Below are 72,089 nucleotides of genomic sequence, written 5' to 3' on the forward strand. Positions count from 1 at the left end.
ATTCAGATGCTTATATCTTTCCTTTTCTCCTTTGCTTTTCGCCTCTCTTCTTTTCACAGCTATTTGTAAGGCCTCCTCAGACAGCCATTTCGCTCTTTTGCATTTCTTTTCCATGGGGATGGTCTTGGTCCCTGTCTCCTGTACAATGTCACGAACCTCCGTCCAGAATTCATCAGGCAATCTATCTATCAGATCTAGTCCCTTAAATCTATTTCTCACTTCCACTGTATAATCCTAAGGGATTTGATTGAGGTCATATCTGAATGGTCTAGTGGTTTTCCCTACTTTCTTCAATTTAAGTCTGAATTTCGCAATAAGGAGTTCATGATCTGAGCCACAGTCAGCTCCCGGTCTTGTTTTCGCTAACTGTATACAGCTTCTCCATCTTTGGTTGCAAAGAATATAATCAATCTGATTTCGGTGTTGACCATCTGGTGATGTCCATGTGTAGAGTCTTCTCTTGTTTTGTTGGAAGAGGGTGTTTGCTATGACCAGTGTATTCTCTTGACAAAACTCTATTAGCCTTTGCCCTGCTTCATTCCGTGCTCCAAGGCCAAATTTGCCAGTTACTCCAGGTGTTTCTTGACTTCCTACTTTTGCATTCCAGTCCCCTAGAATGAAAAGGACATCTTTTTTGGGTGTTAGTTCTAAAAGGTCTTGTAGGTCTTCATAGAACCGATTAACTTCGGCTTCTTCAGCTTTACTGGTTGGGGCATAGGCCTGGATTACTGTAATATTGAATGGTTTGCCTTGGAAAACGAACAGAAATCATTCTGTCATTTTTAAGATTGCATCCAAGTACTGCATTTCGGACTCTTTTGTTGACCATGATGGCTACTCCATTTCTTCTAAGGGATTCCTGCCCACAGTAGTAGATATAATGGTCATCCGAGTTAAATTCACCCATTCCAGTCCATTTTAATTCACTGATTCCTAGAATGTCGACGTTCACTCTTGCCATCTCCTGTTTGACCACTTCCAATTTCCCTTGATTCATGGACCTAACATTCCAGGTTCCTATGCAATATTGCTCTTTACAGCACCGGACCTTGCTTCTATCACTGGTCACATCCACAACTGGGTATTGGTTTTGCTTTGGTTCCATCCCTTTATTCCTTCTATAGTTATTTCTCCACTGAACTCCAGTAGCATACTGGGCACCTACCGACCTGGGGAATTCCTCATTCAGTATCCTATCATTTTGCCCTTTGTTACTGTTCATGGGGTTCTCAAGGCAAGTATACTGAAGTGGTTTGCCATTCCCTTCTCCAGTGGAGCACATTCGGCTGTGGTCCATGTGATCAGATCGGCTAGTTTCCTGTGATTATGATTTCAGTTTGTCTGCCCTCTGATGCCTCCTAGAAATGCCTACCGTCTTATTTGGGTTTCTCTTACCTTGGTCATGGAAAATCTCTTCACAGCCGCTTCAGCAAAGTGCAGCCGCTGTACCTTACCTTGGACGAGGGATATCTCCTCAAGGCCGCCCCTCCTGACCTTGAACACGGAATAGCTCCTCTCGGCCCTCCTGCGCCCACGCAGCCACTGCCTGTTGGATGTGGGGTAGCTCCTCTCGGCCACCGGCCCTGGCCTCAGACGTGGGGTAGCTCCTCACAGCCACACCTCTTTGCGTGGTTCGTTGGCATATATCCAGAGAAAACCATAATTTAAAAAGATGCAAGCACCTCAATGTTCCAAATTGGGAAAGAAGTACATCAAGGCTGTGCATTGTCACCCTGCTTATTGAACTTCTATGCAGAGTACATTTTGCAAAATGCCAGACTGGAGGAAGCACATGTTGGGTTCAGGATTGCGGTGAGAAATATCAGTAACCTCAGCTATTCAGATGACACCATCCTTATGGCAGACAGTGAAGAACAAAAGAGCCTCTTGATGAAAATGAAAGAGGAGAGGGGAAAAGTTGATTAAAACTCAACGTTCAAAAAACTAAGATCATGGCGCAGTGACAACCAGTAACAACCAACAAGAAAGGAGAAGCCACATTTTGTTTGTTTTTGCATCTGTAACATCCAGCGCAGAGACAAGACTCTGAAATTGGTTGGCTTTGCTTGTGTGGCTTTTGAAGGACATGATACACACTGAATATCTGAGATGGGGGAATAAGACACACAGATTATTTCAAGAAGAGAGATTTTTTTTTTCAACATTTAAATTATGATTTTTTTTTTTAAGTTTTAAAATGGAACTATAGTTGGTTTAAAATATTGTGTTAGTGTCAGTTCTACAGCATAGTGATTCAGTATTTTTGCAGATTTTACTCCAATACAGTTTATTACAAGATACGGGTATAATTCCCTGTACACAGTGTATCCTCATTGCTTATCTATTTTATACCTAGTAGTTTGAACCTGTTAATCCCATACTCCTAATTTTTGTAGACTTCTCAGCCTAGGTGAGATATGAATGAGAAGCTCCTAACCAGGCACCTTCCCTCCGCCGCTTGAATCTATTAAAAATAAAGGAGGACACACTAAAAAGAAGAACGAATGGGAATGGAGTTGGACCCTGTGGGTTCCTCCCCGTGGCCCCTCCCACTTGTTTGTAGAAAAGCTTTCGCCTCCAAGGTTTTGCCAGAGTCCCAAAGAGCAAACGTAATCAGAGAAGAGAGAAGATGCTGAAACAAATGGAAACAGTGGAGCGAGACAAAATAACAAGCTAAACCTTCAATCAAAGTCAAGGACCTTTGACTCTTCCTCAAGGGCTGCAGAGAACTTCCTGAGCCATATCCGTGAGTTCTTCTGCAGATACTGACACCCGCACCAGGTAGAAGAAGTTAACTGCATGCTGGCTACACCTATGCTGACCCCAGACCAGTTGAAACCTGGTCACGGTTGATGATACTGACTCCTAAAACCACCCAGTTAGCTCACCACCAACCAGTCCAGAAGGAGGTACACCAGCTGTCGGGCACCTCACACCCGTACCCCTAACGTTGCCTTTCAAAACCCTCCCCTGATTTGGGGGAGAAGAGATCCATGTGTGAATATGGCGGAGTCACTCGCTGCGTTATTATCGCTGCTGAAACTATCACCCTTTCGTCCACTGGCTCTACTCCAACAGAAAATAAGTATTTTGAAAAATGGGTCTGTCCTTAGGAAACCTAAATCGCATATTTTTCTTCATTGTACATTATCAAGAACTGCATTTATTTTTTCAAAAATACTCTATCAGGAAAGGTTTAAGATTTTGTTAATTCTCTCATAAACCAGCCTACCCTCCTTGGAAAGAAAACATTAACTGTTTAACATAAAACTTGGGGACATATTTTTCTATACTGCTATCTGTATACCTACTCCTGTGTGTGAGTTTATGTGTGTCTATATCTAGCTGTTTCTCCCTACTGCAAATACGCTGTGCAACATTTTGAAGCTTGCCCTGCTTTAACAATAAGTCACTGACATTAAAAACAACATCAACGGCAACAATAAAACCCTTCCCTGGAAGCCATCAGAGAGTTTGTGTCTTTGGAGAAGGAGCCTTCTGTTCTCCTTGCCTGGCCCCGCATTGGGCACCTTGGAATAAACACCACAATTTCCTTCATCACAACCTGGTGTCAGCAGATTGGTCTGACTGTGCATTGGGCAAATGGACTCGAGTTTGGGTGGGTAACAAACTCTAACCAAGTCCTGCAGGAAGACAGGAGGCAACGTACAGGTTATGTGCTAGGTTCTCCACAAAACCCAGCCAAGCACTGGAGAAACACTAGACGATTTCAATATTCTCCTTAAGATTGAGAGTTAAAATAACTGGCTAGTGTGAGGGTTAATTTATGTGTCGATTTGGTTCTTATGATCCCAGCTGTTTGGTCAAATATCAGTTTTGATGTTTTTCTGAAGATATATTTCAGATATGATTAGTATTTAAATCCGTAACTGAAAGGAAAAAAAAGTGCAATTCAAGAAAGAGATTCAGGTTGAACTTGAAAGTCTTCTGAGAAAGAGAAGCGAGGGCTTACAGAGACAAAAAGCCACAGGTTGTCAAAAACTGCCTGATGAGAAAGAACTGTGACGATCATACGAGTCAGGAAATATTTGGCCTTACAGAATCACAAGGTATACAGGGCAGGGGTGGTCCGAGAAGTAGCTTGAATTTCTGGCAGATGTTCTGGAGGACTTCAAAGAGGAAAATAAATGATCTGAAGCTCAGACTCCCTCCAGGCTGAGACGTGCACGTGTCAGCCTCCTTAATGGCCTCCCGGCTCTGTTTCAGAGAGCTCTTTAGGGAGCACTGCTGTCATCCCGTCACTAAGTCATGTCCACCTCTTTGCAACTGCATGGACTGCAGTGCACCAGGCTATCCTGTCCATCACTGTCTCATGGAGTTTGCTCAAATTAGGGAGGATTACTGACCCCATTCGGAACCAGTCTGTTGTTCCATGTAGAGTTCTGACTGTTGCTTCCTGACCTGCATACAGGTTTCTCAAGAGGCAGGTCAGGTGGTCTCGTATTCCCATCTCTTTCAGAATTTTCCACAGTTTATTGTGATCCACACAGTCAAAGGCTTTGGCATAGTCAAGAAGCAGAAATAGATGTTTTTCTGGAACTCTCTTGCTTTCTCCATGATCCAGTGGATGTCGGCAATTTGATCTCTGGTGCCTCTGCCTTTTCTAAAACCTGCCTGAACATCTGGGAGTTCACGGCTCACATATTGCTGAAGGAAGCCTGGCTTGGAGAATTTTGAGCATGACTTTACTAGCGTGGGAAATGAGTGCAATTGTGCGGTAGTTTGAGCATTCTTTGGCATTGCCTTTCTTTGGGATTGGAATGAAGAATGACCTTTTCCGGTCCTGTGGCAACTGCTGAGTTTTCCAAATTTGTTGGCATATTGAGTGCAGCACTTTCACAGCATCATCTTTCAAGACTTGAAATAGCTCAACTGGAATTCCATCACCTCCACTAGCTTTATTCGTAGTGACGCTTTCTAAGGCGCACTTGACTTCACATTCCAAGATATCGGGCTCTAGGTCAGTGATCACGTTATCGTGACTATCTTGGTCGTGAAGATCTTTTTTGTACAGTTCTTCTGTGTATTCTTGCCACCTCTTCTTAATATCTTCTGCTTCTGTTAGGTCCATACCATTTCTGTCCTTTATCGAGCCCATCTTTGCATGAAATGTTCCCTTGGAATCTCTAATTTTCTTGAAGAGATCTCTTTTTCCTATTCTGTTGTTTTCCTCTATTTCTTTGCATTGATCGCTGAGGAAGGCTTTTTTATCTCTCCTTGCTATTCTTTGGAATTCTGCATTCAGATGCTTATATCTTTCCTTGTCTCCATTGCTTTTCGCTTCTCTTCTTTTCACAGCTATTTGTAAGGCCTTCTCAGACAGCCATTTTGCTCTTTTGCATTTCTTTTCCATGGGGATGGTCTTGGTCCCTGTCTCCTGTACAATGTCACGAAACTCCATCCAGAGTTCATCAGTCACTCTATCAAATCTAGTCCCTTAAATCTATTCCTCACTTCCACTGTGTAATCATAAGGGATTTGATTTAGATCATATCTGAATGGTCTAGCGGTTTTCCATACTCTCTTCAATTTAAGTCTGAATTTGGCAATAGGTTCCAAATAGGAAAAGGAGTACGTCAAGGCTGTATATTGTCACCTTGCTTATTTAACTTCTATGCAGAGTACATCATGAGGAACGCTGGGCTGGAAGAAGCACAAGCTGGAATCAAGATTGCTGGGAGAAATATCAATAACCTCAGATATGCAGATGACACTACCCTTATGGCAGAAAGTGAAGAGGAACTCAAAAGCCTCTTGATGAAAGTGAAAGAGGAGAGTGAAAAGGTTGGCTTGAAGCTCAACATTCAGAAAACAAAGATCATGGCATCTGGTCCCATCACTTCTTGGGAAATAGATGGAGAAACAGTGGAAACCGTGTCAGACTTTATTTTTTTGGGCTCCAAAATCACTGCAGATGCTGATTGCAGCCATGAAATTAAAAGACGCTTACTCCTTGGAAGGAAAGTTCTGACCAACCTAGATAGCATATTAAAAAGCAGAGACATTACTTTGCCAACGAAGGTCCGTCCAGTCAAGGCAATGGTTTTTCCCATGGTCATGTATGGATGTGAGAGTTGGACTGTGAAGAAAGCTGATCGCCGAAGAATTGATGCTTTTGAACTGTGGTGTTGGAGAAGACTCTTGAGAGTCCCTTGTACTGCAAGGAGATCCACCCAGTCCATTCTAGAGGAGATCAATCCTGGGTGTTCATTGGAAGGACATCTGTATTGAAACTGCAATACTTTTGCCACGTCATGCAACGAGTTGACTCACTGGAAAAGACTCTGATGCTGGGAAAGGTTGGGGGCAGGAGGAGAAGGGGACGACAGAGAATGAGATGGCTGGATGGCATCACCGACTCTGTGGACATGAGTTTGAGTGAACTCCGGGAGTTGGTGATGGACAGGTAGGCCTGGCGTGCTGTGATTCATGGGGTCGCGGAGAGTCAAACACGACTGAGCGACTGAACTGAACTGAACTGGACTGACTCCATGATTTTTATTCAAAGGAAGGCACTATGAAACCTGTCTCTGACTTCTGCTGGAGTGAACAACTGTAACAGGGAAGACCCTTCTGTGTTCTCTTACGCGTGCACCACTACAGGGCTGTTGTCTGTGAGCTTTAATCACACACAGCGGCTCAGCACTGGGAGCCCCGCTTCCCACACAATGAACATTAAGATAAAGCACCTGTGTTTAGCTCCAAGGAACCATCCTGACCAAGCCCGGCTGTTGCTGGTGCCAGCCGGCAAAGAGAACAGGTCCGGATCGCAACGACGTAGAAGCCTGAGAAAAGAATTAAGGAGTAAAGAATGGGGTCGAGAGGACTGAATGCTCATGAGGCAAATCAGCGACTTTATTGAAAAGGGCAAGGGTTTTATACAAAGTGAGACTGGGATCAGGGTACATAAAAATACCAAGTCATTTACCAGGTTAGTTATTGCATCTATAGAAGATTACAAAGGCTTGTTTGCTTTCTAAGACAAGCTTGGCGTTTAGACTAATGCTCACGAGATAAGAAAAACTAGTGCACAGGCTATAAAGATTAGGGATTACATTCTTAATCTATTTTAAGAGATAAGGAAAACATACCTACATAAATCTGGGGGGAAAAACAAGAAACCTAGCAAAGGGTTATTTGCTGTGTTTTTCTCAAGGAAGAACAAATAAGGCCTGGTAAACGTTTTATGACTCTCTTAAGGGGTGGCGGGACAGGGAACAGCACTTACAAGGCATTCCCAGGGCCAACATTTGGGGCCTTGTTCAGGCTGGCTCCCCGCATCTCTCCCCTTTTTTTTTTTTTTTAATTAAGAAAAGAAAAAAGACCAGCCTCTTTGTTTTATGAGAAAAGGCAGTCATTTTTTAGTAATATGTGAAAACGTCATGATTTTTTTAGTAACTAAATTTATAATACATTGCAGGAAACATGGTCTACAACAAATGAGACAAAGTATAATTACACATATTATAAGTAAGGTTTTTTACCAATTACTATGGAACCAGGATTTAACTTGTTTCCAAAAGGGGGGAGAGGGATCTTGCATAGATCTGATCTGATGCTGTAAGTCATCAACAGCATCAGATATATTGGAGGACAGATCAGGAATATAAACACAGCACTCTACTTTTATAACAGCACAGGTCTCTCCCTGAGCAGCTGTAAGAATATCTAGGGCCATTTGGTTTTGTAGAACAGCCTTACGCATTTGTTTTTGCTTTTTATTTAATGTTTTTATAGTCTTTTTTGTGTCTAGTAACGCCTGCTGAGTAAAATTTGTTAAAGCGTCTACATGGGCCATTATATCTGTTGTTTTAATAGAAGGGACAAATACTGCCTCTAAATAATCATACCAGTGGAACACAGCTCGAGACCAACGTGTTTTTAAAAGGGGAAGATTAGCGGGGTTTTTTATAGGAGAGCGAGTGATTTGGCCAGGAGCAAATACAAATCCAAGGCTACAGTGTCCCACTCAACCAATGGGAAGCCAGGGCCAAACATTAGAGCCACAAATTCATTTTGTCCCGTTAGGAGCCACCCATTTTATACCGGGACTGTTTTTTTAATCGGATCTCGGCCAGAGGGTGGGAGCATTATAATTAAAGGTTACATTAGTCACCTGAGTATACATAGAAATAAGGGTAATACCCACATGTTTTAATAAATGTTTGCCAAAATATTTTTTCCCAAAACGGGGTTGATGTTTTTGTTGTTTTCAGCAAATGTCCGCTTGTCTCAGTAACTGTCTTTTTTTCGGGGTCATCTAAAAGTACTCATTTCAGATCTGATAATAATTTCTAAAAAATCGACTCGTACGAGTCTTATTTTTGTTGGTATTAGAATAAGTGCGGTATGTATCTTCAACAGCCTTATAACTCGCATTAACGTTGAACTGTAGCGAGGAACTCGCCTTTTGATTACCCGTGTCATTACACTCGGGAAGGGCAGAGACATTTAGAGTGTTGAGACTTTTGTGAGTTTGTTTATACTGGGTTAAAAAGTCACAGACTGTAGGAAAATGTATTTGCTGTATAGGGGATACCCACCAAGGAAACCCATCAACTACAGACAACGGCATAGCAGTACAAACCCAGCAGGCGGAGCTGTTGTGAAAATCAGCATAAGAATGAGCCCAGGATAGAAAAACATTTTTTTCAGCTCGGGGAAATGCTTGATTTATTACTGCACAGGCTAGTGCAAGCACCAAATAGGATAGAGAAACGTGTGGTTGGGTTGTATTAACTGAAATACGCCTTGCTTGCTCTACAAATTTATGTAATTGTTGATTTGTCGGCAGGACGTTTTTTTTTCCTATTTGTAGCCACCTCATCTGAGCCGTCAGGGGTCTTTTTCGCCTAGTGTACCAACCTCTCTGGGAGCCAGCGCGGCGCTTTGGCATCTGGTGGAAAAATATAAACATGCCCCCGTCCCCATATTAAAACAGGATCGGGGCCATGCCATTGGTTAGTAATGGGGTTTTTCCATTTTACGAGGGGTTTGTTGTAGGTCATGGGCATCCAAAATCGTTGTGCTGCGGTTTTTTTTTTTTTAATCTAAATTAAAAAAATTAAGAATGAAAAGAGCATGATGCAAATAATTATAAGGTGTCAGGGGGTACAATTCCCCCTTTTCTAATTTTAAAAGTTGATGTTTTAGAGTCTGATGGGCGCATTCTACTATGCCTTATCCTTGAGGATTGTAGGGAATACCTGTTTTTAGAGAAATGGAAAAATGAGAACAAAAATTAAGAAAAGTTTGCGAAACATAGCCAGGTCTATTGTCTGTTTTTATGACTTTAGGAGTGTCCATAACAGAAAAAGCCGCAAGGCAATGTGCAATACAATGTCGAGCAGCTTTTTTAGTTTGTAAGGAAGCAAAAATGTAACCAGAAAAAGTATCAATATTAACATGTACATATTTTAATTTTTCAAACGATAGGACATGCGTAACATCTATTTGCCAGAGGTGATTAGGCAGAAGTCCCCGGAGGTTAACGCCGTAGTGAGGGACTGAAAGAAACTGAGGACAGACAGGACAGCGTTTAACAATTTGTCTGGCTGTCTCTCAGGGGATTTTAAATTGTAACCTGAGGGTATGACTGTTTTGATGATGAAGCCGATGAGATTGTTTTGCCTTTTGTGTTTGGGAAAGAAAGATGTGAGTAGCAGAATCAGCCAGTTTATTTTCTGACCTCAGGGGTCCAGGCAAGCCAGAATGAGTTCTGATGTGGCCAAAAAAATATTTGTAAGTCCTATGCTGTAAAAAAATATTTGTAAGTCCTATGCAAAGAAATAGAGGAAAACAACAGAATAGGAAAAACAAGAGACCTCTTCAAGAAAATTAGAGATTCCAAGGGAACTTTTCATGCAAAGATGGGCTCGATAAAGGACAGAAATGGTATGGACCTAACAGAAGCAGAAGATATTAAGAAGAGGGGGCAGGAATACACAGAAGAACTGTACAAAAAAGATCTTCACGACCAAGATAGTCACGATAATGTGATCACTGACCTAGAGCCAGACATCTTGGAATGTGAAGTCAAGTGGGCCTTAGAAAGCATCACTACGAACAAAGCTAGTGGTGGTGATGGAATTCCAGTTGAGCTATTTCAAGTCTTGAAAGATGATGCTGTGAAAGTGCTGCACTCAATATGCCAGCAGATTTGGAAAACTCAGCAGTGGCCACAGGACTGGAAGAGGTCAGTCTTCATTCCAATCCCAAAGAAAGGCAATGCCAAAGAATGCTCAAACTACCGCACAATTGCACTCATCTCACACGCTAGTAAAGTCATGCTCAAAATTCTCCAAGCCAGGCTTCAGCAGTATGTAAACCGTGAACTCCCAGATGTTCAAGCAGGTTTTAGAAAAGGCAGAGGCACCAGAGATCAAATTGCCAACATCCGCTGGATCATGGAGAAAGCAAGAGAGTTTCAGAAAAACATCTATTTCTGCTTCATTGACTATGCCAAAGCCTTTGACTGGGTCGATCACAATAAACTGTGGAACATTCTGAAAGAGATGGGAATCCCAGACCACCTGACCTGCCTCTTGAGAAACCTGTATGCAGGTCAGGAAGCAACAGTTAGAACCGGTCATGGAACAACAGACTGGTTCCAAATAGGAAAAGGAGTGCGTCAAGGTTGTATATTGTCACCTTGCTTATTTAACTTATATGCAGAGTACATCATGAGGAACGCTGGGCTGGAAGAAGCACAAGCTGGAATCAAGATTGCTGGGAGAAATATCAATAACCTCAGATATGCAGATGACACTACCCTTATGGCAGAAAGTGAAGAGGAACTCAAAAGCCTCTTGATGAAAGTGAAAGAGGAGAGTGAAAAGGTTGGCTTGAAGCTCAACATTCAGAAAACAAAGATCATGGCATCTGGTCCCATCACTTCATGGGAAATAGATGGAAAAACAGTGGAAACAGTGTCAGACTTTGTTTTTTTGGGCTCCAAAATCACTGCAGATGCTGATTGCAGCCATGAAATTAAAAGACGCTTGCTCCTTGGAAGGAAAGTTATGACCAACCTTGATAGTATATTAAAAAGCAGAGACATTACTTTGCCGACCAAGGTCCGTCTAGTCAAGGCAATGGTTTTTCCCGTGGTCATGTATGGATGTGAGAGTTGGACTGTGAAGAAAGCTGATCGCCGAAGAATCGATGCTTTTGAACTGTGGTGTTGGAGAAGACTCTTGAGAGTCCCTTATACTGCAAGGAGATCCAACCAGTCCATTCTAAAGGAGATCAATCCTGGATGTTCATTGGAGGGACTGATGCTAAAGCTGAAACTCCAATACTTTGGCCACCTCATGAGACGAGTTGACTCACTGGAAAAGACTCTGATGCTGGGAAAGGTTGGGGGCGGGAGGAGAAGGGGACGACGGAGAATGAGATGGCTGGATGGCATCACCGACTCTGTGGACATGAGTTTGAGTGTACTCCGTGAGTTGGTGATGGACAGGGAGGCCTGGCGTGCTGTGATTCATGGGGTCGCGGAGAGTCGGACACGACTGAGCGACTGAACTGAACTGAACTGAACTGATGCTGTAAAAGGATTTGAATATCTTGAAAGAGCTGTTGAATTACAGAATTAACAGTGTGTATGAATGGAACAGTTTTTACTTTAAGTGCCCGAACGACATAGTGACTGTCAGAAAAATCATTTAAAGGTTCAGAGTGAAATTGTTGCAAAACAGCAAATACGGCACAAAGTTTTACTTTTTGTGCAGAAGTACAGCCTGTAAACCAAGAGGTAATTTGTTTATTGACAACATATGTAGCTTTTTTATTTGAAGATCTATCAGTAAACACAGTTACAGCGTCTGCAAGAGGTTGATTAACAACGGTGGAGGGAAAAACAAACTCATGTTGGTTAGCAAAATGTAGCAGATTGTTAACTGGGAAATGATTTTTTAGGCGACCAGCAAAATGAGCCAGGGCAGCATTTTAAGCATCACTAAGCTGGAATAACCAGTTTTGTTGCTCTTTAGTATAAGGCAGGCAGATAAAATGAGGGTCTCTACCAAGTAATTTCCGAGACTCTTGTCGACCTTTGGCGATGAGGGAATTGATTGAGTCGAAATAAGGAGTTAGTACTCGGGCGGGGGAGGCAGGCAAATGTATCTAATACATTGGGGAATCTTGGAAAAGAACAGCAGTAGGGGAGTGTTTGGAAGGAAAAATATATAATCTCCATTTTTTTGTGTAATTATAACGGGAACTGGTTTGAGAGGCTAAAGCCTCTTTTACTATCTGTAATGCTTTGCGTCCCTCATCAGTTAATGATCTGGGGGAGGTCGGATCTGCTGGTCCTTTAAGGTTTTAGTTTCCTTGTAGTAATTTTTAAATAAGGTCGAATCTAATTAATGTCTCCTAGTAATTTTTGAAAATCATTAAGTGTTTTTAGATTATCTTATTGAAGTTCTAATTTTTGAGCTTTAAACGTTTCCCCCTCCAGCCGGAATCCCAGATAGGAATATGGAGGACTACGCTGAATTTTTTTGGGTGCTATTTGAAGACCATAATGTTGCAAATCAGCTTGTAAACCAGAAAAGGCAGATAATAAAACACTTTCATTATCATGGGCTAACAAGATGTCATCCATAGAATGAACCATATACAGTGAGGGATATTTTAAACGTGTGGGTTTTAAAGCTTTAGCAACAAATTTTTGACATAAAGTAGGGCTATTAGCCATGCCCTGAGGAAGAACTTTTTAATGATAATGCTTCATGGGTTGCTGGAAGTTATTAGAGGGAACACTAAACGCGAACTGGGGGCAGTCTTGGGGTGCTAGGGGAATAGTATAAAAACAATCTTTTAAGTCGATAATTAATTTAAATGTCCCTTTTGGGATAGCAATGGGGGAAGGTAAACCAGGCTGTAAAGGACCCATAACAACCATAGTTTTATTAACTTTTTGGAGATCTTGTAACAGCCTCCATTTTTTGGTTTTTTTTTTTTTTTATAACAAAAATAGGAGAGTTTCAGGGGGAGTTAGAGCTCTCAATGTGACCAAGTGCCAATTGTTCTTGCACCAATTGTTTAGCGGCCATGAATTTTTTTTTTTTTTTTGTAAGAGGCCATTGATTGACCCACATGGGGACATCACTGTTTCAAGCGATTGCATCTGCATGAGCCGCAGGAGATGCAATGGCCTCTCTTAAAAATACCCAAGACCTGATCGATGAGGCAAGGACTTAATTTGATCAGGCAATGGATTTCTTTTTCGTTTTTTTTAAATCCCTGCTTTGGCAATAAACCTTGGTCCATTAGCATCCGACCTACTGTGTCATTAGGTGTAAAAATATAGACTCCCATTTGTTTTATAACATCTCGCCCCCATAATTTAACCGGGATATTGGGTAAAATATAGGGCTGTATATGTCCTTCATGTCCCTCAGCATCTTTCCACAGAAGCAACTCAGAGCTTTGTTTAGGACTATGGGATTGACCTATTCTTTGTAAAGTGGATATAGCTACCTGTTTTGCCCAATTTTTTGGCCAGTCATCTAAAGAAATCACTGAGACATTGGCCCCAGTATCTAGAATTCTGATAAATTTATGACCATTAATAATAAGTTCCAGTTCAGGACGCGTTTCTTTTATATTTTGAATCCAATATGCATTTGAGGAACCAAAACAAGCACCCTCTCTAGGCTGAGCTGTTTTAATTTTGTCAATAAGTATAGTTGGTAGTATGATTAATTGAGCTATTCGCTGTCCTGAAGGGATACTGATGATATTTTGGGGGGCGCAGGCCATTATTTTTATTTTTCTTGTGAAATCCGAATCAATTACTCCGGGGGCAATCTGCAAACCTTTCATAGTCTAGCTGCTTTTTTCTAATAATAACCCTATTGAATTTTGAGGCAGCGGCCCATGAACTCCGGTGGGCAAGGCTTACATGCCCATTTCTGGAGTTAATATTGTATAGGAGGAGGAACAGAGGTCCAACCCTGCGCTGCCTGAGGTAGCTCTGTGGAGGTCTCTAACTCTAGGTTTGCCATCATCTCTGGGTGATTTTTCTGGAGTGCCCCATAGCATTGTTTTGGGGCCTGGGGCTGGCCCCTCACCCAGTTTCCCGACATAGGCGCCAGAGTTTTTCCATTGATATCAGTTTTAGACCTGCAATCTCTAGCCCAATGTCGTCCTTTTTTATGTCTCAGGCAAATTTTGGGACCTTCATTTTGCTTGTCAAGTATCCCCTTTTGTTGTTGGGGGCATTGTATGGCTCGATGTCCCATCTTACCACAAGAAAAACAACTCCCGGGGGGCCCATTAATTCTATTTTTGATTCTTCCTTTTGCAGGTTGTTGGTATAATATTTCTTTTACATTCTTTCCCTGCAAAGCAGCTGCAATGGTTAAGCCTTGCATATAAGATGGCCCAATATCGGCACAAATTCGAATGTAGTCGGCTATTCCCCCTTTTTTCTGGTAAGGCCTCAAAGCCGCTTGACAAGCAGAATTAGCATTTTTATAGGCCAACTGTGGAGTTATTACCATACCGGCTTTTTCATCTCTTATGACTTGTGAGACTGATTTCAGCAGTCGAGCCACGAAATCTTGATAGGGTTTATCAGGGCCCTGCCTTATTTTTGAGAAATCTTTTGATTTTTTATTAGATGTGGGCAGTTTTTTGGCTATTAACGCTGCTTTATTAATCTGGGGATATGCCTCAGGGGGGTAATTTAATTGTTGATTAGTGACCCTATATACCCCTTTTCTCATAAGCATTTTAAAGCTTATCTGTAACCTATTTTTTTTTTTTTGCCAAAATCCCACATTGTTTTCCAGATTTTGACTTCCATAAGAGATAATCTCCTCCTGTGAGACAGGCTCAAGATTCTTGTTTCCAATCATTGGGCGGCAAGTATTGGCTATTTAAAGCTTCAATGATGGACACTGTAAAAGGGGCAGTTGGCCCATACTGAGCACAGGCTTGTTTTAATTTCTTTATCTGTTTAAATGGTAGAGGCTCATAATATCTCTTCTGTTGAGCGTCCTCAAGGACAGGGAATAAAATAGGAAAACCTTTTAACGTCTCTCCATGCTGTCTCGCCTGCTGAACGGTGAGCTGTAAAGGGGAGAGAGTCTGGGTAATAGGGGCCGGATTTTTGTTAGTGGGAACCAAAAAAGGAGCTTCTGGTTCCTTAATTAAACCCATTGATGGTGGATCTAATCCTGCTGTGACTGAAGGAGGCTGTGGGGGCGCAGGATCAGAGAGGAACGTAGGTTGGGGGGGATAATTAAAACTGAGGGTATCAAGACATTTAGTTATAGTGGTAAGCAATTTTTTAATCCCTGAGAAAGGGGATGTATTTATGGTTTTTTCAGCTGTGAATACTTCCCATGGGTTTTCTTTCAGAGTGATGGGCCGCAGCTTCTTTTAAATCTGCCTGATTGGCAGATTTTGACTCCGAGTCGGAGCCAGAAAGGGATGGAGCAAGAGGTTTTTAGGGTGTATCATTAATATGCTCCGGGGGGGGGGGCAGTGGGCAAAGTTGTAGGCCTGTTGATAATGGCCTTTAATGTGGCCTCTAGTTTTTTACTCTCATGTTTAGGATTTAAGCAATCTCGAATTAAGGTCCACAGAGAGTAAGCATCCAAAGGTACCTTATCAGCTCCATGTAAAGAATAATATTGCTGAATTTGTTCCCCCACCTTTTTTCAGGTCTCAATATTAACAGTACCATCTTCTGCGAACCAGGGGCAAACTTTTTCCACAAATGATAGAAACTTTTCTAACTTATTTTTAGCGACAGTTATCCCTCTAACTTTTAGCATGGTTTTAAGCATAGCTACAAAAAGTTGTCTACTATTACCTTGACCCATAGTTTATACTCTCGACTGAAACCCTCTCCGCCCTTTACAAAAACTTTTAACTTTAGGTCTTTTTATTTTATCTTCTGGGATCCCCTCCTAATCATGGTTCGGGCGGCTGCGACTACGTAGTCCGATCAAGTCCCTGTTCGGGCGCCACCTACCGGTGCCAGCCGGCAAAGAGAACAAGTCCGGACCGCAACGACGTAGAAGCCTGAGAAAAGAATTAAGGAGTAAAGAATGGGGTCGAGAGGGCCGAATGCTTGTGAGGCAAATCAGCGACTTTATTGAAAAGGGCCAGGGTTTTTATACAAAGTGAGACAGGGAACAGGGTACATAAAAATACCAAGTCATTTACCAGGTTAGTTATTGCATCTATAGAAGATTACAAAGGCTTGTTTGCTTTCTAAGACAAGCTTGGCATTTAGACTAATGCTCACGAGATAAGAAAAACTAGTGCGCAGGCTATAAAGATTAGGGAGTACATTCTTAATCTATTTTAAGAGATAAGGAAAACATCCCTACATAAATCTGGGGGAAAAAACAAGAAACCTAGCCAAGGGTTATTTGCTGTGTTTTTCTCAAGGAAGAACAAATAAGGCCTGGTAAACGTTTTATGACTCTCTTAAGGGGTGGCGGGACAGGGAACAGCACTTACAAGGCATTCCCAGGGCCAACATTTGGGGCCTTGTTCAGGCCGGCTCCCCGCAGGCTGTCAGTGACTGCAGCAAGGGAAGTAACACAGCCCCTTCAGAGGCTGACAGGAACCAGGAAGGGTTTGACTTTACTCTTTCCCCTTTTAGTGTAAAACAAGCCTGAATTCTAACTCAGCCACGATGGTTCTTGGGGACATGAGTCCACCATTTTACCTTGATCTACCAGCTTTCCAAACAAAGTTGCTATTGCTTGCCCCAACAACTCATCTCCTGATTTATCGGCCTATCCTGCAGGAAGCAGTGCGGCTGGGTAACACAATGACCCTACCTATGTCTAAGGCCTTCAGGTGAGCATCAGCTCACTGGCTGGTGCTGCTGTATGGATCACAGTTTGCCAGAGATCTCTTCCTTGCAGACGAGACAAAGCCTGTGCCAGCTGTAAATTAGCATAGCTCCCTGGACTCAGGTGTGTGCGCTGTTGAGGAGGGCAAAAACTTTACCCTTCTAGATTCATCTGGTGAATTAAGAATCAACTTAACATGAGACAGATTAACAGGAAGAAAAGCAAACAAAAGGTTAACAACATATATACTTCTGTACATATGGGTGAGTCCCAGAAAACCTGAGTAACTCATCAGAATGGTTGAAACCCTCACCTTCAATGGCATCTTCAGTTAGAGACAAAGGAGGATGTTGTGGGTAGTGGTTTGGGAATTCAAAGTGGAGGAAGGTGATTCACACGGAGATGGAAAAGCAAGTGTTTGGAGCTCTCTGGAAAGATCTGCAGTTCCCCTGACCACCGCTGGCTCACATCCTTTTCTCGGTACTCTGGTAGCTCTCTTCCTGGGCCAGCCCCTTTATCTAAACTATTCAACAGTTAGGGAGGTAGTCAAAAGAAAGACTTTGAGGCTTTTGCTTCTTAAAAATACTCCGACTAGAGTCATCCTCTTGACAAAGAGACACATTTTGGGGTGACAAATTTTGCTTCGTTACAATGCCCTGGATGCGGTAGAAAAAGTTAATACGGAACCCCAAGGAGGAAGTCACCTGCTTCCTAAAATAGTCCTGAAAGTTTTGGGGGACTTGCTTAGATGCCTGAATCTGAGACTTGGGGGACTTTAGCTGAGACCAATTTCTTTTGCTAGGTAAGGGTCTTGCTGATAAAATGTTGCCTCAGTTCAGTTCAGTTGCTCAGTCGTGTCCGACTCTTTGCGACCCCATGAATCACAGCACGCCAGGCCTCCCTGTCCATCACCAACTCCCGGAGTTCACGCAAACTCATGTCCATCGAGTCGGTGATGCCATCCAGCCATCTCATTCTCTGTCGTCCCCATCTCCTCCCACCCCAAATCCTTCCTAACATCAGACTCTTTGCCGAAGACAAGCCAAAAGGATTTGGTGCCCATCAACTTCAAGTTTCCTTGGACTGGTTACAGTGGCTGAATTGCAGCCTAAAACTCTTCTCGGAACAAGGGGGGAAATTGTGGGGAAATAAACTTCCCTGGGATTTCTCAGAGGCTCTTTGTCTCTCACATCTCCAGCCACTCATCTCATTAATTGCTCCAACCTGAAAGGATTCATACTCTCATCTCCCCAAGGAGACTAAATATTATAGTTTAGGGTAGGTCCCCCGAAGGCGCTCCGTCTCATTAAGAATTTATATTTCAAGGAGGGATGAGGCCAAGATCTAGCTCCTTGAGAGTATTTGTTACCAGCAAAGTCTATGAACAGTTACCAGGTTTAAAAAAAAAAAAGGAAAGAAAAAAACCAACTTAGGAATAAAAATATTAACCTCCTTTCCCTTGTGCTTAGTCAGGTTTCTCTTGCTCACAGGGTGATACCTGCAGAGGCCTTGCTCCCAGCCCTTCAAAGACCGCAGTTCCTGGTGTGAACCTGCTTGGCCGACGCTCCTGCTTGGGGGAGAGGGGCCGTGTGCATAGACGCTGCACTGGACACCTTAATGCAAGATGGCAACGAGCCCTGTGAGCCCCCTTACCTAGAGCAGCTGCGCCTGTCTCTGCTCCCAGAGCGCTCCGACTCCACTCCCGCCCTGCCGAGGAAAGCCCTGTGGAGCAGCCCCGCCCGAGGCCTATTGGAGAGCATGGGCTGTACAGCAGAGCTCCCACCTTTCAGTTCCTTTGCTTCTCAACACAACTCATTCCATTGGCAGAGCGACACTGGGCAGAAGGACCCTTTTGGGGTGGGTAACAGCTTTACTTACATATCAAAGGCCGAGTAACGAGGAGGAGATCCTACCCAGGAGAGGAAAAGGCCCTGCAGAAGCATCAGGGACAAGGTTTCCTGCCGTCCTGCACCTGCTGGTGTGGAACAACTGACCTGCTCTCAACACACGGCCCCAGGTGCAGTCCTGGGCGAGGGGGCAACATCTGTATGTTTACTGTGAGATATTTAATAAGCACTGTGTCTCTGATCGCAATAACCTGTCCGTGCCTTCAGGATAAAAGGAATGAATACTGAAAGTCCAGCCAAAAGAGTGTCTCAAAGAGGTGAGTGACAGTGAACGCCAAGAGGAAGGAGAAATTCAGACAAACAAGGACTGGAAAGGTGTGGGTTTGATTCAGCGACGTGGAAGTCATCAGTGACTTGGGAGCCGTTCTGAGGGAAAGAAAGGGAAGACAGTCTAGAGTTGCTAGAGATACAGGCAAACCTTTCAAGAAGTTTGTCGTGGGACCTAAGATTTTCTGGAACAAGTGAGAGGGGAAGAGCAGGGTGAGAAATTTATAGAAAGGAGATTTGAAATCATCATGAGAAGATACAAAGTAACGACATAAAGCAGCAGGAGCACGGGGCAGTGCAGCATCGAGTCGCCTGGAGAGAGTGAGGGGGAAGGATCAGCAGTCTCACATGAAACTGGAGTTCTGCCAAGTCAGACACTGAGGGGACAGAAGGAAAAGGGGATCAGGATTAAGTGAGCATTGGTAACTTGTCAGCTCTTGGAATTGTGGAGGAAAACACTTCCTCCATCCTCTTAGGTTCAGTGTTCGGGAATCTGCAAATTAAATTGTTAAAAGCAGATAACCATGAGAAAAAACACTTAATAGCTTTCTAGCAGTCATGTACACATGTGACATTTGGACCATAAGGCTGAGCACCGAAGAATTCATGCTTTCAAACTGTGGTGCTGGAGAAGACTCTTTGAGAGTCCCTTGAACAGCAAGGAGAACGAAACATTCAATCTTAAACCAACCCTGAATATTTTCATTGGAAGGACTGATGCTGAAGCTCCTATTCTTTGGCCACCTGATGTAAAGAGCCGACTTGTTGGAAGAGACTCTGATGCTGGGAAAGATTGAGGGCCGGAGGAAAAGTGGGCGACAAAGAATGAGACGGTTCGATGACATCTTCGACTCAGTGGACATGAATATGAGCAAACTCTGGGACATGGTGACAGACAGGGAATCCTGGCGTGTTGCAGTCCACGTGGTCACAAAGAGTTGGACACAACTGATCGACTGGACAATAACAACAACATGCAAAGCTTCACACAGAAATGTGACTTGAAGGGGAGGCTACAACTGGGAGTTGCTATACTACTCAATAAAAGACAGGGAGTAAGAGGTAAAGGCATCTCCTGGAAAACAGGGAACGTGGGGGAGGAGGGGCACTTATGGGAGAACAAATAACATTTCGGAAAGATAAATGGTACTTTAGGAGGATATATATGGGAGACAGGGGAGTTTTGTGAAAATGTTTGTCTGGCGCTTGGAATTTTTCTCTAATTTTAAGACTGTTTCCAAACTGAAACAAAAATAGGTTGATAGGTAAAGAAAAGGTGAAAAGTCTTCGGCAAATCTTATTTATCTGTGAGGAACTTTTCTCTAATTTTAAGACTCTTTCCAAAAGTAAATCAAAAGTCAATTAACACTGACTCAAATGCATTCCTTTTTAGAGCTGAATAATACACAACTTCTTTATCCATTCATCTGTTGATGGCCATTTAGGTTGCTTCTATGCCGTAGCTATTGTAAATGCTAGGAAATACATAGAACGAAAAGAATGAAAGAAATCCATAGACATTTCAGACTTTTTTAAAGCTATGGACATAACTGCAGTGAACACTGGGGTACATGTGTTTTTTTTGGAATTTGCTGTATGATGCAGAGAACCCAAAGCCGGTGGTTTGTGACAAACTATAGGGCGGAGAAGGCAGTGGCAAGCCACTCCAGTACTATTGCCTAGAAAATCCCATGGATGGAGGAGCCTGGTTGGCTGTAGTCCGTGGGGTTGCTAAGGGTCAGACACGACTGAGCGACTTCACTTTCACTTTTCACTTTCACACATTGGAGAAGGAAATGGCAACCCACTCCAGTGTTCTTGCCTGGAGAATCCCAGGGACGGGGGAGCCTGGTGAGCTTCCGTCTATGGGGTCGCACAGAGTCGGACACGACTGAAGTGACTTAGCAGCAGAGGGCTGGAATCTGGAGGGAGGTGGGAGGGTGGTTCAGGAAGGAGGGTTCATATGTATATCTATGGCTGATTCAGGCTGATGTATGGCAGAAACCATCACAATATTGTAAAGTAATTATCCTCTGATTAAAAAAAAAAAAATTAGGAAAAGTTAATCCATTTAAAAGGCAAAAACTCAGGCAAATCTTATTTCCCCATGAGGAAAGATCTATGAATCAGTGTTTAAGGGTACATATAGTAAGTTTTATGCCACTATTAACAGTTATACCTCAAAACATTGACAGTAGACATAACAGCAGTAGCTAAATCTTTAGGTCTATCAGTTCAGTTCAGTTCAGTTCAGTCGCTCAGTCATGTCCGACTCTTTGCGACCCCATGAATCACAGTACGCCAGGCCTTCTTGTCCATCACCAACTCCCGGGGTTCACTCAAACCCACCTCCGTCGAGTCGTTGATGCCATCCAGCCATCTCATTCTCTGTCGTCCCCTTCTCCTCCTGCCCCCAATCCCTCCCAGCATCAGAGTCTTTTCCAGTGAGTCAACTCTTCACATGAAAACGGAAAATACAAAAAAGCTATCAATCAACACCACTAGATAGTAATGATAAGTTTGGTTTTTTGGGTGCTGTTTAAACAGCTGGTATTAGGGCTCACTTTGAGTTTGTAAAGGGCGTCTCTGGTGGCTCTTATGGTAAACAATCCAACTGTAATGCAGGTGACTCCAGTTGATCCCCGGGTCGGGAAGATCCCCTGGAGAAGGGAATGGCTCCCCAATCCATTATTCTTGCCTAGAGAATTCCAGGGACATAGGAGCCTGGTGGGCTACAGTCCATGGGCTCGAAAAGGGTCGGACACGACTGAGTGACTAACACCTTCACTTTGAACATGGAAAACTCAACAGTGCTGATGTTTCTACTTAAAAGTAAGTTAGATGCAGAGAAACATGGCTTAAAATGCCATCTAAATTTTCATGATACACACATAATACAAAAAGAGTTTCCTTTAATACAGATTTTCTCATCATGTTTAACGGGAAACAACTAAAATCTCATGAAAACAGTCCAGTAGGGAAATTTTTACTATTGAGTTTTCAAATCATATACTTTTTCTTCAAAATCTGTATATATTATTTGATGTTTTCACAGGTAGGTCCTGATACGGATATGATCCAGTTCATTTCAGTTCAGTCGCTCAGTCGTGTCCGACTCTACGCGACCCCATGAATCACAGCACGCCAGGCCTCCCTGTCCATCACCAACTCCCAGAGTTCACTCAAACTCATGTCCACAGAGTCGGTGATGCCATCCAGCCATCTCATTCTCTGTCGTCCTCTTCTCCTCCCGCTCCCAACCTTTCCCAGCATCAGAGTCTTTTCCAGTGAGTCAGCTCGTCGCATGAGGTGGCCAAAGTATTGCAGTTTCAGCTTTAGCATCAGTCCAGATTTGATCCACCTCTAGCTAATAGAGAGGAAAATCTAGAGAATTCATATTCACATTCAGCAGCACCTGGAAAGAGACAGAAGTATACTGTTTATCTAAAATTCTTGAGTTAACAAAGTGTTAGCTAAAACAAAACAAAAAACACCTGAGACCTTTCCTAGTGTTCTGAAGAATGAAACATATCTATACATGACATGACACAAAACACAAGAGGGCTGCATTATCTGCCCACGGTTGAACGTGTGGCTGAGCATCCGAGCTGCTGGCTTTCTCACTCTTCACTCATTCACTCAGTAACTATGTGCAAAGGTGCTGTGACAAGCACTGGAAGTACACGATGAAGGTGACCCAGTGCACCCTGAAAACGATACGCTATCAAGTGGAAAAATAGATGAACAGGCAATTTCCATACAGAGTCATAAGTACTAAGACAGATACAAAAGATGGCACAAGGAACACTAGAAGGGACAGCCAGTTTTTGTCAATCCTGCCAGCTTTTTGGTGGAGGTGCTGTGGAAGTAGGTACCTGAAGGACAGGAGAAAGCACAGGAGATGGAGGGGAGAAGCAATACAAAGACCGGCGGTGAGGAAGCGCACGTGTGGGATCCTACACAGTCTGGCTGCTTAGATGCAGAGCTAAGAGGCAGAGGATGGTGGTCAGGAGATAAGGCCGCCTACTTTGGCAGGACCCAAACTGATGTGGGTGTTTGGAGTTTTTCCTGAGGGCAAAAGATAAACTAGTGAGAAAGTGAATGACAGGGAAATTTTAAAGTCACTCACCAAGTGACAGCTACACAAACATGATTGCTTGAGTCTGGGTTTCCTAGCCTTAACCACTACCAGACACGAGACGTTGATGAACTCCACGTTTTCTGAGAATAGTGTCAGGGTGCAGGCTGACAGTTCCACAGGGATGGCAGAAGTAGAGGAAGGACACAGCCAGAAATGAAAAGAAATACACAGACCTTTCCAGATTTTTTTAAAGCTCTGGAACATAATAAATAAATAAGGAATAAGGATATTTTTCACTATGATTGCTCATGTTTTCACATTTTTCATTAGCTATGTATAAGGAAAAGTATATAACATAGCATTTGTTATACAAGCAATGAAAAGAGATGCCACTTACTCTTTACAGTATTTCAGAAATCAATGTCTAAATTTAATTTATATGTTTTAGCAACTTACCTTCTTCTAGTTCTCTAATAATACTCTCCATCAACTTCCGCGGCGTCTGAAATAAGTCAAATATTATTTACGCTTAAGTTAAACAAGAGATGTTATCAGAGAAATGATACACAACTTAATACATGTGACATTTAAATAATACTTTTAGAGACTAGACCTAACTTGAAGATTACGTAGCAGAAAATGATCACATAAATAGAAGAAAATGAATTCCTACTTACTCTGCTTTTAGATACCAGAGAACATATATATGGAATGCTATTTAGATTAATTTGATAAAAGTACAATAAATGTCAGTCTATCGAGTACACATCATTTCAGAGGTTACGGAAATACCCATAATCCTAAGAACGACTCACAAGATCACTAAATTCTCTTCTAACAGCTCTTGCCCTAAATATGTTCTTCTGAGACCTTTATTTCAATTTCTAGGTGAGCGTCGTGTTGAAATGGAGGAAGTAGTTTGAAGTTGAATGTTAACAAGGAGAACACATCTGCAATTTTCTGTAAACTTTTCCATTTAACGAAAACACAGACAGGTTAGAAGATTATACACAAGCAAACCATGTACCAGCAAGATTTAATTCTGAACACGTTTAGTGAGAAGAATTCTCTCACAAGTGCTAGTTTCTGAACTATGTCCCACAGAGGGAGAAGGTCCCACAGGGGTCACTGCAGCGCTTAGGAACAGAAGTCACAGCTGCATGTGCTCTGAACACTCCTTATCTAAAGGGCTCTATACTTGTCTCCGTTTTATATAATATGGTTCCACACAACAGTTTTTGTTGTTTTAAAGAAAGGTTGTCTATTTTGAAAAAAAGAAAAATTTTTTTTAAGGTATGAGAGTCATTGATTTAGTCAAAGTTCCGAATTCTACAAAAGTAGTAACAAAGCCAATGGCCTTCTTACTGAGTCCAGAGTCCTATACCAACTACTTCCTCATATTAAGAAAAAAACACATAAATTCTAACTAAAATATAGAGAAAATGAATATGTAAAACCTTATTATATAGTTCAATAATGCTTGTGGCATGACATGACATAGTAGCTTTCTAACTAAATTATATGTTTTAAAGGCATGAACAAGAATAAATTTTTATCGAACTCCTATTTGTAGCAGTCGATATAGTTAATTTATACAGCGTAACAGTTTTTTAAACACAGGACAGGGAACTTGAAGGAGAAAATCTTTAGTTGAATCAAGCAGGCCCAAACTGAAGACATTCATCCATAAAAGGATGTTCATCTCCTCCAGATTAAAAAAAAAACAACAAACCTGGCTTATTAAAATTTGTCAACAAATGAATTTTCCAGATTTTGCATTATTTAGGACAAAATGTAAAACCCAAAACAGATCTCTCTTTACTGTCTAATATACTTCTATCCAAGCTGTCATCATTAGTTAGTATATACAAAAATCTATGAGCATAATCTCAACTATAATCTAAATCCAGTCAGAAACTGCAGTTGAACTTCATTCCCTCAGCCTGGAGTTTCAAGAGGATGACTTATACTGCTACCCTCCTCATGAGAAGAGAGGAGATTTACTTAATGGGTGAGTTTGGGAGAAGGAACGAAGAAGTGCTTGCTTGGTTCCCAATCTCCTCTTTGAAAAGACGTATGTGCCCACAGCACCGAGAACTTGGGTCTGCAGTAGGCAGCCTGCCCCAGGGACGGGGATCACGCATTTGCTTCCTCCTCTTAGGCCTGCGTGGGGAGGTGTCTGACTTGGGATGAAGTGTTTGGAGGCCCGCTGTGACTGCACAGCTAAAGCACGTCCTCCAGGTTCATGGCTCTCAAGAACTAAGACCCAACATAGCCGAAGTGCTGTCAAAGAAACCTCAGGTTGCTCTTCTATGATGGCAAGAAGCCAAAAGAGAAAACAGGTTGAGATTGCATTTAACAAGGGCTCCTTTTCTCTGGATGTGAGAGTTGGACTATAAAGAAAGCTGAGCGCCAAAGAATTGATACTTTTGAACTGTGGTGTTGGAGAAAACTCTTAAGAGTCCCTTGGACTGCACAGAGATCTAACCAGTCCATCCGAAAGAAAATCAGTCCTGAATATTCACTGGAAGGACTGATGCTGAAGCTGAAACTCCAAAACTTTGGCCACCTGATGTGAAGAACCAACGCATTGGAAAAGACCCTGATGCTGGGAAAGATTGAAGACGGGAGCAGAGAGAATGGGGCGACAGAGGATGAGATGGTTGGAAGGCCTCACCGACTCGATGGTTGTGAGTCTGGGTAAGTACCGGGAGTTGGTGATGGACAGGGAAGCCTGGCGTGCTGCAGTCCATGGGGTCGCAAAAGTCAGACACGACTGAGCGACTGAACTGAACTGAACTTTTCTCTGCATCACCAACATCATGAAAACACCATCCAAACCATAAACCCGTGTGCTCTGACTGGATATTTTAATCACAATGATTACACGATGAAAACTAGTTCCAATTTAAAGACTCCCCGTCATTACTATCTTAGTCATCATTCATCCAGGTGATGTCAAGACAGAGACAAAAGTGAGCTCCATTTACAAGTTTTAAATATTTGATTTAAGTACGAACTTAGAAACATTCTACAACTGCTCACCAAGATATGTTTTAGACATTTAAATCAAAATTCTGTCAGTAAAACAGCAATTAAAGATGTAAGAAAATGACAAAAATGATAACCTAAAACTAGAAATTAATCTTTTGATTTAGTATTACAAGTTTGTTTAATTCATAAGAAGGATTTATCTAGGATTCCTTCAAATAAAAAATCACCCATATGGCCTAGTGTTTAGATGCCAGTCATTCACTTAGGCTTAAGGGCAAAAAAACTGTGGTGGGTGCAGCAGAGGTCGGAAATGATTATGAACCACTGCCAAAGTGAAATCAATTAGAAAGTAAGTCAAACATCTGGAAGTATACTTTTGGTTACTTGGCAATAAGATTTCATTTCTATAGTAGAATTTAAATCCAGATTTTCAAGAAAGTTAAGAAGTTAATAAGTATCTCTCAAAAATGAGAAATCTAGGAGAAAACACAATCAAAATATTTAATAATTACGGTTTTTACTTAGTGTGCATAAGTCAAATAAACAACTCAGTAGTTCAAATTAAAACCAAGAATCATTCATATAAGAAATCTAAAACCAAAGGAAAAGAAAATAATAGAACTAACCTCGAGCAAGTGAGTCACCATGCTGTGATTTGAAGGGAGTGGATCTGAGCTGGAAAACTCTACCTTTGCTCTTGGACAAAGATTTGAATTGAACATTACGGTATTCCTGAAGTTTCCACTGCAAGGCGGCTCCAGGACTGGCCTCCTGCTAGGAGTGCTGAGTACAGATCTGTTCTGCTGTTTCTCTACCTCACGTTTGGTGCTCATTTCTGCCAGCCTCTCAAGAGTCCTGCGGAAGATGGAAAACACCGGTTTCATTCATGCCTCCCTAAATGATTTGCATTTGTTAAGTTGCGGAATAGTAAATGGAATGTCCCATTAAACTGTTTGAACCCTGAAAGCACAGAGCAGACCTCCTGTAAACAATGATAGCTGTATCCTTGTTCTAAAGAAGCACACATGCGTCTGGGGCTCCTCACGTAACAAGTCAAGGTTGGGAGAGGAGAGAAAGGGCGTCAGAGAGAAAGGGAGGTGGCTTCACAGTGACACCTGCTGCCTCTGGGACATACCTGCCTCCAGGAAACAGTTCAGGGCTGAAGAGACACGCCATCCCACAAAGTCACGTTCAAGTGTTTCCTGGCACCACCCTGTACATACGTTTCACTCATGACCTCGGAGACATTAAGCATTTGGCTCTGAGGAATCACCTAGAGCCACAATCTCGAGGGGAGGACGAGAAAGTCAGTGGGTGACAAAAGGGCTAAAACACCCCAGGAACAATGGCAAGTATCCCCCGCTTTTCCAAAGTTCATTTTATGTTGCTTCACGTCTACGAAGGGCCTATATCGGCCCCTGTATTTCATAATCAAAAAAAAAAATCTGAAGAGAATTTTTGGTTTCATTTCAAAAAGCAAAACTCTAAACAGCGTTCAGTATATATCTTTACAGTGAGAGGCATCGCACTCCCCAAGTAGGGAGACCCGCCCCACTGAGCTCCTTCTCTGGGAGCTACACCCCACATCGCAGTATCAAGTCTCCACAGCCCTGAACCCTGTCTGAGCACCTGTGCTTCCCATGTGTACACTTATTTTAGGCATCGACTAGCACCACATGTCCTCGGGTACCTGCTTCTTTGCTGTATGCTGTTTTCACTTAATGAAAGGCCTCCTAGGAGTGCTCTGCTTTGGCAGGGAAATCTGGACTCGGCACTGCAGGTTGAATCTGCCCTTTCCAGCCTCCACACCCCCCCTCCGTCAGGTCACCATGTTAGTCTCAGACACTTTGTCAATCACCCTGCCTTTCACCCCCGTGTGAATATTCCCCTAGTTCACAAGCATGCTTTTACTTACATGGATAAGTAAGGAAAACTTACAAGGATATACTCATTTTTCTTAGGGTGCCCTCTAGCAGTGACTATCGTGTTAGCTTTCACTTCCTACTAATCTCAGGAAACAAGCTGTATCAAAATTAGGCTTCAGAGACAAATTAATGGACTAGATTTATTTTCTGTGATTCTGGGTTTTGACTTACTTGTCTAGTTTACTTTCCAGTCCCTTTCTAACTTTCAGTTCCTCTAGGTAGAGTTTCTTATATTTTTCCAACTCCGCTTTATCAGAATCTTGAGAAGTTTTCATCTTGGAGAGTTCCGATTCCAAGTCTTTAATTCTGAGTTCCATGGCACTTCTTACAGAAGCAATATGCTCCTCTTGGAACTGCTGTAAGTTTTCTTGAGATGCTGCTTGAATCTAAGTCAAATTTTAAAAGATACATTTTTTTAATGATTATAACCTGAATAATTATATTTGTTACATTTAGTTTTGACTCAGTAATTCAGAGAGCGATTTTATTTTTTTAATTTACTTAATTGGAGGCTAATTACTTTATATTATTGTATTGGTTTTGCATACATTGACATGAATCTGCCCCGGGTGTACATGTGTTCCCCATCTTGAACCCCCCCTCCCCATCCCATCCCTCTGGGTCATCCCAGTACACCAGCCCCGAGCATCCTGTATTGTGCATCGAACCTGGACTGGCTATTCGTTTTACATATGATAACATACATGTTTCAATGCCATTCTCCCAAACCATCCCACCCTCGCCCTCTCCCACAGAGTCCAAAAGACTGTTCTATACATCTGTGTCTCTTTTGGTGTCAGAGAGCGATTTTAAATGTGAAAATAAGAAAAGCGGAACTTTAAAATAATCATCAATGTGACATGAATTAAATCTGAATTATAAAATTAATGTGGAATCAATGTTACAGTAGTACTTAAGGAACCGGATAATTCAAAGACTAAGAGGATGAAGTGAAAATTCAGAAACTGAACAAGACAACTTAAGAATAATTCAAGAGGATGGTGCCAGTCCTAAACCACATTTTCTTTTCCTCTTCATAGTCTTGTTTTATACCAACCAACTGGTCTTATAAGTAAAAGGATTCTAAGTGAGAAGCATTCTGAGATCAACTGTGATGGAAACTGAAATTTTTACAAGGAGAAACAAGTGCCCCCTTCCTTCCAGAAATCTATAAAACACACTGCTCTAAGGGAAGCAGAGGAACGACATAACCTGTATACACCCAAAATGTAATTTACAGTGAGGTGAATTCAAGTACATGACAGGTCAGCAAATTAAGCTGCAAAACTAGGTTGACTTCTTTTCATTTCTCTACGAGATCCTGTCTTGCTGTTTCTTCAGTCTCCCGTCTATACTGCTCAACTTGAGTGTGTTCTATCATATTCAGTTCTATATGAGTTTTGAGTCTCACTACCTCTTGCTCCAACTTCCTGTTCTCTTTCTCTCGTTTCTCACATTTCCTTTGCCTTCCTTTCATTGACAATAACTCCTGTTGAAGAACTTGATTTTTTGCATCCAGGTGCAGACATTGTGAACATGCAGTTTCCAGCTCTGTTGGAAGGTGATCAATCTGCAAGAATAAAACAATACCATTTGTTTTCAAGATTTTGGATCATTTTCACTATCATTATTTGAAAAGGGAACCCTCTTACACTGTTGGTGGGAATGCAAACTAGTACAGCCACTATGGAGAACAGTGTGGAGATTCCTTAAAAAACTGGAAATACTGCCATATGACCCAGCAATCCCACTGCTGGGCATACACACCGAGGAAACAGAAGTGAAAGAGACACATGTACCCCAACGTTCATCGCAGCACTGTTTTTATAATAGCCATGACACGGAAGCAACCTAGATGTCCATCAGCAGATGAACGGATAAGAAAGCTGTGGTACATATACACAATGGAGTATTACGCAGCAATTAAAAAGAATACATTTGAATCAGTTCCAACGAGGTGGATGGAACTGGAGCCTATTATACAGAGTGAAGTAAGCCAGAAGGAAAAACACCAATACAGTATACTAACGCATATATATGGAATTTAGAAACATGGTAACGATAACCCTGTATGCGAGACAGCAAAAGAGACACAGGTGTACTGAACAGTCTTTTGGACCCTGTGGGAGAGGGCGAGGGTGGCATGATTTGGGAGAATGGCACTGAAACATGTATATTATCATATGTGAAACGAATCGCCAGTCCAGGTTCGATGCATGATACAGGATGCTTGGGGCTGGTACACTGGGATGACCCAGAGGGATGGGATGGGGAGGGAGGTGGGAGGGGGGTTCAAGACGGGGAACACGTGTACACCCGGGGCAGATTCATGTCAACGTATGGCAAAACCAATACAACATTGTAAAGTAATTAGTCTCCAATTAAAATTAAAAAGAAAGAAAGAAAGAACAGCAACAACAAAAAACAATACCATTTGGTTCTGAGGGAAGTGGACTGAGCACAGCCTAACTCAAACCAAGGATCTGACACATACGATGGTGTCTGTATTGTAGAATGCAGGACCTGGAATAACCCAGAGGATCAAGAAAGAAGTTCAAACCACCAAGGGTCACACAATACACTCTTCACTACCACCTTAGTCTCACGACATCTGCACTCGATTGCACACGCCTTCATTGTTCCACAGTAATGCTTTTCTATCTTTCCTCCGTAGAATGACTGCAAGTCACCTCCTAGCAGAATGTCTCTTACTCCTTCCCCCCATCTTGTCCCATGGTTTTTAAAGAAGTTTGAGGTATCTTGTATTGAGTTATCTAGGGCTGAGTTAATAAATGCTTCCCAAAAGAAGATTGTGAAAGTAAGACTCTAATTACTAAATCCTGTAAATATGGATTTTAATCCAATAAGCCTTTCTCTGAACTACAAACAGTTTCTGCTAATTAGAATTGCATTCCAAACAGAAATGATTCACAAGGTTAAAGAAATCCCATCTCCTGAGTTTAGTGAGGTGATCCATACATTTTTCTGAACAACAACAACAAAAATACCTCATTCTTGTAACCCTTTGTTACTTTCCACAGAATAAGAGAACATACCAAAGAAAGGAAACAAAAATTATTTCCTGAACGATCAGTGACAGTGAGTTGGAAAGAACTTTCCTTTAGACAGAATGATTACTTTTTAAGTCGACGTGAGTGGAGCTGGTGGTTTTCAAACATGTCTACAAATTCTTTGACACTTTTCTCATGAAATTCCCTCTCCTCAAGTATGTGCTAGTCCTAGTAACCGATTCCTCCTGGACAGTGTCTGGGGAAACTGCTGTGTGAGTTTTAAAGCTAAATAGCTTCTGAATTTTGCTCTGTGGGGAAGCCAACTCTTTTGCTGTGCAGAAGCACAGCCCACATACTGAGCACATGTCAGTGTCCCCACTGACCGCCCCCACCTAATGTCCCCTCCAAAAGCCAGCTCCAACTGCCAGACGTGTGCATGAACAAGTCTTCAAATGACTCTGGTTCCCCCCTTCACGACATCCCGGCTGATGCGACTGGAGAAGAAATGAGCTGGGCCCACTCACTGAGCCTTGCGCCAACACAGACTTGTGATCAAAGGAAATGCTGTTTTGAGTCACTAGGCTTTGAGGTGGTTTCTAACGCAATTTGTTAACAATAAATAACTGGTACAGCTACTGATATTAAAAATGGGGTTCAGTTCAGTCACTCAGTCATGTCTGACTCTTTGTGACCCCATGGACTGCAGCACGCCAGGCTGCCCTGTCCACCATCAACTCCCAGAGCTTGCTCAAACTCATGTCCATCGAGTTGGTGGTGCCCCCAAATGAGGTACTGCCATTAAAAAAGAGCTGAAACATGTCAGAATGCCTTTGAACCTGGAGGTAGGTGGCACCTGAATGGCTGCAGAGAAAGAAATGAAAACCCAATGGGCTTGATGACACTGTACACAGAAGCCTGACGGTCCTTGAAGAGGCTGCCGGTGACGACTTCTAGGCAAGAGAAGAAAATGACACTGAAACATGGGGGGCAGAGACTCTAGCTATGAAGCAGCTGAAAATAAATCAATGAGAGGGATAAGCTATCAAAAAAATTAAAAAATGCTATTAAATATAAAGGAACCAAGACTCACTGGGTTCAATATCTGTATCCCCTTTACAGCATCTCCACATGCCCAATTGTCACATGATGCCAAAGGACAGAAATGGCTTCTGGGCTAAGATCAAATCTAGGGTGCTGCCAGGAAAACATGGTCTAAAGGTAAAACCTGTAGACTGTAAGTGTAAGACCCTGGAAAGACTTAAGGTGGTGCCTCAGATTCCTTTAAGGATCTTAAGAGCAAAAGAACGTTAAAGGTGTCATCCTGCAAAGTTTCACAGAAAGCCCAAGGTGCAGTGCTTCCTTCAAAAAAGATTTTCGAGGGTAACTTTTCCAATGGCATGAACCCCAATCAAATTCATAGGACACTAGAAGCTTTAAAGAGAACCTTGGCAGCAAAAACCCTGCTTGTTTGTTTGACCTAACAGAGACCCAGTGTGAGTTGCCCAGTCATGTCTGACTCTGTGACCCCATCGTCTGAAGCCCACCAGGCTCTTCTGTCCATGGGATTCTCTGGCAAAGAACCCTGGAGTGGGTTGCCATTTCCTTCTCCAGGGGATAGGGCTTCCCTGATAGCTCAGTTGGTAAAGTATCTGCCTGTGGTACAAGAGATTTCTGGTTTGATCCCTGGGTCAGGAAGATCCACTGGAGAAGGGATAGGCCACCCACTCCAGTATTCTTGGGCTTCCCTTGTGGCTCAGCTGGTCAAGAATCTGCCCACAATGCAGGAGACCTGGGTTCGATCCCTGGGTTGCGAAGATCCCCTAGAGAAGGGAAAGGCTATTCACTCCAGTATTCTGCCCTGGAAAATTCCATGGACTGTATGGTCCATGGGGTCTCAAAGAGTCAGACACGACTGAGCCACTTTCACTTTCACTTTCTCCAGGGGATCTTCCCAACCCAGGGATCAAACCTGGGTCTCCTGCATTGCAGGTAGATTCTTTGCTGTCTGAGACACCAGGGAAGTCCAACCGAGAGACCAAGACATACAAAAGGAGAAGAGGCCGTGGGATTTTCTTAGAAGTTCAATAAAGAGGAACCTGGCTTAGGAAACATGACTCACCTAAAGACAGAGGTCATTTTTGTTTGTAATTGGCGTTATTACGGTCGCTCTATTTTGCCTGCAAAACAATTTGGTATTTCAGGCAGACGGCATGCCAGCAGAAGTGGTCATCTACACAAGTCACAGGGAACTCACTCTCCATACCGTTGCAAGGGGCAGTAATGGGGAGCATGAGGCCCAAAACACACATGTCCAGTACTGCAAAAACGTTCACTGACTCCACTAACCAACTAGTACTTTTGTACTTTTCTCCACTTACAATAATTTGTAGCTTACTTCCTCTCTGTACTACGCAGTGGACAATGACCATCGGTTAATATGCAAATAGCACCTCCTGGACAGAGTGGTACAGAACATTACACGACCATCAGAGGAAGGGTGAAGTCACGGCCATGGAAATATTACCCGACTGCTAAATGAAAGTTCTGAATCAATTCATTCCCAGCAACTGTTAATGCCTAGCAAGTACTCGGATGAGAAGATGAAGGTTACCAGATATGCATATCAGAGAAGCCATCCCCAGAACCTGAGGCTGGGAAGATTAGAAATCCACTGGGGCCTGAAAGGCAAGATAGCCGTAAATCCCACTTCTGGCTGCATAATGAAGGAAGGCAAATTTACATTTTACTACCAGAATCAGGGGGGAGAATGAGCATTTAATTGAACAATTCTCCTCTATGAGACTAAGCACTTTCAATTTTACATTTAATTACTTAAAATACACTTTAATAAAAGTTTTACTAAACCAGCATCTCAAAGAAGAAATTATTGGTACAGATGAAGTACTTTAGTAATATCCTAACAATTGTTAAGCTAAATGATTTTCCATTTATGCAAGACAAGTGCTGTGCATATTAAGAAATATTCCCTGTTAGACTAATGTATCCTTAAACAAGATTCTCCCTCATGAAAAAATGACAACAATTTAAAATGAAGGGCTAAACTGTTCTTCACAGACTAGACGACAGGGCTGAAGAGAAAAGGCTCGATGAGAGCTGGACAGTCAGGAAAGCTCTGGAGGAGGAGAGACTGGGCACCAGGTCTGAATAAATGGAGAACTACCCAAGAGGAACAGAAACTGTGAAGACGGCAGGACAGTCTGAGCAAAGGCCAGAAAAGGAGAAAGTAGCCAGGGAACTCTGAGGACAAAATCCCACCACGGGGAAATAAAAGCATGTCCATCCAGAAATGTGTAAGTCAATGCTCACAGCAGCATTGTTCGTAGCCGCAAAGGGGAAACAACCCAAATCTCCCAACAATTTATGAATGGACAAATGGCTTAGCCACATACTGTTTCTTGTTTGACAATCAACAGAAACGGAAGAACTGATACGTGCTATAACATGGATGAACTGCAGAAACATGACATCAAATGGGAAAAGTGAACCACAAAGGAGCACACACTGTGTGATTCCATTCATGTGAAATACCCAGAACAGGCTGTCGACACAGACAGATATTAGACTGGGGGTTGCTGGGGCTGAGGGAGATGAGGGGTCCATAGGTGGTGGCTAAGGGATGCAGGGTTCCTCTTGGGGGTGATGGAAATGCTCTAAAATTGACTGTGGTTACAGGTGACACCTCTCTAGACTAAGAGATACTGAACTACGCACTTGGAATGGGTGAATTATATGATACGTCAATTATATCTCAATAGCTTTTTTAAAAATCCAAAGGCACTATCTAGATAATGTTCTTAATTCTCTATTTTTGATGTACCTACTATACTCTATCTGAGTACCTCCATGCTTTAACGATGTATCTAAAATGAAAAGAAAAGAAGGCAGTGCCTAACTTCAACTGGTTTGTATAATACACTTTCTGCACAAGTTATTCTGAAATGCACAAAATAAATTCATGGGGTCGCAAAGAGTCGGACACGACTGAGCGACTGAACTGAACTGAAATATATACAGAACTCCACAGTCATTCACAAAAGTGAAGATGAGAAATGATAATTTTCTGGAACATTCCATTAAACATTATCCTCTGATTTTATCTGGCTTGCCTCATCATGGTAATACCGAGATCACGAAGTAAAATATTGTTCAATTGAAAAAAAAAAGTCTCTCAACTTGTGTGAAGAATGATGCACAATTCTCCACTTTCCCAGGGGTATATAATATACGAAAAAGAAATATATATATATATATATATATATATATATATATATATATATATATAATGCAAATGGCAGAATGAAAGTCACAGTTTAAGAAACGAGTGCACTTAAAGAATAATAAAATTATAGTAAATTACTAGTAATGAAAATAAAAAAGAAAGCTGTCCATGAAAATGAGCGTCCTAAAACACTTTATCCTATGTATTAACTGTCGACACATTCACTTTCACACATACCTGACTTGGGGGCTGAGGGAACTTGCTCTTTAAATCCCGTGCCTCAGCTTCTAACTTGGCAGGATGACGTGACATGACATCCAGGGACGCCTCCAGCGCAGACTGCTTTTTGACGCTGTCATACAGTTCTTGTTGACGGTGTCTCACCACTGCCTAAGAAGACGCTTTGTCATGAGTTTATCAAATCCACTTTACTATGACGTTATGTTAGTAACAGATGACTCCAACATAGGTACTTTGGAAACTATCACCATGGACAGCAACTCACCTTCTTTTCTGCCTCCCTGAATGTGGTTACAGACCCAGGAGGGCTCCCCACTGGCCTTCCTGATATTAAGTTCCTCAGACGAAGGAGGCAGCCCCACTGTCCACACCCTGCCCCCCACCTCCCGATAAATCTGCAGAGCGTCACCACCTAACCTCCAGGACGAAACAGGTGTGTAGGTGGGACAAGCGGTGGAAAATTCCACACTGTGGAAACACTTTTCCTCTTTCTTTATTAGAGGCTTCAATTAACCTCGGAGATCCTCACATATCCAATCCAGTGCTCAGATCTTTCCAATAGATTCCTTCCTCAGCAGAGAAATGAGGCCATTCCCTTGCTGCTTATCTATTTTATGTCTAGTCGTGTGTCTATGTTAATCCCCAACTCCTAATTTATCCCTCCTCCCCACCTTTCCCCTTGGCTAACCATAATATTCTGCAGGCATCTACATGGGAAAGGATCTGAAAATGAATGGATATATGTATGCCTATAACTGAATCAACTTGCTGTACATCTGAAACTAACGCAAAATTGTAAATCAACTATGTTCCAATATAAAAGAATAATGAAATTTTAAAAATGAGGTTGCTCCCATGCCTTCAAGGAGCCTCGATAACCTGGCGTCCACCTGTCCCCAAACCGCAGCCCCTAGAACCCTCTCCTGACTCACTCCATCCCTGCTGCTCATGAATCCTGCCAGCCTCCATTTGTATTGGGCAAACTGGTATTCGAATGACAGTAATTGACCCTTAAAATGAGAATTATGAGCAAATTGTTTGTAAACATGTTCTAAGTAAATAGCAGAAATAGCAGTGGGGAGATTAAATCAAGAAGAGCTTGGTTAAAGCTCACCACTTGAGTCCCAAATTATGATTTAATGACAAGTATATTTAAATGACTTGTCAATGAATTCTCAATTTAATGACAACTCTTTAAAGAGTTGAGAGGCCATAAGAATAAATGAGTCAAGCCTGAAATGTTTTCCAAGTTACTTCAAATTGACATGAATAAAGCTAAACTTATACCAACAAATATGACAAAAAGGTATGACGAGCTACTGAAGCCAAAGTACAGTTTATAAGTAATAGCCTCTGGGAAACCTGGACTTGACTGTCAAGGTAATCCGTGTAACTGAAGCTTAATTTCACAATATTCCCTTTAGGTTTGAGTGTTTCTTTTATCTGCTTCATCGTGATACTGACATGTGGTCACATGGAGATTAAAATGATTGTCTGAATAGTAAAAGAGTAACTTACTAACACCTGTCTATACTAAAAATTTAGAACTTCATCTCTTAACATTTCATAAGCGACACGATGTCTCTACTCAAAGTGAAGCATCTCTCGGGTCTAATTTTATTTGCTGGATACAGGTGTGCTTTTACTTCTGTTTCAAGGACCATAGATTCACAGCCTGTGTATTTTTTATATTCAGCTAGATTCAACATTTAGCCAGAATTAAGAATCACTTTGAATTTTCTTTCAGGAAGTCGGAGAATTAGTTCTCCTTCTGGATACTTACTTCTCTTTCTGCTTTCTCATTTTCACACTGACATAGTCTCTCTTTCAAATGATCATGTTGGTTGACTAATTCCTTGTTTCTTTCCTCCAGCATTAGATCTCGTTTCTCACTTTCAGCATGAAGCTTTCTCACGATCTGCTGAAACTGGTCTAGGATGCTAATGACCGTCTTCTCTTTACTGTCGGCTCTGTTTCGTGCATCATCCAGCTGCTGTCGGAGCAACATGTTTTCACACTGGAGTTGAGATAATCTCTCTTCTAAGGATTCCTGCTTTCCAAGGTATTCATTCACTTTGCCTTGTTCGCTCTGATACATGTGTTCGATATCCTGCTTTTGACACTCTGCTTGCCATAAGTCTGTCTGGACATGTTCTAACATCAAAGTCTTTTCTCGGAGATCATCTCTCGTCTGATGCAGCTTGATTTTTAGCTTATTGAATTTATTTTTCACTTTAGAAAGTTGCTGGGAAAGCATCTCATTGTCACTTTTCAGCTTAGCCATATCGAACTTCGTTTGGTCCTGCAAGCATAACCTCTTGTCTTTTGCCTTCTGGGAGGCAAGTTCCAGGTCTCTTTGTGATGTCTGACCTGGATGATGATCGTGCATGGCAGCAGCCAGTCTAGAATGGTAGGATTCCACTTCTGTTTCCAGGCTTTGTGTGCTTTGTTTTGCGTTCTCCAGCTCAGAGTTTAGCACTGTATTTTCAGCTACCGGAACGTTAAACTGGCCGGTGTGCTGGAATGTGGTAATTGTCAGCACTTCCTTGTTCAATTTTATTGCCTTTTGAGGATAATCATTCTCTCCTTTTAGAGTTTCAATGTCCTCAAAAGATTTCTTTTCTTTTTCCTGGTTCTGGTTTTTCACTGTGTCTCTTTCTAGTCTTGGCATGGCAGTTTCATCCTGCCTGTGGTTTTTGCGCAACAGAACTTTTGCTTTTCTACCACTATCAGAAGCCTAAGTGAGACAAAGGAGAGTTTCAGTTAGTACTCAATAAAATGACATTTCATCATTTCCTCTGAAATGAAAGACTAACCTGTATGTTTATCCTGTGAAAAGACTGCACCAAGTGGATCTCCAAATGGAAAAAATAAGGTTCGATACCAACCTCAGACCTTATACAAGCAGAAATTCCCAAAGGTCCAAAAATTTATTTGAAGACAATGAATCCATGAAAGGGAAAAGAAAGCCCAAGGGATTTTTCAAGCAGCTCAGAACTGGAAAGGCTTTTCTCTGAATTACAACAAACCCAGAAAGCTTAAAATAAAAGATTTAGATCTGACTACATTGAAAAATTGCATCTGATGTGGTCTATTTATATAATGGAAAACTACGAAGCTATGAAAAAGAATGTAATAATGCTATTTGCAGCAACAAAGATGGACCTAGAGCTGATCACACTAAGTGAAGTCAGTCAGACCAAGACAAGTCATACCGCTTCCATGTGGAATCAAAAATGAACTTATTCACAAAACAGAAACAGACCCACAGACATAGGAAACAAGCTGAGTCACTGGACGGGAAAGGGGGTAGGGGAAGGGATTAATCAGGAGGTTGGGTTTAACACAGACCATTTTATATGGACAAGTGTGTACAAAATAACCAGTAAGGATCTACTGTACAACATAAGGAATTACATTTAACATTCTACAAGAAGAATCTAAAAAGGAATGTGTGTGTGTGTGTGTGTGTGTGTGTGTGTGTGTGTGTGTGTTAGTCAGCCATGTCCAACTCTTTGCGACCACATGGACTGTAGCCTGCCAGGCTCTGCTGGATTCTCCAGGCAAGAATACTGGAGTGGGTTGCCATTTCCTCCTCCAAGGGATCTTCCCGACCCCAGGATCAAACCCAGGTCTCCTGCATTGCAGGTGGATTCTTTACTGTCTGAGCCAGCAGGGAAGCCCCATTTATATAATATACACACACATACACATATATCTCTGAATCACTGCGCTGCACACCTGAAACTAACACAATATTGTAAATCAACGATAATTCCATTATACCACCACTCGCTCCCTTTAAAAAGACTGCATCTGATACCTCCTATACAGCTACTTCACAAGAGCCTTAGCTCTGTATATACTTAAATAGATGAAATTTCATACAAAAATTGTTTTCCTGCTACCTCTCTAACATTTTAGGCAATTGCAAGGCTTATACCTATTGACAGCTGCACTAAGCACTTCTACAAACATCAGTTAACACATTAGCTATAATGATTCTGGGAAGGAAGAAGCTAAAATCATGTAAGTACACTGCAGGCTTTTCACCAGGTCTCTGCCTCGACTAGTCCTCTTACATCAAACCACAGGCACTTCTCTAGAACAAACATATCAGTACAAACAAGCCTCCTATTTCATTCTTGGTGCAGACACTCACGGCAAATAAGGAAAAGTTTAGAGAGCTCGTCATAGAGAATCATGAGATTATTTGCTGCTGCAGTAACTTTCATTACCTCTTCATACTGCTTAAAATAGCAAGATGGGGGAAACACAATGAGAAAAACAATAATTATCACTGAAGGTCTACGATGGCGTATCTATCACTGTTCTCAAAAGTTCCTTGTCTGACACAGGACACTCCACAGAGCAGAGGGTCATTTTCTCACAGGCACAAGAATGACTTCCAAAGCATGGTCTCTGAACTGCCTACAGTTCTCGCCTTACCTTCTGTGGAAGTGATAAACTAACCTAATCATCCACCAAGGAAGGGAAATCACTACCAAATACCAGAATAGCTACCGTTAGTAGCAAGAGATTTTATTTTTTTTTCCCTTGGTGGGAGGGGGACTTTTATAAGTTTATTCTAAAGAAACTACTTTTTAAAGTGTACAAAACAATTTTTACAACAGATGTCGCAGTTTTTACGAATTGAAAAACTGTAAGTGATATGAAAAGGCGGTTGATAGGGTACTGGTTACAAAAGTGACAGTGGAGTCAAGAACAGACTCTGATTTAAACACTGAAGATGATGACATGCGTGGTGTGACCGACACGCTCACTCCAGAGCAGAGGGACTTGGTCGGGTATCGCAGTCGTCGGTGGAGCTCATACGGTCTGCCTGGCCTAAACCACAATCAGGGCCCCGGCTCTGCGAGACAGTCACAAAAATTTTGAGATCAATTTCTATGGAAAATATTAAAGCTCTCACTCTCCTTGAGTGAGGCCATCGTGTGTCCCTACCTGACTGCTGTAGACAAATGGATTTGAATTACAAATACTACTTTCCCAGTTCTTCCCGAGAGCTTTTCGTTGTGGCAGATCTGCGGCCAGGACCTCGGGGATGGGACCCAGGCCGTGTTTGAGAGGGACATCGGTTGGGGCAGTGAATTCCTCTGCTCTGAGATGCCACTCGAGAACTCTGCAGAATGAAGGACAATCAACTTCAAGAGTGTCTGGCTTCTACCAACTGCTGGAAAAAATCCACGGGGAGCATTCCTGCACCTCTCGAGGATGCCAGTTAACCACACCCGGCCTGGAGGACTCTACTGTGAGGGAGAACTCAGCTGGGAAAGCTGGAACCAGCTCTGAGCTGTTCACGGGGCAGGTGGACTGGAGGGCTGACGGGCACAGAGGGAGGGGTCCACGACGCTCAGGCACCTGCCAGATGGCAACGGGGAATTTTTAGAGGAAAGCATGTCGCCATCCTCGGAAGCAGTTTCAGATGACTGAGTTAAATCATCAAGGGAATTCAGGTGATCACTTTGTTCTTTGACCTACACATGAACAATACTGTTTCACAATGTCCTTAAAATATGTATAAAATACACCCAGTGTACAAAGGTGATAAATCCCTTTCTCAAAGCAAAAGCAGAGGCTTCTTAAAAGAACAGGTTTTTATCAAAAGGATAACTTCATCAACAGAGTTTCTAAATTATGTTTTCAAAGTAAATGTCTTTTTAACAAAGGAAGATTTTCTCTTTTGCCACTATTCCTTTTACGAAGTATTTTTTAGAGAATAATATACGTTAAAAGTTAATTTTTTTCATTTTACTATACCTTCTTCTTTTCATATGCTGTTTTCCTTGCAGGCCTAAAAAAAAAAGAAATGATTGTTTTCAGGCTAAAATTTAATAACTCAAAAACATAAGCAATAACTAAACGTTTGTGTTTTATATAACATCCTTGCATTCATAAGTAATTTCTATAAAAGGATGAAACAATAAAAAAGAGTAGCATTAAAGGACAAAGAAAATATATCTGTAATAGTAATAAAACATTAAATTTAGATCAAAGGAAAAGGAAAATCCTAACATTACTGGCGTTATGTGATAGAAGTAGTATACCAGGGGTGTTTTGCAGTTGTCATTTTTAATAAGAACTGACTGTTATGGCAATAAAACCTATCTCAGAAGTATTCCCTAAGTCCTTATAAGAAAGAAACCCATTTTTTTTCACGATGTTATTAGCTTTTTGAGGGCTTATTATGCAATGGCTATGCATTATTACAAGCATTTGACATGCCATAAAGGCATTTTAAGCCTCACGGTCATTCTGGGAGATAGGTAATATATTAGATCTTTTAGCTAGGAAGAAACGGAGCAAAGAAAGGCTGAGGCACTTGCCCAAGACCACACAGCAGTTCACCAACACCCCAGAATTCAAACCTAGGAAATCTGGCATGAATGCTGCTGTTCCAAAATATGCTGAGAAAGTGATACTGAAAATTCTTTTTATTTATTTATTTAATTGGCTTGAGCTTGAACTTTTTTTTTTTTTGGAGGCTAATTACTTTACAATATTATATTGGTTTTGCCATACATTGATATGAACCCGCCCCGGGTGTACATGTGTTCCCCTTCTTGAACCCCCCTCCCCCCTCCCTCCTCCCCCTATCCTCCCTCCGGGTCAAGTCTTTTTAAGTAATATGAGACCAAAGGAATCTATATTATTATCTCATGTGTAGCTATAACTACAAATGATAATTCTGAATCTAAAAACATATTTCTAACAAAACAAAAAGACTCTAGATGTAGGCAATATTGGAAATCGACTTTCAATAAAGATTTGCTTTTTGTAAAGAAATTCATCAATACACATTCATTCAAGCATTCTGCTGTTTCTTTATGCTTCCGACATAGACACGTGGAGCACACAGTATGTGTTAACGACACTTTCAGTACAGGAAGCATGGTTTTTCTCATTTAGATATTTATCATCCGAAGTAATAAAGCGTACAAGATTGTTAATTGTTTCTACTGAAAATAAACAAAATCCTCCCCTTTTGAATGAAGTTAACATGATGTGATGTTTCACAGCACTTACACAATCAGAGCTACCCTCGATGACACTATCAACTAGAATCATCAAGGAATGATTAAATCCTATTCAGTATAACCTAAATATCTGTAAATTCATGATTATATAATTTAAAAAATTCTATATATGATTTAAGTAGTCATCTACATATTCATTTACATAAGAATATTATGCTTCAGAGCCAATGAACAAGCCCTTCCCCAAAACTACATATGCACAGAAGTACATATGTACATAATAAGCATGTACAATAATAATAATGTACAGTTAATTTATTGTCATAGTTTAAAGATAATGTCATACAATCAATAGGCTTTCTAATATTGGAAATGCAAACAAGATTAAACTCAATAAACACTTCCTCCGCTGGCTCATTTCCAACAGCATACACACTCTACCAGCTCCCTTCTTAATATAAAACAAGAAACTCCTTTGAACTCCACATTCCTCTTCAACTACCATCCAGTTCTTCATTGCCTGCCCCAGTAAATATTCCCTACGGAGCCGTTTACGTGTATTCACTACAGTCCAGCTTCCAAGTGGACTATTTACTGAAACGACTTCCGGCCAAAGGCACGGGTCCTCTCCGTAACCATTCTGTGGTGTTCATCCAGTAGAGTTGAGGATTCTCTTCTCTTGGCCTGTATACTATATTATGCTGCTCTATTTCCAGAAGTATTCAGTGCTAATATTTCTTCCCCTAGAAATAAAGAATTTGTCCGTGTTACCTGCCATCCTCTCGATCCACTTTCCTTGAAATGCTGTCATCATTCACATGCAGCAGACCACCAGTCAGTGAATCGGTCTTTCCAAATATTGGTGCAATCACACATTCTTCTTGTGTCCATTTGCCATTGTTCTTTTCCTCTATTTCCTTCCTGGGCACGCCAGGATCGCTACTTTAAAAAATCCACAAAAAAGCCAATGTTTTCAAATATTCAACTAATAAAGAAAAAACAATTCTTGTAAAATTCCAACTCTTACCCATCTTAAGCCATTAATTAATTCACAAAACAGTTACGAAGTACCAACCATATGCAAGAAAACAAATTCTTCCTCCAAACACAGATATACAATTATGATACAATATGATATGTAAGAGTTGACATATGAAAGTCATAAGTGGAATAAGGAAGGATTCACAGACGAAGTGAAGAGAGGAGGCCAAAAGGAAGAGAAAAGCGAGAAATCATTCCACTGGGAGATTAGAATGTGAGCACACAGGTCAGGCACACAACATCTAGGTTGTTTCCTAGGAACCTGGAAGGAAAAGTACAAAACACATGAAAGAAAGTAGAGAGATGCATCTGGAAAGACACTGGGAAGAACCTCAAGGGCGACACTGAAAACCTGGAGTCCACTGGCTAAACACAATGATTCTTAGACATAGGAGCCATAATAAGATTTACACTATATTTTTTGTTTTGCTTTTAAATACGGTAATGTTTAATTTCGGAATTTCTCTGGTTCTCCAGTGCTGAGGAATCTGCCTGCTAGTGCAGGGGGCACAGGTTCGATCCCTGGTCAGGGAAAATAGCACATGCCGTGGAGCAATGAATCCTGTGCTCCACAACCACTGAAGCCAGCACCCTAGAGCCCATACTCAGCATCAAGAGAAGCCACCACAATGAGAAGCCCAAGCACCACAGCTGCAAAGACGCAGCGCAACCAAATAAATAAGAAAAAAAAAAAAACCCTCAAAGAGAAAAGTAACAATTTAGATGGTTTTTAGAATGACAAGTGGCACATCCACCATGAAAGAGGAAATCAAATTTAGCGAGGCTGGGGGCAGTTTACTTGTAAAACACCCACATGGGTGATGTCAGCATCAAGGATGAAAGGCAGGTGCCTCGTCAGTTCTCCTGCCACCAACAACAGTTTGGCCTCCATCCAAGGACACACTCAAAGTGCTAGGAGAAAACTGCCAACCAAGAGTGCTCTGTACAGAAAAGCTCTCTTTCAGATGAAGGAGAAATAAAATCTTTCCCAGACAAAAAAACATGAGGGAGCTCATCACCAGTAGTCCCACCTCATAAGAAACGCTGAAAGAAGTCCCCAAACTGAAATGAAAGGACGTTCATTAGTGACACGAAATAAATTTAAACATACAACACACTGGTTAAGGCAAGCATGCAGTCAAATCCAGAATACTCTACTACTGTAACATGGTGGTATGTTAACAAAGTAACTAGTATTAAGGCTAAAGGATGAGAGGATTCAAAATAACCATCTCTCTAGTAAAATATAAAATTCATCAATCACAAGCATTAGCTCAAGTTAGATTTGATTTTACAGGAAAATAACAAATGACCTACTGTTGCATATTGATAGAGGCTTCCCTATCAGAACCTTCATTCTGCATGGCAGGAAACTCCTGCTTGTGGTTTCCTCCACTCTTTTTCTGCTGAATCCATCGACTCTGTGCAGCAGCATGGCACACGTTGTCTGATGCTTCCACTTCACTACTTCTGTGCTTCTTTTCTTCTTCAACCTTTAATGAAAGTTTGACACTAAGAACAATTGCTATGACTTAATTCTAAAGACTCTGTTTTCAATTTATTATTTGACTCAGCATTTGCCCTGATGTTAAGTGATAAAGATATTTTTGTGCTTACATTAATTTTATCACTTACAAGTCACTGAAATTTTTGTAAAACGTGCTTCTGTTTGAGGGAAAGAAACAAAATTCCCAAAATTTCAAGAAAGGCCTTCTTAATAAGATACAATTATTCACATCCAGTCTTCCCCATCTGACTGGCAGAGATAGAGACACAAACACACACAACATCTGCCCTCTTCGGTCTTTACCACCTGGATTTTCCATGAAACAGTCAGATGTAGAGGATGTGACACCTTAGTGCCTCAGAGACAGAAAGCAATCTTTCTTCTTTCTGCACTAAAGCTATTCTTTCCCCACTGCCTTTTCCAATTCTTTTTTCACTGGGATCCAGGTGATAGCAATAACCTGATGGTGTTCACTGAGATATACGAACCAAAGCTTACCAAAACACAAGGAGCAGAATGAAACTGAGGAGGTCTTAGTTAGTGTGGAATTCTGGAATATAAGTAATGCTTCCCAACTCCACATTCAATACCCATCAAATTTTATAGCTAGAGGGTATAGAAATAACTATCTACCTTTGCCCCACTATTTACCAATAACAGCTTTAAAATAAAGGTTAAATGATTTGTTCAAAGCCCCCAAAGTGGCATTCCCTAACATTTTATGGCACCAAAAGAGATGATACAATTCTGTAATCTTGAATCCGATAAAATTACCAAACGAATTCCTCAAATGAATCAGGTAAGTGAAAAGCGTGACTTTGCCAAAGTAATTTAATTCGTAAGTTGGGGGTAGGGTTTATTCTCTTTTTTCTTTAAAGGAGAATAGCTACATTTTCTTCTTGTTTTTTTGTCTTCAACGAAAGAGCAAGCAAGTTTAAAAATCTGTTATGGAAGAAAGAAATAACTCACAGCATCTCAAACTTCTGTTTTTTTTTTTTTTTTGGAGATAAACACTTGATTTTTTTTCTTTTTTTACTGAGGGTTGATACTACCATTGGGCTTCCCTGGTGGCTCAGATGTTAAAGAATCTGCTTTCAATGCAGGAGACCTGGCTTCGATCCCTAGGTTGGGACGATCCCGTGGAGAAGGGAATAGCTATCCACTCCAAAGATATTCTGACCTGGAGAAATCCATGGACAGGGGAGCCTGGCCAGCTACAGTCCATGGGGTCGCAAAGAATCAGAGACGACTGACCAACTCTAACACACACATATACTACCTATGTGACAAAATCACACATGTCAAAACTTACTACATTTTAGTAAACAACATAGTGAAGAGGACTCTCTCAAAAGAGACATCTGAGAGTGGTGATTAAAGCATAGGTGGGAGCACATATACTGGTTATTACAAACATCCTGATGTGGCCATGTTGGATATCTAAGTGCCCAGGGACTGAGGAAAGCAGAGAAGGTCACACATATTCAACCACAATGAAGAGATTAGAGGAAATGAGTGTTTCTGTCCCTTCTCGCAGTTTCTGCTTTCTTCCCATTCTGTGGAAATGCAACTTATATTTAAGCCAACAAAGTTAAAAAGAAAAAAAAACACTGCAAAACCCTAGTTGATCACTGTCCTTAAACACGTTCCTCGGTGCTTATTCTGGCTCAGGACGTTACAAGGTGTGTAGCTACATGAGTTTCCCAGTCCATATGAAAGACTGACAGAGACAGAATTAGACTGATTGAAGGACAAAAGCCATGAAAACAGTTTCCTGAATTCCTATTATTTGGATGGCAGAAATAATCTATTTCTACACAAGTACCTATTTAGATGACCCCACCTTATGCATCGGAGATGGCAATGGCAAGCCACTCCAGTACTCTTGCCTAGAAAATCCCATGGATGGAAGAGCCTGGTAGGCTGCAGTCCATGGGGTCGCTAAGGGTCAGACACTACTGAGCGACTTCGCTTTCACTTTTCACTTTCCACTTTCACACATTGGAGAAGGAAATGGCAACCCACTCCTGTGTTCTTGCCTGGAGAATCCCAGGGACAGGGGAGCCTGGTGGCCTTTCGTCTATGGGGTCACACAGAGTCGGACACGACTGAAGTGACTTAGCAGCAGCAGCAGCAGCACCTTATGCATAAGTAGAAAATCGAAATGGACCAGATCATCCAGAAAGGGAGAAACTAAAGCAAGAGCAAATGAACCTCTACCTCTTTGGGAAGCAGAATGTTCTCTTTTTCTGAAGCTAACAACACTACTTGTACCACGTCTATTGCGTTCTTAAACCTCTGCATATCCTTCTGCAATTCTTTACTGAGATACACTCTGGATGCTCTGTGACTCTTCGGTGGAGAAGAATTCCCATCTTCTAATTCGGGTTCCACGCTTTCATCGTCACTAGCCCTGCAATTATCTGCAGGCAGTAGCTTCTGGAACCAGTCCTGTATTGGTTTGCATTTCTTATCAGTATTTTTAACGACAGCAGGAGTACCGTGAGGTTTTATTTGAGTCACGTGTTTCATCTTACCGGAGCAGACAAGCCACAGACTAGACTGATGTGTCTCTCCGATGTCTAACTTCTGACTAGTGGGATTTTGCCTCATATTGTCTGACATTGTCATATCAAACCCTTGGTCTTCTTTCACTTCAAATGTAACTACCTGGTCCCCTAATTTTTTATTTTCTACATCATTATAAAAACTCTCCTCATTTTTGATAAACACATGTTCAGTATCTAGTTTATCACTTTCAAGGTCTATTTTATTTTCACTGAAACGAAGCTTTGAAGGTGACTGACAAGCGTATCCCGGGGACCCACAGTGTATTCGACGAAGAAACATTTTCAAGACTGGGTTCTTTTTGTTCAGGACATACTTGGAATACTAGAGAGACAGATACTCCAAATGCATCTTTCTCCCCACAATCAGGTATATTATTTGTCATGAAGGAGGTATTTCCTTTCTGTTTGTTCCTTCTTTATGGTGATCATGTAGTGACTCCTCCTTAGGACAAATAATAATTTTATATTTCTCACAAATTTCACCTAACTTCTGCTTTAATGCATTTGTGATGGTTTTAACTTCTCCTTCCATTCTAATTTGCCTTGTTTGATCCACATGTTTTCATACTTCTCCACATAAGGAGGCCTTGAACATACAGATCTGTCCTGTCTACAATATTCCTTATTCATTTCTGGTTCTTGAGGTAATTTCTGCAGCTGCAAGACAGGAAAATAATTGGGTTGATTTGATTTTCAGGTGTCTTTTCTGGCAGGGTACATGTGTGCCAAATAATATAAATTTTAACTAATCCAGTATGGATAAAGAAAAATCAGAAACTTATTAAAATTTCACTGTTAAACTTCTTAATTTATATGGAACTACTCACAAATCACCAGATCACAACTAAGAAGTGAAAAATAACTTGCCTTACCCAAAAAATAGGAGAAAAACATTCACTCACAAACCCAATTTTGCAACTGTTTGATTGAATTAAACAATTCATACATGTTAAATCTACCGAAAATGAATTACATGATTTTTAATGTTATAAATGCTTCTTCCCTTAAAAATAGTTCATCTCACTCGACCATATATAGGGAGTCCCTAGAGCACGTCTGTTAAGTGTAAGGTCAAAACGGCCCAATGATGTTAGATAAAAGAACTCAGACACCAAACAGGTGACTTAACAAGCTTTTGTGGCAAGGCGTTCCCTGGCGGGGTTCCCGGACACAAGCAAGTGAGGTCGAGGAAGTCCGCACCCGAACAAAGGCAAGAGGCAGCTTATATAGAGTTACAGGAAGAAACAGCGAAATTTTTCCTGAATAAGGCAAGATTTGGAGTGGTGGTCCCTCATAGGTCACTTAGCTGGGGTGGCAAGACTGGGTTGATTGCCCGGTCTTCTCAAGGTTGGGCTGATGCAGTGAAATAGATTTTGCTGTTTCTGGGCAGAATGCTGTTTCTGGACAGGAGGGGGGAGGTTAGGAGAGGGTTGATTTCTACTAGGAACCGCTATATCAAGGACACTCCAGCAATGGGGGAGGGAATGAGGGAACAGAGTACAAAAGTCAGCGTTTTTTCCGCCAGCGGGAAAAAGGGAAGGGGGGAAGGAGAAGAGGTCAAAATTGCCACTGAGGTCCGCCCTTACATGAAGGTTTTTGGTTTTCTGTTTTAAAGACTAATATCTGGTGAACAGACAAACTTTCTATGACCAAGAGCCAAAATCAATTAACACTAATCAGAAAGAGGAACCAATTCCTAAATTTTAATGCAAATTATATATTATGTTATACATTAATACATTTTACCTGCTTACATCCAGTTATGTGTGTGCTAAGTCCTGTCTGACTCTTTGCGACCCCAAGGACTGTAGCCCACCAGGCTCCTCTGTCTATGGGGGTTCTCCAAGCAAGAAGACTTCGGTGGGTTGCCACACCCTCCTCAACCCATGCCTTCCCAACCCAGGGATCAAACCCAGGTCTCCCACACTGCAGGCGGATTCCTCACTGTCTGAGCCACCAGGGAAGCCCAACAATTCTGGAGTGGGTACCCCATCCCTTCTCCAGGGAAATTTCCCAATCCAGGAGTTGAACCGGGGTCTCCTGCATTGCAGGCAGATTCTTTACCAGCTGAGCTACCCAGCAAGCCCCTACATTCAGTCATCTTATGTTCTGCTGCTGCTGCTGCTAAGTCACTTCAGTCGTGTCCGATTCTTTGCGACCCCAGTAGCCTGCCTAGCTCCTCCATCCATGGGATTTTCCAGGCAAGAGTACTGGAGTGGGTTGCCATTTCCTTTCCCAGGGGATCTTCCCGACCCAGGGATCGAACCTTCGTCTAATACGTTGTAGGCAGATGCTTTACTATCTGAGCCACGAGGGAAGCCCCCTTGCTACTTAAACAATCCAAAATGGTGTGTACTTATTAAAACATTGCTAAAGGCTTCAGCAGTATGTGAACCGTGAACTCCCAGATGTTCAAGCAAGTTTTAGAAAAGGCAGAGGCACCAGAGATCAAATTGCCAACATCCGCTGGATCGTGGAGAAAGCAAGAGAGTTTCAGAAAAACATCTATTTCTGCTTCACTATGCCAAAGCCTTTGACTGTGTCGATCACAGTAAACTGTGGAACATTCTGAAAGAGATGGGAATCCCAGACCACCTGACTTGCCTCTTGAGAAACCTGTATGCAGGTCAGGAAGCAAGAGTCAAAACTGTACATGGAACAACAGACTGGTTCCAAATAGGAAAAGGTGTACGTCAAGGTTGTATATTGTCACCTTGCTTATTTAACTTCTATGCAGAGTACATCATGAGGAACGCTGGGCTGGAAGAAGCACAAGCTGGAATCAAGATTGCCGGGAGAAATATCAATAACCTCAGATATGCAGATGACAGTACCCTTATGGCAGAAAGTGAAGAGGAACTCAAAAGCCTCTTGATGAAAGTGAAAGAGGAGAGTGAAAAGGTTGGCTTGAAGCTCAACATTCAGAAAACAAAGATCATGGCATCTGGTCCCATCACTTCATGGGAAATAGATGGAAAAACAGTGGAAACAGTGTCAGACTTTATTTTTTTGGGCTCCAAAATCACTGCAGATGCTGAATGCAGCCATGAAATTAAAAGACGCTTGCTCCTTGGAAGGAAAGTTATGACCAACCTTGATAGTATATTAAAAAGCAGAGACATTACTTTGCCAACCAAGGTCCGTCTAGTCAAGGCTATGGTTTTTACCGTGGTCATGTATGGATGTGAGAGTTGGACTGTGAAGAAAGCTGATCGCCAAAGAATCGATGCTTTTGAACTGTGGTGCTGTAGAAGACTCTTGAGAGTCCCTTATACTGCAAGGAGATCCAACCAGTCCATTCAAAAGGAGATAATTCCTGGGTGTTCATTGGAAGGACTAAAGCTGAAACTGCAATACTTTGGCCACCTCATGCGACGAGTTGACTCACTGGAAAAGACTCTGATGCTGGGAAAGTTTGGGGGCGGGAGGAGAAGGGGACGACAGAGAATGAGATGGCTGGATGGCATCACCGACTCTGTGGACATGAGTTTGAGTGAACTCCGGGAGTTGGTGATGGACAGGGAGGCCTGGCGTGCTGTGATTCATGGGGTTGCGGAGAGTCAGACACGACTGAGCGACTGAACTGAACTGAACTGAAAGCAACTGTTATTATAACCCCACATATTTATTACTATTCCCCATGCTTTTGCTTCTCTTTAAATGTTTCTTCCAGATTAACCTGACAATCCACACACAGCAACACTTTCCAGTGTCAAGCACTATCTTTCAAGGTCCAAGTGTTAAAAAACCACATTTCGACCTGTTTCTCTCCGACCCTCTCTAGCAGTTTTAAACGTACTCATGTCCATACATTTGGTTGGGAGACTTGGACTGACAGAAACACACTGCAGACTATTGTGTATGATATAGATAACTAATGATGACCTACTGTATAGAACAGGGAATGCTACTCAACATTCTGCAATGGCCCATATGGGAAAGAATCTAAAAAAGAGGCCACACACACACACACACACACACAAAGAGGTGATACATACACACACACACACACTAAAAAGAGGCAATACACACACCCATACACACACACACAGATATAAAACAAAGATACATTTGGCCATGGACTGACCTGAAATAGTGTTTCAATTTTCAAATAAATATAACTTCAATGGATTCCATATGATCTCTAAGCCTTGGTTTCTGTACTACGCTGACTTTATTAGGTGAATCTTGCAAATGAACAAAAGTATACTATGTGCTAGTATTTAGCACAGAAGTATTTTACTTAAGATAGGTTAAAAGTAAGAGTTTCAATGGGGAAATGCAAAGGTGAGAAAGTCACAGCATCTCCCGTTTTCATGTTCTTACATTACTCAGGGCTTACATTTCAAAATAATAATAGAAGACAGTACCTCAGAATCCCAAGGTGATTCTATATCTTTCTCTCCTCCCAGTCCTACGGCTGACATCATGTCTGTAAAATGCAGTCACAGATACATTAATGAGAACAGTCACTACTACGAATTTTAAAGACACGTATAAGTCTATCTCTATCCACAAATATTCCCATAAAATAAAGCAGTGGAAAAGAATTTCAGAGGGTTGAAGCATTTTCAGGAAGAAAAACTTGGTAGTAGGTGGGACACTTCTGAAGAAAAAGAGCAAAAGAAATGTACTTAAAATGAAATGGATATCGCATTTGGATCTATACCCTTTACATGTCTTTATATTTGCTTTTAAGTATAGAAAACATTCACAGGCATTCACTAACTTACCACTTCTATTATTTTTGTGTGCTCTATCAACAGAAGTCAAATGATCATGATTTGCTTGCTCTTGGGGAGCCCTTTCAATAATAGCATCACTTTCTTTTTCAACAAGTTCTGGCTTTGTGGCTCCTTCCTGTAAAAACAAGACAACATAAAACAAAAACCCAACTTCAGAAAACATATTCATTCGTTTGGTCCTTCACCCCGTCAGTGAGACGACAAACAATCACTGTGTCTACAACGTCCTGTAGGGTGTCCTGGGAGAAGTTAGAACTGTAAAGAAAAGAGGGATTCTGCTCTGTGTCTAGGCGAGGCAGAGACATAGGGAAACAAACAAGAGCAGAAGAGTATCCTCCGACAACTCTGCAGCTGAAGCAGACAGAACACAGGAAGGGCACCAAGGAGAGAGGAGGCAGGTGTACCTGTGAGCTCAAGGACCGCTGTGACAAAGGGCTGTGTCTCAGAAGATGGAGAGTGCAGAGCCGGGCATGTGAGGGGATTCTAGAAGGGCGGCCCGAGCCAACACATGAGGTGCAAAACAACGTTAACAAGTCACGTGGAAAACCAGATCACAGGTACTGGGAACTGAAGAGAGACAAAACTGGAGGACCAGGTTCAAATAGGAAAAAGCAAGTGTCATCTTCCTTCCGGTGACAGGGATCTACTAAACAAGTAAAGGCATCACATCATCACAAACATATTTTGTTTTAGGTGGTGCCATACTTTTATTCAAATGACGGGAAAGACTGCACTGCACTAGGTAGTAGCAAGTTCAGTTTAGTTCAGTCGTTCAGTTGAGTCCGATTCTCTGTGACTCCATGGACTGCAGCACGCCAGGCCTCCCTGACCATCACCAACTCCCAAAGTTTATTCAAACTCAGGTCTGTTGAGTCGGTGATGCCATCGAACCATCTCATCCTCTGTCGTCCCCTTCTCTTCCTGCCTTCAATCTTTCCCAGCATCAGGGTCTTTCCGAATGAGTCCGTTCTTCTCATCAGGTGGCCAAAGTTTCAGCTTCAGCCTCAGTCCTTCCAATGAATATTCGGGACTGATTTCCTTTTGGATGTACGGTTGGATCTTCTTGCAGTTCAAGGGACTCTCAAGAGTCTTCTCCAACACCACAGTTCAAAAGCATCAATTCTTTGGCGCTTAGCTGTCTTTATAGTCCAACTCTCATATCCATACATGACTACTGGAAAAATCATAGCTTTGACTAGACGGACTTTTGTTGGCCAAGTAATGTCTCTGCTTTTTAATGTGCTGTCTAGATTGGTCATAACTTTTCTTCCAGGGAGCAAGTGTCTTTTAATCTCATGGCTGCAGTCACCATCTGCAGTGATTTTGGAGAGCTAGAAAATATAGTTTGTCATTGTTTCCTCTGTTTCCCCATCTACTTCCCATGAAGTGTTGGGACCGGATGCCATGATCTTAGTTTTCTGAGTGTCGAGTTTTAAGCCAGCTTTTTCACTCTCCACTTTCACTTTCATCAAGACGATCTTCAGTTCCTCTTTGCCTTCTGCCATAAGGGTGGTGTCATCTGCATATCTGAAGTTATTCATATTTCTCCTGGCAATCTTGATTCCAGCTTGTGTTTCATCCAGCCCAGAGTTTCTCATGATGTACTACTCTGCGTATAAGTTAAATAAGCAGGGTGACAATAAAGAGCCTTATGTACCCCTTTCCCGATTTGGATATTTGGCCTTGGAGTACAGAATGAAGCAGGGCAAAGGCTCATAGAGTTCTGCCAAGAGATCGCACTGGTCATAGCAAACACCCTCTTCCAAGAACAGAAGAGAAGATTCTACACATGGACATCACCAGATGGTCAATACCGAAGTCAGGTTGATTATATTCTTTGCAGCCAAAGATGGAGAAGTTCTATACAGTCAGCAAAAACAAGACCGGGAGCTGACTGTGGATCAGACCATGAACTCCTTAGAGCCAACTTCAGACTGAGATTGAAGGAAGTAGAAAATATGACCGTATTTTACAGGAGAGCATTAAAAATACAATTTAAAAAAACCTATAAGCAATGCTCCAGAGTGGACAGTAAGCACACTAGGCGCGCTACATCACCCAAAGTGTCCATGAAACTGGAATTAAAAAGCAAATTTGGCTTTTAGAACAGCCAAATAAAAATGGTAACAGTCATTCTAAAACAAACTGCAGAGCCAGGAGGAATGAAAAGATTGACAAGTATATTTTACAAAGGTTACTCTGGCAGCAACGTAAAAAAGAACTTCAGGGTAGCAAAACTAGAAAGGAATATTTCAAGATTATAGGGGAGACGGTGAGTTATGCTGATAAGATATGACAAATGATAAGCAGGCAGAAAATACTGAACTTCCTGAGTGACTGGAGGTGGTATTTTCAAGGAAGTTTGCAGTCCAGGATTTTTCCTGCTGTGATGCTGTCTACTAGGATGAGGAGGACAGATGAAGGGATAGCTTACAAAGAGTCAGGGATGAGGGAAGCGTCAGGAACAATGCCTTCAGTTTGGGGTGTAATAAATTATTTTGAGGCGTGCAAGGGACTCAGAAGAAAGGAGTTGGGTAAATACATTTGAATTAGACATAGATAAACTTATTCAGGTAAAACATATACTGTAAAGGTAATTATTTGTAAAAGATACTAACCTGGCATAATTAATGCAAACCTAGGCAGAATTCTGAACTTTTGAAAATAAAACAATACCAGGGGAAGAAAACTGTGAGGCTAAAATTGTCAATTATATATTTCAACATGTTTCAAGGATATAAAAATATACTCATAAATATATGCAAATACTCGTTTGTCATATTACCATAATAAGCATTTTTAAGTTTAATGAAAAGGTTTAATTGTAAAACACCAATTCAAGACGCGACAAGAAGACTCTCTTTTAAAATTGACCTTAAAAGACAAGTTTTAATTTGTCGAAGAGAAATGCTTATGGAATTATGAGGCAGTTTAAAGTACTACTATGACATAAGAAAGAAATAGAAAGCCTATTTGAAAAGATCCCATTCAAAATGGAGGGAGAAATCAAACGCTTTACAGACAAAGCAAAAGTTAAGAGAACTGAGCACCGCCAAACCAGCCTTTGTGGCTCAGTTGGTAAAGAATCTGTCTACAATGCAGGAGACCTGGGTTCAATCCCTGGGTTGGGAAGATCCCCTGGAGAAGAGAAAGGCTACCCACTCCAGTATTCTTGTCTAGAGGACTCCATGGACAGTCCATGGGGTCACAAAGAGTCGGACACGACTGTGTGACTTTCACTTTCACTTTCACACCAGCCTCACAACAAACACTAAAGGGATTTACAGCCAGTAAACACAAGAGAAAGGAAAGACCTACAAAAGCAAACCCAAAACAATTCAGAAAATGTCAACAGGAACGTATATATTGATTATTACTTTAATGTAAGTGGATTCAACGCACCAACCAAAAGATGCAGAATAGCTGAATGAATACAAAAACGACGGCCAAATATATACGGCCCACAAGAGACCCGCTTCAGACCTAGAGACACATACAGACCGAAAGTAAATGGATGGAAAAAGATATTCCATTTAAATGGTAACCAAAAGAAATCCAGTGTGGCAATCCTTATTTCACACAAAATAGACTTTAAAATAAAGAATATTATAAGAGACAAAGAAGGACACTACATAATGACCAAAGGGTCAATCCAAGAAGAAGACATAACAACTGGAAATATTTATGCCCCCAACATAGAAGCACCTCAATACACAAGGCAAACACTAACAGGCATAAGAGGGGAATTCAATAGCAACACAGTCATAGTGGGGCACTTTAACATCCCCCTTACACCAATGGACAGATCATCCAAACAGAGAATCAATAAGGAAACCCAAAACTTCAATGAAACATTAGACCCAATGGACCTAACTGATATCTTCACGACTTTCCATCCAAATGCAGAAGAATACACTTTGTTCTCAACTGCACATGGAACATTCTTCAGGATAGACTGCATCTTGGGGCACAAATCAAGCCTCAGGAAATTTTAAAAACTGAATATATCACGTATCTTCTCTGGCCACAACACTATGAGACCAGAGATCAACTACAAGAAAAAAACGGCAAAAAACACAAACTCATGGAGATTAAACAATTCATTACTAAATAACGAAAAGGTTATTGAAGAAATAAGAAGGGAAATCAAAAGATTCTTAGAAACAAATGACAAGAAAAACACGACCACCCAAAACCTATGGGATTCAGTAAAAGCACTTCTAAGATCAACCTAGATAGTATATTAAAAAGCAGAGACATTACTTTGCCAACCAAGGTCTGTCTAGTCAAGGCTATGGTTTTTCCCGTGGTCATGTATGGATGTGAGAGTTGGACTGTGAAGAAGGCTGATGGCCGAAGAATTGATGCTTTTGAACTGTGGTGCTGGAGAAGACTCTTGGGAGTCCCTTGGACTGCAAGGAGATCCAATCAGTCCATTCTAAAGGAGATCAATCCTGGGTGTTCATTGGAAGGACTAAGGCTAAAGCTGAAACTCCAATACTTTGGCCACCTCATGTGACGAGTTGACTCACTGGAAAAGACTCTGATGCTGGGAAGAATTGGGGGCGGGAGCATATTTTATATGCTTTTATTAATATATAAATTATGCATCTATAATGTTCTTCAAGTTTTATGAAAATATCAACATACATTTATATAAAACATATTTAAGACAGAGCGAATTCTTGTCAATGTATGGCAAAACCAACCAATATAATATTGTAAAATAATTTGCCTCCAATAAAAAATAAACTAATTACTTAAAAAAAAAAAAAAAGACAGAGGCTTTGGTTCATAATATAGCCCTTGTATACCGATCTGTATTACTCTGAAACGTTTTGTTTATAAACACTACTGCATTAGAATTGAATTTTGCCAGTATAAACAGTGTCACTCGATTGGACCCACATGGTCATCAGTCAGTACCTGAATGTTGTAAAGTATTACTTGAGAGAGAGAAAAATTGATTAACAAATATTTTTAACTATTCACTGGGAATAGACTGGTAATCAAAATTCTGAGGAGGACATATGGCTTGAAAAGAAACATTTAATGGAACACAAGATGGGGCTAAAAACGTCAAAAATTTTAACCTAAATTTCTCATCTCACAATTGGTGGACACTGAAAAAAATACTGCAACCCTTTACTTTTCACGTGTTTCTTCTTTATTTCCTTGTTATGCAGGACCTCCTTCCTCAACATAACTCAACTGAACTATGTTACCTGTAACATTATATAGGATACCACTTGTCTCTTCCTTTATTCACATTCAAAAACTATTAACATGGTTCTTACACTCGAGTCCTATGCTACATGCTCCAGGAGATGCACAATTGTTTCCTGAACTCCACTAGCTTACACTGATACGGGGCTGTAAGATGAATACTTAAATCACAGTAATAGAAAATGTCTGAAATCTGAAGTCTTAGAATGTGACACAAGGACTTGGAATAGGTTTTTTTTTAAACTACAATAGAAAAAATAATCTCAAGTTGTAAGTTTTATCTTATAGTTACTAAAAGTCTCAGCTTTCATGAAGTGAAAGTCACTCAGTCGTGTCCGACTATTTGCAACGCCAAGGAGTATACGGTCCATGGCATTCTCCAGGCCAGAATACTGGAGTGGGTAGCTGTTTCCTTCTCCAGGGGATCTTCCCATGCCAGGGATTGAACCCGGGTCTCCCGCATTGTAGGCAGATTCTTTACTGTCTGAGCCACAAGAGAAGCTGCTTCTATAGCTGTTGATTATTTTAGGCAAACATATATTCTTCAGTGAGATGAAGAACTGTGAATATACTCTTAACGGAATGCTTGAGAAAACACAGTGGATTCCCTTTATAATATGGATTTTGCAGAAACAGAATTTAAATTTCTAAATCTCCATAATTTCAACTTTTATTTTAGTCTTAATGTAGAGCCACGACAGAAACAGAGAAAGACAAAAAAAAAAAAAGGCCCTCCTAACAACTCTAAGAAACCAAAATAAAGTCCGGGGGTCACAGGTAGGGGGCAAAACCAGATGATATATGCTATATAGTTTTGGAACTGAAAGGCTCCAGGAAGATTCCAAGAATATTAAAATAAGTAATTATATCCACTAAAGATATCATTATGAGTATTGCAAAAGTCATATCCTTATGGTTTAAAATTCACAGGACGACTCTTTATCCTTGACCAAAATTCCTATTTCCTTTATTGTGGGAAAACCTTTCCCAATACTATTTTCCTGTCACTCTATATTTTCCAGCCCATTGTTTTCTTCACCCCACCTTCAGTATTTACCAAAGTTAAAAATTAAAAAAATCAACTAGTCATATTTTTATAAAATAGTTTGCTCTGAAGGACTTTCCATTACAAACTAAAACAGTAAGACGGACACCACTGTTGAATTTAAGAGTAAATACTACATGAAACTAAATTCAGAGCACAAAAAGTAACTTCACAAGAGTGCACTTTACCTTGGTTTCAAAATCTAAGACTTCATCATCTGATGTAAGCCGTGAACCAACACGAGGTTTGCTGGAAAGCCTTTAGAGCAAAAACATACAACAAAAATGAGTGAGTTCATTTCTTTAAACGAAAAAAAAAAAAAAAAGCAAGTCTGGCTATCTATGTAGTAAACAAAGTTTCTTGACATAATTAAAATTTGGCCTGCTTTAAAACATTTTAAGATATTTTGACGTGGACCATCTTTAAAGTCTTCATTGAATTTCTTGCCATGTTGCTTCTGTTTTATGTTTTGGCTTTTTGACCCCAAGGCATGTGGGATCTCGGCTCCACCGACAGGAGATTGAACCCACACCACCTGCATTGAAAGGAGAAGTCTTATTAACCATCTTATCACTGCACCCCCAGAGAAGTCTCCAAAACAGATTTTAGTTACCTATTTCTACTTCCATCTCTCCCACCCTAGGACATATGTAGGTTTAAGACTCATTCTTAGTTTCCATAACAAAGACTGACAGCCAATATATTGGCTGCTGCTGCTGCTGCTAAGTCGCTCCAGTCGTGTCCGACTCTGTGCAACCCCATAGACGGCAGCCCACCAGGCTCCGCCATCCCTGGGATTATCCAGGCAAGAACACTGGAGTGGGTTGCAATTTCCTTCTCCAATATATTGGCAGAGCCTGAAAATAATATGTTTTCACCAAGTCCTAATAGCTGAACTGAAAATCTAATTGATGGACTGACATAACTTTTGCTTGCCCAAAGTAGAATAAACCTGATGACTTAAAGCAGGAGGATATGCTGCTCCTTCTCCATTGTTTGTCCCTGGTTCAGAGACTAATCTGCATCCATCAAGAATGGCAGTCTTGGTCCTTCAGCAGGGAAATCACTTATGGAGAAGCCCCATTCCTCCCCTTTACTGTAGAGGGAGTACAGGAGTGCCCCGCAATGTCTGAAACTTAAAATGGACACAAGTCAAAGAACTAATTTATATGTTTCACTGATAGGCTGCACGGGTACCTCTCAGTCTCTGCTGAGGGACACGAGCGTGGATGTTGCAGCCAGGTAGGCCAGCTGTCAAATCACAGGTCAACTCATTTTAACCATGGAATCATGGGTCAATTCGTCAACCTCCCCGAATCACAGTTGCCTAATTAAGTAAAAGTAGGACACAGTTACTTTCCAAAGCTGCTCCGATGACTCCATGCGGTCACAAATGGTAAGCACATAATGCAGTCTCTAACCCAGGGTAGAACACTCAGCAAACATCAGCTTCTCTTCTCTGCGTGTTCTCTTAGTAACACATGCAATTTTTAAAAATCTGTCAAATCCTACCTGCTTAAACAGTCTTCTTCAGAACTCTTATCCACTATTAAAGAAAAAAGTAAGACACATTTTAAATCAACAAAAGAAACATACAGACTATTAAAACCTCAAGACCGATGTTGTGTTTAAAAGTATTCCTTTAGGACCACACCTGGAGCCCACACTAGAGGGAATACTGATTGTACTACACTCATGGGCCATGAATGCCTAAGAACCATTCCTCTCCTTTACAGTCATCAAATGTAGAACAGAAAAAAAGAGGACAGACCTGCTGTGGACAATGACCATAACCCTAACCAAACTCCAGGAGACGGACAGAAAATGACACTACATCATTAGAATCAACTCTGTCAGCTGACAAGAGTACACGTGAACAGCACAGTGTTTCTGGACTCCCATTCCCTGAGCAGAGAACAGAGCCTGCAGGTGTCTTGCTGGGACATGACACAAATTCTCTGGCTCCTCAGTTCAGGATGAAAACGCCCTATCACAAGGAAGCCTGGTCTACAGGCGCTGAACTTCAGAGCGTGGTAAAACATAGGAAACAAAGTCTTCCTGGCCCTCTTTCCGAATGTAATGCAGCTCCCCCGGCTCTTCCGTCCATTCGATTCCCCAGGCAAGAATACTGGAGTGGGTTGCCATTTCCTTCTCCAGGGGATCTTCCCGATCCAGGGATCAAACCAGTATCTCAGGCATTGGCAGGCGGATTCTTTACTACTGAGGCCCCTGGGAAGCCCCCTTTGATTAGATAGAGGTCTACTAAGTTGAAAGGTGTTCTCAGACACCTCGTACAATGTGCGAGATGCCACATCGAGCGGACATAGTGGTGTTTTTGCTGATGTGAAGTGTTTGCACTCTTTTACTAGAATCTGTAGAGTCCCAAGTTGATCTATTTGAAAATCTATTATGATACTCTTTCAAATAACGGCAACAGAACATGTTGTTCTAACAAAACTATACTATCATGACAGTTATCCAACACACAGAAGAAAACATCCGGGTCTAATAAAGTCAACTTATCTCAGTCTTTTTGGATCTGTGAGGAATAAAGTTGCTAATAGAGACCTTGTTGGTACAACAGGCAAAATAACCGGTGCTTCTCAACCTGGCATTGCTTTTCTGATCTGTAGTATTGGAAGGTTTATCTTTCGAAAGTAATCTCTTTCTGGTACGCTGCACACTGGCTCAGCATGGCAGGTCTTATTGTTTATCATTTCTTATCCTACCAGGAAGGGACTATTGAGTGAGGATCCCAGTTTAAACTATGGTAACTTTTTTAATGAGACTAATCATTACAAAGTAACTAATAACCATTCATTCACTAAATGCAATTTATAAAAATTAAAGTTCCACTTTTATAAGAAGTCCAATTTGCTATGATTATAGACGAAATATATATCATACTAACAAACATTTTTTCTAATTTACACCAAATCTAACACAGGGTTTTAGGGGCCGTGATTAAAAACATGGAATTCTTTCCAGACAATACTGTCTCTGATGTTAAATTACCTACAGTTAACTTCTTTAACAATTCTGAATACTAGACTATTAAGAAATTAATTTAAAAATAAAACACACATGCAATTTACACTAACTTCATCATAGTTCTTTCATTATTGAATCTTCCTCACTCCTACTTTATCTATGGTAGAATCAATCACCAAGAGTAATTCATTATTATCAGATGACGTACCTGGGTTGCTCTTTTCGGGAGGAGTTTTAGGCCTCTTTTCTTTATATTCAGAGATCAGTTTGAAAATGCTATGTGTTAAAAATGTGATAACATTTTAACACTAATATGCAAGATAACTAACAAATATGTTAAATTCTTAGATTATTTCAGACAGACCATGTCAGCGATAATGTCAAAACTACAACTGTGCCCTACATTTCACGTTTCTAAGTTCTACAGCGTTTCACTCAGCATGGATTTAGGGGAGGAAGGAAAGGCAGAGGCAGCAGTCGTGCACTGAGGGCGATACAGCTCAGTGGATTCACTGGGTTTGGCTTGGCGCACGAACACCCTTTCAGACTCGCAAAGCCCCGCTCTGCAAACAGCTACTCTGTGTTCCTGGAGAAGCTGCTTCTCTTGAGTTCAGAGTCTTCCTCTGCACAACCGGGATCCTACTGCCTTATTTCACAAGGGGATTAAGAGGACTCATTGAGGCAATATATCCCCAAATGCTTGCAGAGACAGCCAAAGAATGGAATAATTGGTTCTTGAACTTTATTGCTGGAACTACTTTGAAATCCCAAACAAAACCAATGTCTTTCTTCTATGTTTAGCATTCAAGGGTTGCAGGAAACTGTGACTAATTACGGTGATTAGTTGTTCTTTGTGGTTTGTTGCTTAGGGAATCTCGGCTCTTATATAATTGGTACCTAAATTTATTTATAAGATAGGAACTCACTACACTAGAGAACATAATTATCCCCCATTACTGCAGCTAATTACACCAAGTGCAGAAAACTAATCACAATCAAGACCTGGCCTGGACCACTACTCACCCTTCTCTACCTACTCAAACTCTCAACCAGCAGATCTTTCTGACAATGATCCTTAATCTCCATGTCCATCTCCGATTCACGTGAAAGACATAACCCCACTATTACAATGGATGCTGGCAAGTCCTAGGCAGGGTTTACCTCTCTAAATTCCTCTCTGAACTAACTTACTTGAGATTTAAGGATTTCTGGTGAATGGGGCAAACTCAGAAAACATTTACGGTTGAAGCAAATAAATCCTTTGGAAAATTTTCATTATTACAGGAAACAGATCCCTTGAGGGGGCCAACTGTAACCATGGAATCTCAGGCAAGCTGACACACACTACTCTGGGAAGGATGACAGGGAACCTATGACCTAAGGAAAGGTGCCCCCACAGGATAGAAGCTGCCTGCATCAAACAGACAACTCTCACTGGTCATGGAACAAGTAACAGTTTAAATTCTTTTGGCTGCAGTTTAGTGAGAACTGGCATTTTAATGTGAACACTTACATTTTAAAACCACTAATAATAGCATATTCTTCTGCAGTCCGTCCAAAGAGATCCCGAGAAAAGACGTCAGCACCTCGCTGAAGGAGAAGACGGACTACATCCATACATTCAGAATTGACAGCAAGCATGAGGGCGGTTCTAAAACAACAGAGAGATGACGTCACCCTCAGGAAGCTGAGTTAACCTCCAGAAACAGCTCATTTGATACACTTTACCAAGTTAATACCTTGCCTGTCCATGAAGAGCGGACCATTTACATTTTCAAGTGTACATCCTTGTAAATTACTTCCAAGGCTAAAATGAAGGGATGGAAAAGAAGCCTCCTGTCCCACTGCGATGGCACGTAGCACCACTTACTATTTCAAAAGTCCCTGATGAGGACTCCTCTGGTGGACTAGGGGCTACGACTCCAGGCTCCCAATGCAGAAGGCCCAGGTTCCATCCCTGGACAGGGAACTTCATCCCACATGCCGCAACCGAGAGTTTCCACAGCTAAGACCCCATGCAGTCAAATAAATAAGTGCTTTTAAAAAATAATAACAAAGTCCTTGATGGACGAGAAACTATGCTGAGGTCGCTTATCTGAGGCAGCTGAGTATTTAAGGGATGAATCTCCCATTTCCTCCTTAGTCTGATATATTATACTTCAAAGTCAGCTAGAGGTTGGGTTAAGCAAAGGCTATTTGCAGACTTGAAACAAAAATATTAACAATAATGGAAAAAAAAATAGTCACTGTGGCACTTATTGATGTTGACAAGCATGTGCTCTTCACTAAAGGAAATACTATATATGCACACAGCCACTTTTGAAGGATGCCTTACTATTTGCCTTTTTGTATCAGGAAACTTCCCTGGTGGCTCAGAGGTTAAAGCGTCTGCCTCCAATGCGGGAGACCCGGCTTCGATCCCTGGGTCGGGAAGATCCCCTGGAGAAGGAAACGGTAACCCACTCCAGTATTCTTGCCTGGAGAATCCCATGGACAGAGAAGCCAGGTAGGCTACAGTCCACGGGGTCGTATAGAGTCGGACATGACTGAGTGACAGAACAGAACAGATCAGGGAAATTATTTGCTGATGATGAGTTATGTGCAGAAGGTCATAACCCTAACAGGTAGGAAAGCTAGGAGTTGAACCCAGTCTGAATCTAAAGCCCATCATTTTCATCTGCATCATCCACCTCTGACTTATCTTTCTTAAAGGAACGGTTTATCCAATTAAACCTATCATTCTTCCTTCTACATTCATTGAAAATGAAAACATCAAAATGTACTAGAAATGAAAAAGGATAAAAACTGATGACCCCACAGTATCTGGGGACAGTGATTACTAATCACTGTTTTGTTGTTGTTTAGTCACTAAACTGTGAAGGACTTTTCTTCAATTTAATAACATCAGTATCTTTCAAAGAAAGTAACTGAAAGCAAAGAGTCACCCAAAAGACAAAATCAAGCCCTTTATGTCTAGTATGCATCTTTTAAGGAAAAATAGATACGAAGTAGAGGTGAAACAATCATTATAAAAGCATTAAGAAACTCGATACTGTCATAAGGTAAACTAAAAAGCAGAATCCATATTTTATAAAGCTAATGAAACTAGTATGAAATCCCTCAGCTACTCCAAGATCAACCAGAAACAGGAACAGGTTGCATATGACATCACTCAATATTAAAAAGGAATATGAATCCTGCTATATATTTCTGCTATATAGTTTTTCACGATTCCCAGTCAGAATAATTGATTTTCTACCTAACTGATGAAGCGTTGATCACAAATGAAACCTCTTATTAATTTAATCTTGATGTTAGCACCAGAGAACAGCACTAAGGTTTTTAAAAAGAAAAAGAACAACTGTACCTTTTCATGTTATCAATTGCATGTATATCTGCTTCTTTGTTTACTAAAAATTCCACTATTTGCTGTTTCCCTTCACTTATGCCAAATAAGAGTGGTGTGAGGTCATCCTGTAAAACGGGAAGAACCATTTCTAATGTACATAGTTAACCTATTTCTAAGCTGAACTGAAAATCATGCAACAGATTCTCTGAACTTAAACATACAATTCAGAAAGTAAAAAAAAAAAAAAAAAAAAGGGAGCCCTTCCTCCTCATCCCCCGGGGCACCTTCTATCTCTTCAAGATGCTCCTCCTTCTGGCCTTCCCTGGGGGTCCAGGGGCTAAGACCTGAGCTCCCAAGGCAGGGGGTCCAGGTTCCATCCCTGGGCAGGGAACTAGATTCCGCGTGCCGAAACTAAAGATCCCACGTGCCACAACTAAAGATCCCACGTGCCACAACTAGACCCAGTGCAGCCAAATACGTCTCTTGAAAAAATAAATAATAAAATGCTCCTCCTCTACCTCTTCTAAAGATGAACCACAGAGTCATTCTCTAAAACTCACTTTCAACATTTACTGGTTCCAAGGATCTTTCCTTCTATCATAGTATTTATCAGGAATATTGTAGTATTTACTTGCTCTACTACTAGTCTCAACACTCCTCCAGAGAAAATCAATTAGCTACTAAATCAACTGCATATTTTAGGAACAGTGCTGAGGCAGGAATATATAATATTATCTGTAGCGTGCATAACCTGTCCAAGGATGACCAAGAGTAACCTCAGGAGGTTACAGACATTCCAGTGGGAATATTATCCTCTACATGAACATGCAAAGAGAAAAGTTATTTTGTTTTTTTTCCTTCCAAAACACCAACTGTGGGCACCGTGTTTTTCGGCTTTCTCAGGAAAGTCTCCTGAAATTTAATCTTACTCGTTCTCCCTTGCTTGTTCCTTCCCCCGCCCTTAAGTTAAACTGATGGGTCAGCATTAGTTAGATGCCATTTTGACGCAGAACAACACCGCTTATCTTCAAAGACCTTTCTTGAGGACTCTCACGTGATTACCTCCAGACCTCCAAGAGGAAGCTGCCTTAATCCCAGAGTTGTGGTCTCTGTCTTGACTTTACTGCTCTTCGTTAAAGATTACGAGGTGAGCTACCAATAAATATGCACTCAGCGTTTTCTCGGGGAGTTGCTCTTCCGTGAACTCTCCCTGCACTGTCTCAGAATCCTGTGTGTTTGGGAGGCACATTCAGTGTGAAACCACCACAACCAACTTAAAAATTCTAATTTGAAAAATTCAATCCCATCCTTAAGAGATTCTTTTACAATATGAAATCAATTATAGATTAACTAGACTGTCTTTAAAACCTTGAAAGAGTTATCAAAATAAACTATAAAACAAGAATTGGAAACTCAAATGCTTATGGAGGGAAAGCTGGTGACGTGAGTAAGTGAAAAAGCCAGGAGAGGCTGGTAAACCAGCGAACACACGCCCCGTACAGAAGGGGAGGCCGCCACATGCAGACCAAACAGTAGAATGGGCTCAGCGGGTTATCAAAATAAACTATAAAACAAGAATTGGAAACTCAAATGCTTATGGAGGAAAAGCTGGTGACGTGAGTAAGTGAAAAAGCCAGGAGAGGCTGGCAAACTAGCGAACACACGCCCCGTACAGAAGGGGAGGCCGCCACATGCAGACCAAACAGTAGAATGGGCTCAGCGGGGACCAGATTTAGTTCTCTGAGAAGCCTGAAATGCAGACTTCTGCATGAGGTTGCTAAATTTTTAATGCTGACTGAGTTTGTGGAGGTAGGTAAGCGAAACATATCCAAGGACCACATTTGGTCTGTAGCCCACTTGTGGTTTTACATTCTGCTGTTTCCAAACAGGTGGGTATAAAGCAAATATTTGTATGTGAAAGCTTTCCTTTCCTTAGTATCATGTGTTTCACAAGAAAAGTGGGTCTCAGTATGTAGTAAAAATTGCTCTGGACTCATAATTCTGTTAAAATAAATTTAAAAAACAAGACTCAAAATTCCCACTTGAAGAATGTTTCCACTGCTTGTTAAAACTACAATCTGTTTCTAGGATTCTCCCAGATTATTAACCAAATGGATAATGAGTTCCTGAGACTGCTGAAACTAAATGATTAAAACAATCCCCATCTGTACTAACTTCATGGGTTCTGATGTTTAAAGCTATCATCTTGCTTATGCCAGGGCTCAGCAAATCTAGCAGACTCACTGCAAGAGTCTGTCCTGCTGACACCAAAAGAAGGCTCGTGAATTACTGTTACTGCACTCAGGAAAACCCTGTTGGTAACAAACATCTGTTGACCTAATGACCTGGTTGATAACAGAAGGTGCAAAAGTCTTAAAGGGTCAGACTCCAGATGAAGTAACTTCGCCATGACCAAACCTCTAAAGACTCTTGGCGTGTCACTGAATAATTAGTGGTTGGAAGGCAAAGGAGTTATATCATTCAAGCCAATAGATATTGCCAAAAATATTCCTTTTAACTTCTCCATCACAGAGGCAGAGGAAAAAGTCAGGCTAATAGTGTTGCAGAGGAGGGAGCTGATGGAAGTAGCTGGCACTGGATCAAACTCCAACTCTTCTATAGATTACTTATGTTTGAGATAGGTGCACTTAGAAATTATACTTAATCACTCCATAGTTCTTCACCAAGGATCGTATCAGAATCTCATGGAAATATTTCTAAAGACACACGTCCAGGCCTTCCTCGATTTATTCCATCAAAATCTTCAGGGAACAGCCTAGGCTTATAAATGTTTTTATAAGCTTTCCCAAGTGACTGTGGTTTTCACCATCACAATCTAGCTGAGAATTAGCGCAGAAAACATTCCAGTCTCATCTCTCACCCACATGGCCAATTCCTTCTCTTACTTGAGGATTTGAAGAAAAAAGAAACACGTGAGACATAAGAGTCATCAAAACGGCATTAAATTTTCCTGGGTAAATAGTGGTAGAACAGGGACTAATAAACACAAAAGGCAACCTGATCTCATTGTTTATAAACCCCTTACTTTCTATCCAGACCCAGATTGAGAGCAGAGTCTAGACTCCTATCTAACTGGGTGTTTCTGCCAGAATAGGATAATATTTCTGTTAAATATTTGTTCTTCTCTCTTCTTTCCAACTTAATCACCACCTTTTCACTGCTGATCTGATTTCTGCAGTCTTCCTAAAATTGATACCTAGGCAAGTCTCCAATTCACTCAATCTCTTTCTCAAAATAACAACTATTATCCCTGACACTGAAAAGCACCTTACCAAAATATATAAAGTGAAGGGGAAATAAAAAACAAAAACCAACAACTCAGGACTTCTGTGGTGGTCCAGTGTCTGGGTCTCAGTGCTCACAGTGTAGGGGGTCTGGGTTCCATCCCTGGTAGGGAACTAGATCTTGCATGCTGAAGCCAAGACCTAGCACAGCCAAATAAATATTGAAATAAATAAATTTTTTAAAAAATTAGCTAAAAAAAAAAAACAAAACAAAAAAACCCTCTTCTTGGCATACCCCAACTGCCAAAATTCCACCTTGATCTGCATTTTTCACCTGCTTGCTCCTTTGCCTGTCCTTTTAGCCTCGGAAGCCTTGAGCAATGCGAGAGAAATCACTTTTATATAAATAATTTTTTCATAAAATTGGAATGTGTTAACAGCAGCAACATTTCTATGATGTTGTCAAATGCGTGTTTGAGTTTTAAGACAAAGTCTATTTCTAAGGCAAATTTTGCTTTACTGTGTTATTTTAGACTAATTAGGAAAAAAACAATTTTTTTTTCAGTAAGGGAAAAATACTTGGAAAACATTTTACCTTTAACAAGTGCAGTGTTACCACAAATATCTGCCATAAACACAAAAAAGAACGCTTTACTCTCTAATGCTTCTTGAGTAATATCGTGATTTAAAGTGACATCTTAGACAATCAAGTGCTTCCAAAGTATTTTCACTCAGGGAAGGCTGGAGCTTCCAAACAATGAAAACTGAGCCCACCTGTGAGAGTGGGGGAGCTCTCTCTGCAGCTCCTGGCGGGGCTGCAGCCACAGGAGATAGAGCAGGAGGGGCAGCTTCACCATCACCAGCTCCCCTCACTCAGCTGCAACCCCACCGAGCAGCCTCCCAGGGCTGAGCGTGGGAGACCCGAGGTGTGTCCCTGGCAAGCCAAGTGGTCACCAGCACAAGTGACTGCCCTTGCTGGGTGTCACACATGACCTGAGCCACTTGACACGATCTCAGAACCGGGGTCCTGGAGGGCTCAGGGCTGCAGGCCCGCTGCCTCCCCCGCCCACTTGCGCCACCCCAGCTTGGGCGCTGGGTCTCCTTCCTCCCACGGTTCCTCGCACAGATAACAGCTAGTAACTCTTAGATTATATTACCATACTTACTACTGTTACTACTCTCTTACAAGGACAACATCTGAATGAAGTCATAGGATATTACACCTCCTTTGCAGACCTGTTTTGAGGATTAGAGACAACACTGTACTTTGAGGATTCTAATATGCTCATTTTCTCACATTTTAACGTCTCTGACATTGGAATATAATTTAAAACTCACAGTCTTTACAACTATAAATTGTAGCATTTTTGTTTGTTCATTTCTCATTTTTCCTGTTGGTCTAATTCCCATGAGGTGTTTTTGCCTAAGGTTGCTTTAGAGATGATGTATGTTATATATTATGATATAAAACAGGTGCACAACACAGTGACCCACAATTGTGAAAGGTTAGACTGCATTAAAGTGACTATAAAATAGGAGCTATATTCCCCATGTTGGACAATATATCCTTGTAGCTTGCAGGATTTTAGTTCCCTCACCAGAGATCGATCCCTGGGCCCAGAGCAGTGAGTCTTAACCACTCAACGGCCAGGAAATTCCCAAGATTCCCTTGACTTCTGATAAGGCTGAAAGTTGTCACAGGATACCAATCCTCACACAAACTTCAAAATTAAATTGAAAGTGACATATTATTTGTATCTGTGCCACATTCCTATTAATGTCAGAAAGACAAGCCCTGTCTGCTCATCCGACTTCCCTACAGATAGGTTGATCTACAGAGATTTTTAAATTTTGGGGGACTGCTATCAGATTTCTTTTTTTTTTTTTTTTTTGGTGCCAAAGCCCAGGAAACTCCAGAATTCTTGCCTTTGAAATCATTCTTAGAAAGGTCTCTGGGGTGGGATATATGTATACTTATGGACAGGGAGGCCTGGCGTGCTGTGATTCATGGGGTCGCGGAGAGTAGGACACGACTGAGCGACTGAACTGAACTGAACTGATAACTGATTTATGATGTTGTACAGCAGAAACCAACACAACATGGTAAAGCAATTACCATCCAATTAAAAAAAATTAAGGTTATTAAACAGTAGAACCAGAAAAAAAAGAAGGTCTTTGTCAGCACACAGAAAATGTATAGATAGGAATTTCATTTTCCTTCTGATACTTTTCTCACCCTGTGTATTTAAAATTTTTGATCCATACTCCATCTGAAACTTTTTGGTGATAAAAATCCAGCTACTTTTCTCTAAATAGTTATCAGGTTATTTCTCCACCATCTACACATAATTTATCTTTTCTGATAGAAAATGTCATCCAGCAAATTTTGACATCTAAAAGGGCAAATCTTGTCAACTACACAAAACTTTCATCACAAAAAATTAAAGACAGCATGTGTAACCCAAAATCTTTAAAATCACGATATATTTATTTGGTTTAAATATGGAAAGACCATATATCCTAAGAAAATGTCTTCCTATTCAAAGACACAGCCAGCTTCCTACTTCAAAGCTGTCTTCTAAGGTCCTTCAGCAAGGAACATAAACACATAAGTGTACACTGATATAAAATGGATATTGAATTGTACTTGAAGCATTTTTAACCCAGAAGTTGACCTGTCATGGGGATTATTTTTCTCACTATGCAGTTTTCTGTAATATATAACATTATGGTATAAAAATGTGTACATTAAAAATAAGATGCTGACAACATCAAAAATCTGTCCACTGCCAATATCCACAATGGACGATCCATGAAGAAGAGTTTTCATCAGTCACATGAGAAAAACAATGTGAGAGCCAGGGAGTTCCAGATTTCTTGAGGGCTACAGAACTTGAGAGCTCTTACTCATGTGTACATCATGTTAACGCATGCATAATGACAAATGAAAAGGTGGAGGAAGAAGAAGAAACAAAGATGCTATTCATCTTTTATTTCAGTTCTGTGATTACCGACATTCAGTTAAATACCTTTAAAACGACCAGTAAAGTGCTCTCAAAGGGGAATAATAAGCGGGTCCGAAACCAGCTAAGGCTTTTGCAGCCTATCAAGTCTGTGGGGCGCTGGATCCCACAAAGGTATCTGAGAGCCTTGGGGGGGAAACTCACAGGAGGAACCCCTGCCAGGCCCTTCCTCCCCAATTACCTGTTCATCTTGTCCGTGTCATGTAGGCCATTCTTTCCGAGCAGCAGAACCTGCTGCACTTTGGCTACGTTGCCTACGCTGGCAGCTTTGTGGACCTTTCCAAGGTCCTTGTTTCGGATGTGGTACCCGGGCTTCAAGTGGGTTCCATGATGACCTCCTCTGATGGAGAAGCCAAAGGGCCACTTGCCCTTCTTACTCCTGAAGCCCCAAATCTTCTTCATCACAGAGCCTACGGGCTCCAAACACACCTCACCTCCCCCTCGGCTCTTCACAGTCCCCTAAACCCAACACGAGCACTATAGGTAAGCCAGAGCCGTCCCGCCACAACCTCCCAGCTGGGAAGCTCAACGGTTTGGAATCTTTCATCCCAGAATGATCGTTGCTAAGCAACATCTCTAAACACACTGCCCGTGTGTGAGAATGCCCAGTGTGCATGTGAAAGAACTAGAAGTGCATTTTTCGAAAGAAACAAAGAATATCAATAAACCCTTACCTAAGGTAAGAAGGAAAGAGAGGAAACTGCAATAAACAGAAAGGAAACCGACATTACAACAGATACCTCAGAAGTAAAGAAGCATAATCATAAGGGACCATTATTATTGATGAACAATTACAAATTGGAAAACCTAGAGGAAATAGATAAATTCTGAGAAACA

General features: G+C 41.3%; 1 protein-coding gene across 1 annotated transcript; it reads right to left on the reverse strand.

Annotated features, from left to right (window-relative positions):
- Nucleotides 1-21,913: 21,913 nt before the first annotated feature.
- Nucleotides 21,914-60,065, reverse strand: LOC148778674 (ankyrin repeat domain-containing protein 26-like). Its single transcript, XM_088835515.1, is given in 12 exon segments — nt 21,914-22,436; nt 23,559-23,604; nt 26,723-26,951; nt 28,193-28,407; nt 29,280-29,591; nt 35,510-35,662; nt 37,296-38,249; nt 41,294-41,327; nt 43,282-43,449; nt 44,869-45,044; nt 58,833-58,902; nt 60,001-60,065. Coding segments are annotated over 12 exon segments (2,481 nt in total). The 5' UTR covers nt 60,051-60,065; the 3' UTR covers nt 21,914-22,362.
- Nucleotides 60,066-72,089: the final 12,024 nt, after the last annotated feature.

This window comes from Moschus berezovskii, chromosome 1 (assembly GCF_049115385.1).
Source record: "Moschus berezovskii isolate FMDL1 chromosome 1, NW_MosBer_1.0, whole genome shotgun sequence".
In the NCBI taxonomy this organism is placed as follows: Eukaryota; Metazoa; Chordata; class Mammalia; order Artiodactyla; family Moschidae; genus Moschus; species Moschus berezovskii.